This window comes from Camellia sinensis, chromosome 12, assembly GCF_055761805.1.
Source record: "Camellia sinensis isolate YWXY chromosome 12, ASM5576180v1, whole genome shotgun sequence".
Lineage (NCBI taxonomy): Eukaryota > Viridiplantae > Streptophyta > Magnoliopsida > Ericales > Theaceae > Camellia > Camellia sinensis.
Window position 1 is genome coordinate 95342239 of NC_138972.1, and position 72089 is coordinate 95414327.

General features: G+C 40.3%; 2 protein-coding genes across 7 annotated transcripts; both read left to right on the forward strand.

Annotated features, from left to right (window-relative positions):
• The first annotated feature begins 34229 nt into the window (after positions 1–34229).
• On the forward strand, positions 34230–39716 carry LOC114290919 (ubiquitin carboxyl-terminal hydrolase). 2 transcript variants are annotated; one of them, XM_028234926.2, is made up of 4 exons: positions 34230–34482; positions 36256–36528; positions 37895–38142; positions 39185–39716. In XM_028234926.2, the coding sequence occupies exons 2-4, from the start codon at positions 36291–36293 to the stop codon at positions 39527–39529; spliced, it is 831 nt and encodes a 276-aa protein (XP_028090727.2). In that variant the 5' UTR covers positions 34230–34482; positions 36256–36290; the 3' UTR covers positions 39530–39716. The 2 variants fall into 2 exon arrangements, with proteins under 2 accessions (XP_028090727.2, XP_028090728.2); XM_028234927.2 differs by having other exon boundaries at positions 34365–34519.
• Positions 39717–39768: 52 nt separating this feature from the next.
• LOC114290918 (ubiquitin carboxyl-terminal hydrolase 8) lies at positions 39769–58873 on the forward strand. 5 transcript variants are annotated; one of them, XM_028234924.2, is made up of 13 exons: positions 39769–39901; positions 41473–41730; positions 42421–42562; positions 44774–44833; positions 45185–45280; positions 47226–47564; positions 48159–48299; positions 48381–48551; positions 54238–54495; positions 54612–54760; positions 55928–56479; positions 57398–57671; positions 58346–58873. In XM_028234924.2, the coding sequence occupies exons 2-13, from the start codon at positions 41573–41575 to the stop codon at positions 58463–58465; spliced, it is 2460 nt and encodes an 819-aa protein (XP_028090725.2). In that variant the 5' UTR covers positions 39769–39901; positions 41473–41572; the 3' UTR covers positions 58466–58873. The 5 variants fall into 5 exon arrangements, 4 of the variants coding, with proteins under 4 accessions (XP_028090725.2, XP_082755442.1, XP_028090724.2 ...); XM_082899316.1 differs by having other exon boundaries at positions 39772–39901; positions 42319–42562; XM_028234923.2 differs by lacking the exon at positions 39769–39901 and adding an exon at positions 41015–41257.
• Positions 58874–72089: the final 13216 nt, after the last annotated feature.

The following is a 72089-nucleotide window of genomic DNA, read 5'->3' on the forward strand; positions in this document are numbered from 1 at the left end:
ACCATCAGATCGCCATGTACGAACCAGACCAGGAGGTCATGTCCTTTACTACTCCAAGAGGACTGTATTGCTATAAGGTCATGCCCTTTGGCCTAAAGAACGCAGGGGCAACATTCCAGAGAATGGTCACCAAGATGTTTGAGCCGTTGTTAGGCAGAACAATGAAAGCTTACATCGACGATATGGTGGTCAAAAGCAAGGACGAGAATGACCATCTAAGGGACCTAGGTGAGATGTTCCAGATTTTGAAGAGGCACAAATTGCGCCTTAATGCATCTAAGTGCGCGTTCGGTGTAGGATCTGGCAAATTCCTGTGCTTTCTGGTGACCAACCGGGGTATAGAAGTAGACCCCTCCCAAATAAAAGCTATTCAGGATCTGGAGAGGCCTAACTCAGTAAAAGAAGTACAGCATCTCACCGGCATGGCAGCTGCACTCAACCGATTCATTAGCCGGTCGTCAGGCAAACTATGACCGTTTTTTCAAGCATTAAAAGCTAAGTTCGAGTGGGACGAAGAATGCGACCGCGCTCTGGAAAGCTTGAAAGAATACATGTCTTCTCCACCACTACTGGTAACCCCAATACCTGGACAAGAACTCTTCCTGTACCTTGCAGTCTCTCAGCACGCAATTAGCACAGTGTTGGTCCACGCGGAAGGAATCCAACATCTGCCTATCTATTATGTCAGCAAGACATTACTGGGTGCCGAAACAAGGTACTTGCCACTAGAAAAACTGGCATTGGCCTTGATGATGGCCTCTAGAAATTTATCGCACTACTTTCACGCCCACACCATAGTCGTCCTTACAGCTTTCCTATTAAAAGCTTTGTTTGAGAGGGCAAACTTTTCTAGGCGAATCTTGAAGTGGGCAGTAGAGTTGGGACAATTCGACATCAAGTTCCAACCCAGAACCGCGATAAAGGCCCAAGCTTTGGCAGACTTTGTCGCAAAATTCACCCCAGGAAGTCATCATATCTGCCCAGTCGACCTGACTGATACAACCAAACCAGGGAGAGAAGTTGACGCCGGAATAGCGCAACCCCTAGTACAGGATATTCAGTTAGACCCCAAGGCAGACCAGAATAAAGACAACAAGGAAGAAGCGAACCAAGTTACACCGAGCTACTCAGCAACAAATAAAGACTTGGTACAATCAGATAGCGAGGGGCAGACAGCAAGCATGGACCTTGAAGGAAACACCAGCAACATTCTTGACCACACGACATCATCTGACCCCTCCACTTGCTGGAAGTTGTTCATTGGAGAGATGTGGAAGCTCTTTGTGGATGGAGCATCTAACCGGCATTGTGTAGGACTTGGCATAGTCCTCATTTCACCAGACGGCCTGGTTGTGGAGCAAGCAATCAACCTTGGCTTCCCAACATCAAACAACGAAGCGGAGTATGAAGCACTTCTTGCAGGACTCAAATCAGCATTCTACATGAAAGTCACCGAACTAATGGTCTACAGCGACTCACAGCTGGTGGTAAACCAAATTTCTGGCGACTATAAAGCAAAGGATGATAGGATGGCCAAGTACCAAGAATTGGTTAGAACAGAGATCAAGAAATTTGAAGTAGTAAGGATAGAACAGATTGGCAGGGAGGAAAACAGCAGAGCAGACGAACTAGCAGGTTTTGCGTCAATGGTAGATACATCCATCTCTCACCCACTAGTAATTGACTACCTACCAAGACCAAGCATTGAGGACCCCGAAGTAGAAGAGGTATGTTGCACCGAATTAGGCCCCTCATGGATGGATTCCATCATATTGTTTTTAAAAGACGACATCTTACCGGAAGACAAGAAAGAAGCCAACAAAATTAGAGCAAAGTCACAACGATTTTGGCTCTCCTCATCTATGGCATTGTACAAAAAGTCATTCTCAGGACCATATCTAAAGTGTGTCCACCCCAGTAAAGTCGAAGCATTCTTGTTCGAAATACATGAAGGGGTGTGCGGAAGCCACCAAGGAGGAAGATCGTTAGCTTACAGAGCCATTTCGCAAGGATACTGGTGGCCATACATGCAAGCAGACTCAGAGAAGTATGTGAAGAAGTGCGAGAAATGTCAGAAGTTCGCACATCAAATACATCAGCCGGCCAGAGAACTTCTACCATTGACCAGCCCATGGCCCTTTGCAATGTGGGGCATGGACATAGTAGGACCACTTCCAACAGTGCCCGGAAACAGGAAGTTCTTTCTCGCAGCAACAGACTACTTCACAAAGTGGGTGGAAGCAGAAACATTGGCATCAATCAAGGAAAAAGATGTGAAGGAGTTCGTCTGGCAGAATATCATTACTCGGTTCGACATACCTAAAGTCCTAATATCAGACAACGGCACCCTGTTCGATGGCAGAATCTTTAGAGGCTTTTGTGAAGAATACAAAATAGAGTTCTACAATTCTACACCAGCATATCCCCAAGCCAACGGCCAGGCAGAAGCATCAAACAAGGTCATCTTGGATTGACTAAAGAAAAGGCTAGAGAAGGCAAAAGGCAAGTAGGCGGAGGAACTTCCTCATGTTTTATGGGCTTACCGCACCACACCTCGACGATCAACAAGAGAAACACCATTCTGCTTAGCCTACGTTATGGAAGCAGTAATCCCACTAGAAGTTGGCCTTCCCACAATTAGAAACGAAAATTTTAATCCAGACTTGAATGGAGATGCCATAACACTGGAGCTCGACCTCGCCGAAGAGAGAAGAGAAAGAGCACTGGTTCACATTGCTCATACCAACAAGAGTTATCCACGAAATACAACAAAACAGTGCATCCAAGGCAATTCAAGATCGGAGATTGGGTGCTGCGCAAAGTGATGGGAAACACCTTGGTACCAGGAGATGGCAAGTTAGGGCCTAATTGGGAAGGAACTTACAAAGTGGTCGGATTAGCTGGCAAAGGGGCATACCACCTGGAAGATGAGAGCGGCAAAGTCATTCCTAGGCCATGGAATACTGCCAATCTCAAACTATTTTATTTTTAGTTTTTTTTTTTACAAGTATGTGTAATTTTCTTTTTTCTCAATAAAACAAAGTCGATTCTTTTCCGCATAGTTGTTTTTTGTAAGAGATTGTATTAGTAAGTTAGGGACAACAAAAGCAAGGTTGGCTGGAAAAACCAACACCCCTCCTAAGCTCAGGATAAGGATCCAGGCTGCAGGACGTTTAGTCGGAATAACCAAACACTATATTCTAGGTTGGCTGGAAAAAACTAACTTAGAGGTTGGCTGGAAAAACCAATACCCCTCCTAAGCCCAGGATAAGGATCCAGGCTGCAGGACGTTTGGTCGGAATAACCGAACACTATACCCTAGGTTAGCTGGAAAAACCAATCCACAGGTTGGCTGGAAAAACCAACACCCCTCCTAAGCCCAGGATAAGGATCCAGGTGTAGACGTCCCCCGAACGCCCCGGGAGGGTGAGTCTCGTTCTGTTCATTTGGGGTCACTACAGCTCGGACTCTCAAATTGTCACGGTTCTTAATCTGAACTAAAGAGTCCAAATCCGGCAAATCGTTTTGAGAAACAGATTTTTGAAAAGAAGTGCCAAACATGGACTGCTTTGCCAGATACAGAGTCGCCACCTAAATATTTTATTTTGGAGAAATTTAGGAAACCCTGACTCGTTTGCCTAAGGCCACGTGTCCGTCATCACCAAAGTTGCCTCGGCTCGGGAACTTGGGTACGATTGGGGAAGGTCACTTCGTGAGCACCCCCGCTCGCCCGATCAAAGATCGGCCTCTACTAACCATGATATCTATTTTTGAAAACATTATGCGTTCTTATTCCGGTTATTAGCCTAGATTACTACATGATGCGCACAGCATACAAGTATAGACTGGATCGCCTGAATTGGAACAAAACATTTCATGTTTGTTTGTTTGAAAATGGTTTGATGGTGCTATCCGCAAGTAGGCTAAGACGTGGATTTGCCACCCTCGGGTGGGCTTAGAAAACATGATTTTGCCACTATCTAGTGGGCTTAAAACACACATTTGATGAATTGTTCCAATTCAAATAACCCAACCTTCACCCACAAGCATTCAGGCAGTTATATCACATAAGCACATAGCCTCATGGTAAGCATGCTATCATGGCATTCACTCACACGTATGCAAGGATGCTAAAGCGTAAAACTTACCGAGTACTCCAAGCCAAAACAGAAGCTAATTAGAAATCCATGCATGATCCTAAATATGCTGAAATGCCTAATGCAACACATGCAAGAATGCAACTATAGCAGGCTCGGCTATTCTAAGCATGGCATATGAGGTGCAACAGCTAACAAGTATTCAGTCTTGGAATTAAAATACAAATGCAGTTAGTATGATGCGCCGAGCCCGGTGCATGCAAAACAGATGAATGAATGCAAACATACTATCATACTGTATGCTAATTGAAACATGCCCTAATCTAACCATCATAAGCTGGTAAATAAAAGGGAGAAAGACGTGGGGTTGGAAGACATACATCCTACACACGCACACTTATTACAATTATGCCCTCGCACGGAGGGTCCGAAAGAATAATACAGTCCCGAATAAATATTACAGTCCAAATAATTACAAAATCCTAATTAAATTACAAATTTAACTAAGAAAGCTGTAAACTAGCATGCAAGCTAGGGACTGCCTTGACTCTTCTCCAGATGATGAATGATGCATGCTCGGGTCGCCTTTGCACGGAAATCCACTGCGATGCCCCAATTAGCCTCTGTTTTGCAATTATTCTTGAAAAGCGCGCCAAGCCCCAGAAGACTGCTGATTCTTGATTTGCTGCAACAGAGAGCAGGAAAAGGGCATGGCAATGTATTTTCACAAATGTATGCATGCCTCGATCCTCGTGCCACCAATCATGCATCTCGATGCATGATGGCCGAGAAGTCGAATTGTGCAACTCAATATAGAATGAATGCGCATGAAAACACGACAAAACCTAGACTCCATCATGGATAATCCGGAGTGTCGGTGACTGGGAATTGAGACGCGTTCCGTCACTCGGAGTACGAAACGTACCTCGTTTCCCGTGCCTGGGCTAATTCCTATCCCAAGCACAATGCAATATGCATGATATGCATGAAATGCAACTAAGATACAACCTAACATACACAATGCTATGAAATGGCATACACGATGCACGAGATAACATGACATACACAATGCGCTAACATACAACCTAGCATACGCAATGCTATGAAATGAAATGGCATACACAATGCATAATGGACTTACACCAACATGAGTGGACCTCAGCCACACTCACATAAGAGGCCATTAGATGAAAATGAGACGCTCGAAATGCGTGCACACATGTACGCAAACCGAGGACCGAACCTAGGGCACCGAATGCCACTCTAACAAGACATGGCAAGGAATGGAATATGGCATACTAGCATGAAAATTTCAGTAGCAAAACATGATGCAAAAAAGCCCCGAAACATGGCAATATAGCACCTGATGCAAGAAATGGTCCCGAAATGCAAGATTAAGCACATGAAATGACTTGTAGCTACATCAAGCATGAATTATTTGTACATAAAGTATGAAGACAGATTTAAGGAAGCCCAAAAACAAGCATGTTTACAGTTTTAAGCAAGGCCAAACAGCAAACAAAAATAGGGCTAAACCGATACGCAAAAATGGCCCTAAATGTGAGATAAAGAAGCAAGTTACAGCTGCTGGCTCTAAACAGATGAGGGCCCTTCAACAATGTTGAAGAGGAGCTCAAAATATGACCTTTTACAGTTTATGACCGAGCCAAAAACAGTACACAAGCATGCTCAAAATACTATGCAAAACAAGGCCAAAAAGAGGGCTATAACACAAAGTACAAAAAGGATGCCTCAAACAGTAAAAGACCCTTAATGAAACATGAAGAGGGGGTCAAAATAAGGCTGTTTTAAGTTCGTACCAGAGTCCAAAAACAGAAGCACAAGAGGCTAATAAATCATGCAAAAATGGAGCCAAAAAAGGGATATAAAGGAAAGTGGAAGATAGAAGACTCACAAAAGTGATGAGCCCTTCAACAACATTCAATAAGGACTCAAAATAAGCCACTTTCCAGTTTATGACATGCCTCAAAACAATTTATACATAGGCCAAAAATACTATACAAGAAAATGGCATACAAGAGAGGTAATGAAGCAAGTGCAACAAGGAGGCCTCAAACAGTGAGAGGCCCTTAAACAAACATGAAAAATAGCTCAAAATAAGCCTAGTTATAGTTAGGGTCGGAGCCCAAAACAGCAAGCAAGTGTGGCTAATGTATTGAACAAAATAAAGCAATAAAGAGGAAAATAGGGACTCACCCTTGAAGACTAGTCTTTGGCACCCTTTTGGACCAAGATGCAGCACTCCTAGGCTCTGAAGAACAACCTCCAGCTGCTGGAATGGAGGATGGAAGGGTGGGGCTATGGGTTGGTGAAGAAATGAGTGTAGGACTTGAGGGTTTGAAGCTTGGAAATATAGAAAGAGAGAGATTGAATGCAAGAGACTTGGGGGAAATTTTTGTAACCCTAATAACAGAGCTGGAGCTGCTGTTATATAGATAAAAACGGGGGGAAAATGAGGGAAAAATGGAGGGAAAACAATCCAAGTTTCCCCCCAAAATGCAGCCCCCCGGATACAGAATCTGGGGGGGAAAAAGAGGGTGTATCTGCACTGTACTTGATGCAAGGAATCTGGCCGGCCAGTTATTGAAACTGCAGGTGTCCGGCCGGCTTTTCCCATGGCCGGCCGGCCAAGGGTCAAAACAGTCTATGAGAATTAATGGCCGGCCACCACAGAAAGAGGGCCTCCCATGTATACACAACACAACCCTGTGGTAAAAAACTGGAGAAAGTGATCCAGGAGAGAGAACAACCCACTTTTCAAAGGGGTTCAAAAGGTTCAAAAGAAAATACTGGCCGGCCACCAAATATTGGTGGCCTCCCAGATGTGTACATCACAAATATGGGGTTTAGGGTGCAAGAAAATGGCCCAAGGGTGGTCAACATTGGCTTTGAAGTGAGAGAAATCGGGCGACGGAGGGCGATGAAGGGATAAAGTTGGCTGACAGAACAATTACTGGCCTCCCATCCTTCTATGACCTTCCTAGCAATGAAACAGAGGTCCCTGCCAAAAACGAAACAAAACCGATGCAAAAAGAAGGTTCGGGGGCCGAAACACGCAGCCTGAGGCCCCGAAAACTGACTGTTAGGCACCGGAAGTGGTGTTCGACCACGAAGCTGGTCTCTCGAACCACAGTGTCCCTCAAAAGGGAGAAAATAAGATGTATGCCAAAAATCGGGGCAAACAGAGGTGGTTAAGCGGTCCCGAACCGAGGCACACGGCCAACGGCTCCGAAAAATCGGAAACCGGACTCCAAACGGGCAAAATGGCCTACGACCACGAAACGTAGCCTACGGCCACTGAGAGATGATCTATGAGACCTCTCCCTCCCTTCGGGAAGAGAAAACAGAGAAAACGGAGCCTGGTTCGCAAACCGAGGCAAAGCGCAAAAGAGACCAGAAGTCCGGAGGCAAGGCTCGCAGCCGAGACTCTGAAACTTCTGAACGAGCACAATATGCAATATCACCGAGCGCTCAACTGGTGACGTCTGAGTCTCAAGGTCGGTCAAAAATGGGGTGTCTACAGTTGTCCCTCTTTGACAGAACTCGAAAGTCATAAGTGACGGGAGTGAATGTCAAAGCCCAGAGACGACCCATTTTTAACAAGGCCGAAGACTTAGACAAGCAGGCGTGATAAACAGAGATGTGCCCGCAGGCAGGGGCAAAATGCAACCGAAAAATGCAAGAAGCCGAAGGTAACTTAATGATCATGCAAATGCAGCAAGCTGTAATGAAGCACATATTCACAAATAGATGCAACAGTTTTAAGCAAGAATGCAAAGCAACAACTACATTTCATGCAGTTAAGAATGCGGAGAATTATTCAATCCTCTTCACGTCTCACACGGAGAAGTTACGATACCTGCGCGGTTCGTCTGGTCGCACCAGCTTCAAATGAACTGTACATACAATGTCGTGCCTGCAAAATAAAGAAACTCAACAAGCACAACATATCTAACAACATATACCCAATGTGATATCGAGTGCAGACAATCGCGGTGTTGATGGAAAAGTGTATCGCAATGCGGGAAGAAACGCGCGTGACAACGCGGGTTCCAACACGGAGGCTTGGTGATGTCAAAGAGACGTGCATAACAATGCAGGTATGTGCATGAGAACGCAAGTTATATGCATGATAATGCAGAACAAGGGTAAACCAGGATGCATGTTCGTCACAAAATAATGAGCAAGGAAATGCGCATTTCGGCGAGGGCGGTTTGATTGCGACCTCCGTTTCACCTCCCGGAGAGGTTACAACATGTTCAAAAAGGATACATCTCACTTTTGATGAATAATGATGAGACACGCATCGGAAGTTAAAGCTGAGGTCCTGGCGGAGCGATTTTGCGACAGGAAATGCACTTCTCTTGTACTTTTTCAGGTCCCGGGGACTCCAATCCTCCTCAAAATTTGCAGGGACCTTGGGGGGCATGTGGGGAACACCACCGGCCAGTTTTATTGGGAGAGGGAGGCCACCAACCATTTTATGAAAAGTGAATGGCCGGCCTGCCAGAAAAAGTTGCCAGCCGGCCACTTTGCCAAATCCGGGGGCAGTTTTGTCCTTTTAGCCTCTTTTCTTTAAATACACTTATCCAAACACTTTGAGCTCATAAGTGCAGCTTCGAAATCCTCCTCCCTAGCTTCCCAAACCATTTTCTCCCTCAGATCTAGGCTCCATACGCGTTTTCCAACGTCCCACGCAAGTTGTTTTCGCGAAATCTTTCAGTTTCAAGCACTTTGAACCGATTAAATTTTGGTTTCGGGGCTTCTTTTCTCATTTTCGTCACTTGAGGTGAGTTTGTCTCAATATTTGGAAGATTTTCTCGGGGAGTTGACTTTTGTTGACTTTTTCATTTTCCGAGAGTTGACTTTTGTTGACTTTTTCCAATTTTGGCTCATTTTTGCTCATTTTTGCCCCTTTTTGCAGATTTCTCGAAATGACGGGTCAATTTCCCCACGGCAGAGGTTCTCCAGGCGCCGGAGGCGAGCCTGACATCATGTCTCTGCCTCCGAGGGTTCGCCCCTTCATACCCGAGAGGTATGACCCACCAGTACACGTTCTTCCGCGGGCTGTTTTTCATTATTTCACCGAGTTCGACGAGCGAGCACCCGGGGATCTCCTCCTGCGGGAGCCTGAGTATCATCTCTCCCATGAGGCACGAGAGGTATTTACTTCGTTTTTACCTTTTCTGTAACGTATTACGAATTTTTCTTGTATTCTGTTTGCACTCTGAACACACGATTCAATCACTTGAATTTCTGAACTCTCAGCCCATAAATTGATTGTGAACACACAGCACACACCGGTTGAGGGTTGAACACGCAGCTCACACACTGATTTTCTGAACACATAGTCCAATTTGAAGGTGAACATGCAGCACACACTGATTGAGAGTTGAACACGCAGCCCAAACACTGATTTTCTGAACACACAGTCCAAATTGAAGGTGAACACGCAGCCCACACTGATTTTCTAAGCACACAGCCCAAATTGAAGGTGAACACACAGCCCACACTAATTGAGAGTTGAGCACGCAGCCCAAACACTGATTTTCAGAGCACACAGCCCAAATTGAAGGTGAACACGCAGCCCACACTGATTGAGAGTTGAACACGCAGCCCAAACACTGATTTTCTGAACACACAGTCCAAATTGAAGGTGAACACGCAGCCCACACTGATTTTCTGAGCACACAGCCCAAATACTGATTTTCAGAGCACACAGCTCAAATTGAAGGTAAACACGCAGCCCACACTGATTGTGAGTTGAACACGCAGCCCAAACATTGATTTTCAGAGCACACAGCCCAAATTGAAGGTGAACACGCAGCCCACACTGATTGAGAGTTGAGCACGCAGCCCAAACACTGATTTTCAGAGCACACAGCCCAAATTGAAGGTGAACACGCAGCCCACACTGATTGAGAGTTGAGCACGCAGCCCAAACACTAATTTTCAGAGCACACAGCCCAAATTGAAGGTGAACACGCAGCCCACACTGATTGAGAGTTGAACACGCAGCCCAAACACTGATTTTCTGAACACACAGTCCAAATTGAAGGTGAACACGCAGCCCACACTGATTTTCTGAGCACACAACCCAAATTGAAGGTGAACACGCAGCCCACACTGATTGAGAGTTAAGCACGCAGCCCAAACACTGATTTTCAGAGCACACAACCCAAATTGAAGGTGAACACGCAGCCCACACTGATTGAGAGTTGAGTACGCAGCCCAAACACTGATTTTCAGAGCACACAACCCAAATTGAAGGTGAACACGCAGCCCACACTGATTGAGAGTTGAACACGCAGCCTAAACACTGATTTTCTGAACACACAGTCCAAATTGAAGGTAAACACGCAGCCCACACTGATTTTCTGAGCACACAGCCCAAATACTGATTTTTAGAGCACACAGCCCAAATTGAAGGTGAACACGCAGCCCACACTGATTGAGAGTTGAGCACGCAGCCCAAACACTGATTTTCAGAGCACACAGCCCAAATTGAAGGTGAACACGCAGCCCACACTGATTGAGAGTTGAGCACACAGCCCAAACACTGATTTTCAGAGCACATAACCCAAATTGAAGGTGAACACGCAGCCCACACTGATTGAGAGTTGAGCACGCAGCCCAAACATTGATTTTCTGAACACACAGTCCAAATTGAAGGTGAACACGCAGCCCACATTGATTTTTTGAGCACACAGCCCACTTACTTTACTTTGCACGCAGCCTATTCATTTTGTTTGCACGCAGCTTATTCATTTCATTTGCACGCAGCTTATTCATTTTATGCTGAAACACCTATTCATTCTGAATGCATGTGACTTCTCGCAATGTGCGGGGGTATGGCTCTACTGCGGCGAGAGACTGGTATGCCGAGCTCCCAGAGGCTGTCCGGGATTTGGTTGACTTGACGGGTTTCGGGCCCTTCTGTACTGGGCTATCCCGTTGCCCTGCCAGGAGGACGCTGATGGCTGCCTTAGTGGAGAGATAGTGGGACACCACCAACTCCTTCCATTTTTCCGCTACGGGGGACTTGACTATGACCCCCTTTGACTTTGCCGTACTGACTGGCCTGGACATGGGAGGTTGGCCTATCCCTTACGATGAGGACATGGGTCAGTGGGAGGCTGCCTGGATATATTTGCTGGGGGCTCGCCCGCCTGTTGATAGAGCTTCGGGGAGAGTCCGATACACCTGGTTCTCTTCCCATTTCCGGCGGGTGGAGATGGAGCCCGGGACTCCTGATGAGGCGGCACAGTATGCCCGCGGCTTCCTGATGTTCCTCTTCGGGACCACTTTGTTTGCCGACAGGGGGAACACTGTAGGGCTCTATCTGCTGAGTGCTTTGGTGGACCTATCACAGGTCAGACGATACGACTGGGGTGGCGCCGGCTAGGCTACCCTTTATTGCTATATGAGCGCGACCTCCCGCGGACGGGGGGACTTACTCGGCGGCTATTGGAGAGCCTGGGAGGTATTTTCTGCCCTCTTGATTTACATTTCTGCTCCTCATTACTTGCACATTGCACACACGGCGCACTTTATGTTCTGTATCATGCACTTTGCCCTCAGCACTTCGTATCCTGCTTTGTTTTCCACAGTTGTGGGTCTATGTATATTTCCCGACATTGGCCCCAGAGTTGATGGTAGCGGCACCCCTCGTGACCCCATACTCACTGGTATTTGAAGGCCAGCACCGGCCAAGACCTCGGGAGTCTCTCCTTTATCTGCGGCAGTATTTCGACACAGTACGATCGACGGAGGTATTTCAGAACTCTTAGTTCTTTCTGCTTTCATCTTTGATTTGTCCTGTACATTTTTGATTTCTGCTTGATTTATGCGTCTGTTATTCGCAGATTACATGGCAGCCATGGGCGCCTTTAGGTGAGGGTCTCCGATTCCAGTTTGCCGGAGGGTGGGGTGCCTCCCGGTACAGGATTCTGTTCGAAGGGCCAGTTGGCAGGGCCTGATTTTTGGGAGACCGCTTCTTGCGTCAGGTCTGGGGGTACACTTCTCAAGACCCTCCTTCAGCACCCCCAGTTGATATGCGAATTGCTAATATGCTCATTTCCCAGGATATTGTTAATGCTATGTTGGGTACTGATGCCTTGCTACATCTGGAGGAGGGGGATTACGCTACTTACCGCCACATATACCTGATGCCTCCATTGACGGGAGCTCGTACTCCGACGATGAGGCCTGCTGGCATGCCATCTTCGAGCTAGGCCCGGGCTCGGGCTGTAGACGCCCCTTCCACCAGCAGGGCTGGTACATCTAGAGGTGGGGGTGGATTGGTTCCCCCGATTCCTCCAACTTATCCTCATCCTGGATGGCCAGACATGCCGACCGAGTTGACAGGATGGCGGTACGGGACCTCCTACACGATTCCGATAGAGCCCCCCATGCCTGACCATCGATACGTCGTTGGTCCCGACTCACCGTCGGTATGCCCCACTGTTTTTCATCTATCATTCAAACACTTAGACATTCCTTTATTCACTGATGATTATGAGCTCGTATCTGCAGCCACCCAGAGAGTACATGGAGAGGGTGATCGGATTGGTGGCCTCACTTGAGGGCATGGTCTTGCGGAGAAAGGCGCAGCTGTCCGTCATGGGTTTCCAGGTACTCTTTAGTTTTCTGGCATTTTTCATACTTCTGATGATATGCTGATTTCTACTGCATTAATAGGCTACTTGTGTAGAGCACATCTGACACATACCTCATTTATACACTGTGTTTATATGTACCCACTTCATGTAGTTTTCTCGCATCTGCATCTGATGTACATATTTGGACTGATGTATTTGAATTGAACTCTTTATTTTCAGATGCCCCCGGTATATGCAGAGCCGCAGGCCAGGCCACCTGGGCCTTCTCGGGGGGGTGGACCACCCGGGCCTTTTCGAGGAGCTGGGCCATCCAGGCCTTTTCGAGGAGCTGGAGGGGAACCGTCTCGTAGGCACAGGGCACACATTATAGAGGAGGAGCTCGATGAGGATGAGGATGAGGAGGAGGAGGCCGCAGATCGTCAGTCAGAGACATCAGCCGACAGAGAGGACGGCTCCGGTCTCGGTTTCGGGAGTGGAGGCGAGGCTGAGGGGGATCCCGAGGGTGACGACTCTGATTCAGATGATGACGATGGCGATGGTGGCGGAGAGTCTATTCCGCAGAAGAGGACGAGGAGGGCCTCTTATTCCTGCGCTTAAGAGCACAGATGCAGCTGTTTCCTGTTTTATCTATCTTTTTGCTAGTAGTCGTAGCACATTTGTACATTATCGGGCAGTTTTATTTTTGTAAAACTCGTGCCTTAGTCTGTAAAATGTTGTAACAAGCGAGGCATGATGGAATGAAACAGCTTTTGAAAAAAGTGTTGTATTTTAAACTCTTAGCATCATATCGCATCATTTTGCACCAAAATGAGATTGAATGGAAACGTGCATTATGTATTTTGCCCAGTCAGGTAGTGAACCGACGCAACAACTTAACTTTCTAAGATATAACAAAACCTTAGCAAGTTTACAACTCGATAAGCAAAATACAATAGTATCGACGACTCAAGACTCAAACAAAAATTGCTTACACAAAGAGTAACAACTCAAAAACAAGAAACATGACAGCTCGACAAACAACTCGATAAGCAAAACGACAACTTGATAAGCAAAACAACATCTCGATAAACAAAACAACACTCGATAAACAAAATAACAACTCGATAAACAAAACTTGATAAAACAAGGTGTACTCCGGACGATCTGGGCAACGGAACACATCCAAAACAGAGGGAAATGAAGGCCTTCGACACTCCCGTTGCATGGAAATGCTTGTAACTTTCTCTTGGAGGGTAAAACAGGGCTAAAAACACACATTGGAGCATGGCCGGCTACTTTTAGGAGTCAGCCGACCAGATTTATTGCAAAGGGGAGACCACCGGCCAGTTTTTGAAAAATGAAATGGCCGGCCTGCCAGAAAAGGTGGCCGGCCGACCACTTAGTCCAGCAACCGTCAAATTTTTGACACTTGTCCCCCGAATAGTGTCTTTCCCTCTTTAAAAGCCTTAGCTCCGTGGTTCATTCAATTCACCTTAGTTTTGCACCAAAATTGAGGCGTTTCTTGTTGAAAATCTCACAGCTTGGATCGCTTCTCTAGATGGTTCGGAAAAGCTGAACTTCCGGGGTTTCGACTTGAATGCACTATTCACGCTGGGTCGCACTCCGCTGCACCTTCCTTTCCTCCATGCCGCGGCGAGGTTTTGGAACCCGGTGACGCATGTCTTCAGCTTTGGCGGGCAAGAGGTATGTCCGACTTTTGAAGATTTTCAAGTTTTGATGGAATCTGAAAGTCATGAAGAGATTTTGCCCCAGTTTCGTTTTGGCCACGCCCAAGCTTTAGGGCGAATGTGTGGACTCACCGCACACGACGCTCAGTCTCTGATCTATAATGGGGAACTGGATATCCTCGGTCTGATTTATCGCTTTTCTGGCACTGGTGACCGCAGCAACCATTGTTGGCAAGGTCTCTGACAACACGCCCTTTGCTTGTGCCTATTGTCTCACTTTCTGCTTTTCCCGGGCTTAGGCGGATCTAGCATCCGTCTGATTGAAGTTGCTCAAGGTTTGAAAGAAGGGAAGAGTTGCATCGCCATGACCTTGGCCGAGACGCTGATGGGCTTGGACGCTTTCCATCGCCGGGAGACGACTAGATTTGCTGGGAGTTCACTGCTGCTGCAGGTAATGTTTCCCACCCAATCTTACATATGTATTTGCTCACATCACTCGCCCTTCAGGCTCGATTTTTTCTCACAAAACGCTTGTCTTACTTTTCTCTCATTGTACACCTCTCTATTCTTTATTCTCTCATTTTTCATCCCTCCCCAGGTATGGTTGATGGACAAATTGCGGGTTGTGGATCCTTGCCCAGCCTACTCAGCTCGAGGCTATTTCTTTCGACAACGCCTAGTCGATGCCCCTGATGAAGGGTGGTGGTTTGACTGGATGTGCCATTTGTCTGCAGGTCGCATTGCTTGGCGTTGTCCTTGGCTCAATCTCCCAGCAATGAGCTATAGCATGTCCCGGCTGATCGGGATCCTGTTGATTGGTCTGACCCACTGTGTGTTCTACTTTCCGTTCCGGTTCCTGCGCCAGTTCGGTCATGATCAGATTTGCCCGCCAGAGGGGATTGAGTACCCGGCTGCTTTCCCAGTTCGAGGTGCACAGCTTGCCCGATATGCCACAGCATGGAGGACTAGAGAGTTCCTGGCCCCTGCTCTCACTTTCAGTTGCACTTTGGCTGACGAGTGCTTGGATTGACTCAATGAGGAGGCACAGATTGGGCCTACCTTGGCATCAGAGGCTTCGACCAACTCTGGGAGGGGGCGCAGGGATACTTGACTCGACTATGTCTCAGATTTATTGCTTTACTAGTACTTTCAAGTTTTCTTTATGAATGTAATAAAAAGCAACTTCGATTGTATGCAAGAGCAGGAGAACTCTGTTTTGAAATCAATGAAATTGAAGGTTGTGGTACTGAAAATTTTCGCTTTGGTCCAAAAATGGTCTTAGTTGTAAGGAGATTAATTTGAACAAAGTCAACTTTTATTAAAACTTTTCAAAACCATTTTCGATATGGATCAGAACTGGACACGCCTAAGATCTGTCACTGAGATGCACAATCTCGGATCCTAGCAACTGGAAAGTTGCCCCTAGTCTGAATAGTACCGCGACAACGTGTGGCAACGAGAAGTTGCCCCTAGTTTGAATAGTACCGCGACAGCGTGTGGCAACGGGAAGTTGCCCCTAGTCTGAATAGCACTGCACTGGAGATTGCGATAAATGCTGATGGATAAAGATGACTGAGATGGTCAAAATGGACAAAGTTGATCGGGAAAAAGTTTATGGCTGAACTTCAGGGTGAAGCTGCCTACGTATCCCAAAGATGGGAATCAAGCCTTACGTAGTTCAGGCTTAGGTTCACTCGAGTATTTTCACTCTCCTTTTACGCTCTTACTTTTGCCAAGGTCGCCCTTTGCTGGTTTTCAACCTTGTGAGCTCAGTTTTTATATTTTCCAATTTTTTGTGCTCTAACTTTTGCCTAGGTCGCCCTTTCGGGTTTTCGGCCTAGCGAGCCTCTCAAGGGTAATATTTCTTCAACTTGTCCATATTGATCGGTTGTGAGAACTCCAAGCCATCTAGATCCATTAGAACCACAGCTCCACCTGACCAGATAGCTTTGATAATATAAGGACCAGTCCAATTAGGTCTGAACTTGCCCCTTGGGTCATGGATGGGAGCTCGGTTGTCCTTGAGTACTAAATCTCCTTCCTTTAGATTCCTGGACTTAACTTTCTTGTTGAAAGCCTGGGCAATTCTGCGCTGATAACCTTGAACATGGTACAGTGCTTTCAGTCTCCTCTCATCAAAAAGCATGAGTTCCTCAAACCTGCTCTGCTGCCAATCTGCTTCGGCTATTTGACACTCAGCTAATACTCGTAATGACGGAACCTCAATCTCGATAGGTAGAACGGCCTCCATTCCATAAACCAATGAATACGGAGTCGCTCCGGTAGAAGTTCTAATTGAAGTCCTGTAGCCCCACAGAGCAAATGACAACTTATCTGGCCAATCCCGGTAGGTTTCCACCATCTTCTGCAGTATGTGTTTGATATTCTTGTTGGCGGCTTCGACCGCTCCATTGGTTTGCGGCCGGTATGTGGATGACTTATGAAAAGCCACGTTGTATTTCTCCAACAAGTCAATCACTTCCTTCTTGAAGTGGGAACCGTTATCTGAAATGACCTCGTTTGGGACCCCGTAACGACAGATGATGTTATTTCTGATAAACTTTGCAACGTGCAACGCTTTCAACACCGCATATGATTGGGCCTCGACCCACTTTGTGAAGTAATCTATCGCGACCAGGATGAACTCATGCCCATTCGACCCCTTTGGAGTGACAGCCCCGATCACATCAATTCCCCAAAAAAATGGCCATGGCGAAGTCATATTGTACAGTTTCGACGGCGGGATGTTCATGCGATTTGCATGAATTTGACACTTGTGGCATCGCCGGACAAAACCGATACAATCCTCCTCCATGGTGGACCAGTAGTAACCCTGTCTGAGGATCTTCCGTGCTAGCATTACTCCGTTCATATGTGCACCGCACTCTCCTCCATGGATGGCCTCCATCAGGCGCTTTGATTCCTCGGCTTCGACACACAGCTTATGCATTCCTAGATGACCTCTCTTATACAGCTTACCCCTACAGATGATGAACTGAACGGCCATTCTTCTGATTGCCCTTTTATCTTTGGCATTTACCCCTGGTAGGTATGCTTCCTTCTCCAAGAAGTTCCAAATGTCATAATACCAGGGGTTTTCGTCTTGAACCTCATCTATAGCAGCAATCGACTCGTAGGCTGGTGCAAATTTCTGGTCAATGACGACTGGACGCATCCGGATTCCAAACGGGATGTCTATCATGGAAGATAAAGTTGCTAAAGAATCTGCGAACCTGTTGTTCTCTCTTGGAAGATGAGCAAAGTTTAGCTTCTCGAACCTAGGAATTAACAAGTCCAAGGTTTGGTGATACATCATCATCTTTTCTTCTTTGACTTTCCAGTCTCCTTTTGCTTGAGACACAACAAGGTTCGAATCCCCGATGATATCCAACTGTCTTGCCCCTAGTTTCAGGGCTGCCTCTAGACCGGCAATGCATACCTCATATTCTGCTTCGTTGGTCGAGACTCTGAACCGGAGTTTGAAGGCTAGGGGGATACGGGAATTGTCGGGTGCTATCAGCAACACTCCTATCCCATACCCGTATTGATTTGACGCTCCGTCAAAATACATCGTCCAATATTCGTCGTCGGTGTGCAAAATGGCTTCATCTGGGAATAAGTATTCAACTGTTTCACCTCCTTCCACTGGATGGTCGGCTAAGAACTTTGCCACTGCTCTTCCCTTGACTGACTTGTGTGTTACATATTTCAGATCGAATTCGGAGAGCAATAGCAGCCAACGAGCTAGCCTACCCGTAAGTGCCGGTTTCTCAAAAAGGTATTTGATGGGATCCAGTCGTGAAACCAACATTACGGAGTGAGCTAATAGGTAGTGCCGCAGCTTCTTGGTAGCCCATACCAAAGCTAAGCAAGCCTTCTCTAATGGTGTGTAGCGAGTCTCATACTCTAGCATCTTCTTGCTCAGATAGTAGATGGCCCTCTCCACCTTATCCTCTGATTCCTGTGCAAGCATGCAGCCCATTGTGGTCTTAGTCACTGAGAGGTACAATATCAATGGTTTTCCCGGCTCTGGCGGTGACAATACGGGCGGGTTCTGCAAGTATTCTTTGATCTGTTCAAAAGCAGCTTGGCATCGGCCGTCCCATTGGAATTTCTTGCCTTTCTTCAGGAGACCAAAAAGTGGTTCACAAGTCAAGGTTAACTTTGAGATAAACCGCCTTATGAATTGCACTTTACCCAGAAAGTCTCGCACCTCCTTTTCAGTCCTTGGTGGTGGCATTTCTAAGATGGCCTTGATTTTTGAAGGGTCGACCTCGATGCCCCTTTGTGTAATCAGAAATCCCAGTATTTTTCCCGCTGTAACACCGAACGTACACTTCTGAGGATTCAGCCGCAACCGGAATTCCCTGATCCTTCGGAAGAACTTTTGCAAGGCGGTGTAGTGGCCCTTTCTTTCTTTGGACTTGACAATCATGTCATCCACATACACCTCAACCTCTTTGTGGATCATGTCGTGCAATATTATAGTCGCGGCCCGTTGATAAGTAGCTCCGGCATTCTTCAACCCAAACGGCATTACTCTGTAGCAGTAAGTCCCCCACGGGGTGGTGAAAGCAGTCTTTTCTCTGTCTTCAGGTGCCATTACTATCTGATTGTACCCTGAGAAGCCATCCATGAATGAGAGCAAAGCATGCCCTGCTGTGAAATCCACCAACTCATCGATATGCGGTAAGGGAAAATCGTCCTTCGGACTAGCCCTGTTTAAATCCCTGAAATCCACGCACACCCGGATCCTGCCATCCTTCTTCGGTACTGGAACGATGTTGGCCAACCAAGTCGGGTATTCGGAAACCAGTAAGAAGCCTGCATCGATTTGCTTGGTGACCTCTTCTTTAATCTTGAGAGCCTAGTCAGGGCGGATCCTTCTGAGTTTCTGTTTGACAGGTCGGGCCTCGGGGTCAAGGGGAATCCGGTGTTGTACAATCTCAGGATCGATCCCAGGCATGTCTTCGTAGGACCACACGAAAACATCTTTGAAATCTTTTAATAAAGCGACTAGGCACTCGCGTTCCTCCGAAGACAACGTGGACCCGATCTGAACCAGCCGCGGGTCCTCCTCAGTACCAATATTCATGGTAATGATTTCATCAGTTAAGGGTTTGACAAATCTCTCCTACTCCTGCTCAATTAAACGTTGCAAAATCGGAGGAATTTCTTTCCCGTCGTTTTCATCAAAATTTTGAAAGTCTGAATTTATGCAATAAATTAAGGGCACAGAAAAGTACTCGGAAACCACAGTTACTTGATTCTCATTAAGCTCATCCAAATCGTCCAAAATCTCGGTTACAACAGACTCAAATGAGAAAGAAAAAGACGACCTGGACATAACTGTGGCATCCGGGTTATCATCCCCAGGATTACCAGACTCAGACTCAGTCGAGCTGGAACCTGATTCCGACTCACAGGACTCGGTGGAATCAGATTCTGGCTCACTACCTGACCCGATGCTGCTGGACAAGAATCCCTTTTCGTATTGCCAAGTGAGAGAGGGAGCGATAGATGCATCCAAAATAGTTGTTGGTAGGCCCGCAGCCGTTTCATCTCCGATCACGCATACCGAGAAGTTATCCCCCAAGCACTTTTGGTCGATCGAAGGATCTGAAAGCAGACTCGCCAGTGCTACCCCCATTTCAAGTTCGGTGCTTTCGGAATCCACTGCCTTACACTGCCCAATCTCAGCTGATGGGTTCGTCTGCTCTTTGGCAATATCATCCCTAGGTAGTTGCAAGTCGAAGAAGATCTCGAAACCTGGCACGCGCTTCTTCTCCGCATTTAGCCATGGCTCTGGGAAGCCGCAAAACGGAAAGTCCTCCCCCTCCCGGATGAAGCGTCCGTTCAGGGTACCCTAAATGGGCCTATGCATTAATTCGAAAGGCTTTCCAGCCTGCTTTGCTCTGGCTCTTCCGGCCATTTCCTTTCCCTTCCTCACCCAATCCTCTTTGGTGGGCAGATAACCCAAGCCAAAGGTATGAGGGTTATGTGGCACTTCGGCCAATGCTGAGACGCCCTTCCGGCCGCTCCTTCCCAATCCCATCCCGGGGATGTGTTGTAACTTGTTCATGAGGTAGACGGATTGAGCACTGACGTACACCCCCTCATTCACAGCCATAATATTCTGCACCACTCGAGCCTCAGCCAAAGTAAACCCTGATAAGAACACATCTTCAGTGCCGTGCTCGATTTCTAAGACTGGTGTGGACACTTCCGGTGGCGGATGGATTGATGAATTCCCAAAAACAATAGCTACCCCTTTCCCGTGAGGGTACTTCAGCATCTGATGCAAAGTGGAAGAGACTGCCTTGACCTGGTGCAACCACGGTCGCCCCAAAAGTAGGTTAAAGGTTGCGGGAACGTCTAAGACATGGAATTCAATGTTGTGTTGTCCTGGACCAACCTGAGTCTGAATTTTGACAGTCCCCATCACTTCCCTGCTAGTGTTATCATAGGCTCTGATCACCTGAGTAGTCGGCACGAAGTCCGCGGGTTTCAACCCGATTGCATATGCTGTTCTGGCTGGGCAGACATTGATGGCGGACCCGGTATCAACAAGTACCAGCGGTATCCACTTGTCTCTACATTCCACGGAAACGTAGAGGGGTTTGTTGTGATTTGTGCCCTCAGGCGGTAGTTCTTTGTCTGAAAAGGTTAATGCGGGGAACCTCCTCCCGGAAAAACCAGCTCAACCAGCTGTTCTGGTGTAGTATCTATAGAGAGTTTGGACTTGTCCATGGCAGATAAGACAGCCTGTCTGTGCACCCACGACGCCATAAGCAGTCCCCAGATGGAGATGTCTGCTTGTATCTTCTTCAGCTGTTTCAGTACAGCTTCCTCTTCGATCTGCTTCTCTTTCTGTTTCTCAGCTTCTTTATCCTTCCCAGATGTCTCGGGTTGGTCTAGGTGTGGGGGCTTGAAGTACCGCCCACTTCTTGTCATGTGATCAACTTCATCGAGGTACCAGGTGTCATCCGGTTGATTGCTTCCCCAGTCTTCGTCTGTGTGGGCAAGACATAAGTCATCGTCTTCCCACCACATTCCGTTGGCATTCAAAAGGCACCTGTCTGGCTCGGGCATGTTTGTACTCACAGCACTCTCAGCCTGCATGCTCACAACATCCTCCGTTCTTGTGCCCACAGCACTTTCGATCCCCTCATGAATTTTGGCTTTCCCGGTTCTCACAGAACCCTGTTGTTCTACCTGCGTCAGTGCAGTTTGTTGCTCAACTTCCCCCGCATTCACAATGCTTCTGTCCTGAGCGAAATTCTTTGTACCGGCGCTCTCCAGCAATGTAACCTGACTTCCGGCCCTTCCGGCCACAGTTGATACTCTCGCCCCTGCCGAGCCCTGTTCTGGTTGGGATTCTTCCACTACATCTGGCTGATCATCTAGCCATCCAGTGGCCTCTGCCGATTCCTCATAATCAAACCAGTTGACTGCTGCGCCCCCTGATTCTTGGTCATCGAAAAACTGTAGGTTGGCAAAGTCCTCCTCCACGGCCGTCAAATCATTTGCCCCTTGCTCAAATCCGTCCCCCTGGATCACACACAGCTCTTCCTTTTCTGGCAATTCTAAACCCAGCCCAATCCGGCCCGTTGACAAGATGTACTCACTCGGATCATAGACTTCCCCAGCAAAACTCTGTTCAATCCCAGACTCAACAATTCCATCATTTTCTGAAGTCTGCCTTGCCCCATCTTCGATGGTCACCACCGTCGGTTCTGATTGGGTTGTGGAGATGTCCAACATGCACAAAGAGTCAGTGCAGTCGGGAAGGAGCACCTCCGGCTTAGGTAGATGAGTAGGAGTAATATAGATGCTAGGATCGTAAGACACGACCCCAGTCTGGATAAGATTGACTCTTTTGGGAGGTGGAGCTTGGTTGTGTGTAGGGAGTGGATTGGTTGTGACGTTAGGTTTCTCCGGGGGTAGAATCACATTTTTGTCAACGAGGTCTTGAATCTCGTGACGCAGCCTGAAACATTGGTCAGTATCATGGCCGTGCTGCTGGTGATATGCACAGTACTTGGCTGGGTTGTGAGAGGGTGGAAGTGGATTTGGTAATGGCCTCGGCTCTAGGGATTTTAGATGCCCCTTTCTGGTTAAGACCCCCAGAGCCTTGGACAAAGGCATGTACAGTGGGGTGAAGGTTCTTTGGCCTCTGGGCTGGTGTTTAGTGGTTTGGGTATTACTTCTGGATGCACCGGAGAAGGGTGTGGCTGCCATGGGTCTCGGGAGAGGAGGGGGAATAGTGGTGACCATGCTCACCTCTGAAGCTCTTGCAGTTGCAGTGCCACTCGGGCCTACATTGTTGTTACGGTTGAAAGTCCTCCTTGGTTGCTCCCTATCCTGGTCAATCAGACCTTGCTTCATCGCATCCTCGATTTGTACCCCCATCTCGTGTAAATCTGAGAAAGTGGGAAAGGGGAGTACAATCATCTTCTGCATCAATTTCAGTTGGAGATTGCGCACAATCATCCTGATTTGGTCTTTATCAGTGGGCCTCAAAGTCATCATTGAAGCCTTCGCCCTCCATCGAGTTACAAAATCTGAGAAAGTCTCTTTGGGCTCCTGCCTCGTCGTTTCGAGATCACGAGTTGTAATCTCAATCTGAGTGTTGTACGAGTACTGTGCGACAAAGGCCTCAGCCATTTCATCCCAGCTTCTTTTTACCTCATCCTCTAACTTTGCGTACCAGATGGCGGCCACACCCGACAGGGTTTGGCCAAACAACGAAAGCTTTTATGGTCGGGTTAGGCCCATTAGCCGAAGGTGGACCATGGGGTCCCCGGACCCGTCGAAACGGTCAATTTGCGGCATCTTGAACCTATCGGGCAATGTTATGGCCACATCGGTATATCCATCCTCAATATCCGGAATAGCCTTTACTCCTTGTGATTTCTTGAAGAGCTTCTCAAGCTTGCTCAGTTTCAGAGCGGTATGGTCTATTTCGAACTCGAAGGGAGAGTCTGGGTGGTTGGGTGTATGGGTCTTGGACAGTTGAGGCGGAAGCGGGGGCGGAGCTAGCCCCATTGGAAGGTTCGTGTCCTCTTGCATGTTCTGGACATTTGGCACGGTGTTCTGGGTGTTTGGCAGAGCATTCTGGACAGTAGGTGTCTGTTCGGGTAATGGAGCCCCTGGCGGAGGAGGAACTTGATGTGTTGCAGATGCCGTATTCTGCTGTTGCAGTCTAGTGATTAGCTCAGCCTGCTAGGCCATGATCGCGGCCTGCTGTTTGGAGAACTCCGCTTGACGGGCGGCATCCTCCTGCATTTGTCTCATGCTCTCCTATATTTGGTGCATCAGGGCTTCCATCCCTGATGTATTTTGTTGATCCATCCGACTAATTGGTATGTCTATTTCTATAGCAACAATCGAGACCTCAGTCCTATTGCCCTCTGATGGAGTAACCCACTGTTCTGGCAACCTCTGTTCTGACACACTGCGCTTTCTTGGCCTTCTTCTGACAACGGGGGGTAGAGAATGGAACACTGGCTGTCCGTCAATTAGATCCCCAGATCGATTGAGTCGACGACCTCGTGTCCAAAGTGCTTGGGGAATATCTACTGGGTTGGAAGCAATTGTGCTAAAACTGCCCTAGTAAAAAGATAAATAAAGCAATAAGGAAATAAATAAACAGATAAACGGACAGCATAACAGCTTAAAGTAAATGCATGACACACAGCCGGGCATAACAACACACAGTCGGTAAGCTGAATACACACTGTCCTCAATCACTGATTATTATCCCTGAATCACTGCCCCAAAAACTGAATCTCTGATATCCGCAGATAACTGATTTTCAAATACTGACTGATGCCTGCAGGCCTGGTGCCCAAACTCATACACTGATACATGCATTCCCTGTAAAGACGCACTCTAAAGCACATAACAGATAAGTGAGAGCCAAAACACCCCTATGTTGGGGTAAAGTTTTCCCTGTCCTATTTTGTCAGGAGCTAGGGTTTCACTACGCACGCAGCGGTTTCAAACAACCTATAAACGGGTAAGCAACCTGTCCTAGCTTGGAATGGTCACTATGGATTCCGAATATGCACTAGGTCGAATGGTCGAAAAGGGTGCCCCGGTAAAACCGGGGTTTGTGTTCCCATACTGGCAGAGCCCACAACCGGTCAGCCTTATGGTCATGTCTTGACAAGACAAGCCTCCGGCAAACCATTCAGGAATAGCAGATGGCAAACACGTTCTTATTCCGGTTATTAGCCTAGATTACTACGTGATGCGCACAGCATACAAGTATAGACTAGATCGCCTGAATTGGAACAAAACATTTCATGTTTGTTTGTTTGAAAATGGTTTGATGGTGCTACCCGCAAGTAGGCTAAGACGTGGATTTGCCACCCTCGGGTGGGCTTAGAAAACATGATTTTGCCACTATCTAGTGGGCTTAAAACACACATTTGATGAATTGTTCCAATTCAAATAACCTAACCTTCACCCACAAGCATTCAGGCAGTTATATCACATAAGCACATAGCCTCATGGTAAGCATGCTATCATGGCATTCACTCACACGCATGCAAGAATGCTAAAGCGTAAAACTTACCGAGTACTCCAAGCCAAAACAGAAGCTAATTAGAAATCCATGCATGATCCTAAATATGTTGAAATGCCTAATGCAACACATGCAAGAATGCAACTATATCAGGCTCGGCTATTCTAAACATGGCATATGAGGTGCAACAGCTAACAAGTATTTGGAATTAAAATACAAATGCAGTTAGTATAGTGCGCCGAGCCCGGTGCATGCAAAACAGATGAATGAATGCAAACATACTATCATACTGTATGCTAATTGAAACATGCCTTAATCTAACCATCATAAGCTGGTAAATAAAAGGGAGAAAGACGTGGGGTTGGAAGACATACATCCCACACACGCACACTTATTACAATTATGCCCTCGCACGGAGGGTCCGGAAGAATAATACAGTCCCGAATAAATATTACAGTCCAAATAATTACAAAATCCTAATTAAATTACAAATTTAACTAAGAAAGCTGTAAACTAGCATGCAAGCTAGGGATTGCCTTGACTCTTCTCCAGATGATGAATGATGCATGCTCGGGTTGCCTTCGCACGGAAATCCACTACGATGCCCCAATTAGCCTCTGTTTTGCAATTATTCTTGAAAAACGCGCCAAGCCCCAGAAGACTGCTGATTCTTGATTTGCTGCAACAGAGAGCAGAAAAAGGGCATGGCAATGTATTTTCACAAATGTATGCATGCCTGATCCTCGTGCCACCAATCACGCATCTCGATGCATGATGGCCGAGGAGTCGAATTGCGCAACTCAATATAGAATGAATGCGCATGAAAACACGACAAAACCTAGACTCCATCATGGATAATCCGGAGTATCGGTGACTGGGAATTGAGACACGTTCCGTCACTCGGAGTACGAAACGTACCTCGTTTCCCGTGCCTGGGCTGGCATACACGATGTACGAGATAACATGGCATACACAATGCGCTAACATACAACCTAACATACGCAATACTATGAAATGAAATGGCATACACAATCCATAATGGACTTACACCAACATGAGTGGACCTCAGCCACACTCACATAAGAGGCCATTAGATGAAAATGAGACGCTCGAAATGCGTGCACACATGCACGCAAACCGAGGACCGAACCTAGGGCACCGAATGCCACTCTAACAAGACATGGCAAGGCATGGAATATGGCATACTAGCATGCAAATTTCAGTAGCAAAACATGATGCAAAAAAGCCCCGAAACATGGCAATATAGCACCCGATGCAAGAAATGGTCCCGAAATGCAAGATTAAGCACATGAAATGACTTGTAGCTACATCAAGCATGAATTATTTGTACATGAAGTATGAAGACAGATTCAAGGAAGCCCCAAAAAAAGCATGTTTACAGTTTTAAGCAAGGCCAAACAGCAAACAAAAATAGGGCTAAACCGATACGCAAAAATGGCCCTAAATGTGAGATAAAGAAGTAAGTCACAGCTTCTGGCTCTAAACAGATGAGGGCCCTTCAACAATGTTGAATAGGGGCCCAAAATATGACCTTTTTCAGTTTATGACCGAGCCAAAAATAGTACACAAGCATGCTCAAAATACTATGCAAAACAAGGCCAAAAAGAGAGTATAACACAAAGTACAAAAAGGATGCCTCAAACAGTAAAAGACCCTTAATGAAACATGAAGAGGGGCTCAAAATAAGGCTGTTTTAAGTTCGGACCAGAGTCCAAAAACAGAAGCACAAGAGGCTAATAAATCATGCAAAAATGGAGCCAAAAAAGGGATATAAAGGAAAGTGGAAGATAGAAGCCTCAAACAGTGATGAGTCCTTCAACAACATTCAATAAGGGCTAAAAATAAGCCACTTTACAGTTTATGAAATTCCTCAAAACAATTTATACATAGGCCAAAAATACTACACAAGAAAATGGCATACAAGAGAGGTAATGAAGCAAGTGAAACAAGGAGGCCTCAAACAGTGAGAGGCCCTTAAAAAAACATGAAAAATAGCTCAAAATAAGCCTAGTTCCAGTTAGGGTCAGAGCCCAAAACAGCAAGCAAGTGTGGCTAATGTATTGAACAAAATAAAGCACAAAAGAGGAAAATAGGGACTCACCCTTGAAGACTAGTCTTTGGCACCCTTTTGGACCAAGATGCAGCACTCCTAGGCTCTGAAGAACAACCTCCAGCTGCTGGAATGGAGGATGGAAGGGTGGGGCTATGGGTTGGTGAAGAAATGAGTGTAGGACTTGAGGGTTTGGAGCTTGGAAATATAGAGAGAGAGAGATTGAATACAAGAGACTTGGGGGAAATTTTTGTAACCCTAATAACAGAGCTGAAGCTGCTGTTATATAAACAAAAAGGGGGGAAAAGGGGGGGAAAATGGAGGGAAAACAATCCAAGTTTCCCCCCAAAATGCAGCCCCCCGGATACAGAATCTGGGGGGAAAAAGAGGGTGTATCTGCACTGTACTTGATGCAAGGAATCTGGCCGGCTAGTTATTGAAACTGCAGGTGGCCGACCGGCTTTTCCCATGGCCGGCCGGCCAAGGGTCAAAACGGTCAATGAGAATTAATGGCCGGCTACCACAGAAAGAGGGCCTCCCATGTGTGCACAACACAACCCTGTGGTAAAAAACTGGAGAAAGTGATCCAGGAGAGAGAACAACCCACTTTTCAAAGGGGTTCAAAAGGTTCAAAAGCAAATACTGGCCGGCCACCAAATATTGGTGGCCTCCCAGATGTGTACATCACAAATATGGGGTTTAGGGTGCAAGAAAATGGCCCAAGGGTGGTCAACATTGGCTTTGAAGTGGGAGAAATAGGGCGACGGAGGGCGATGAAGGGATAAAGTTGGCTGACAGAACAATTACTGGCCTCCCATCCTTCTATGACCTTCCTAGCAATGAAATAGAGGTCCCTTCCAAAAATGAAACAAAACCGATGCAAAAAGAAGGTTCGGGGGCCGAAACGCCAGCCCGAGGCCCCGGAAACTGACTGTTAGGCACCGGAAGTGGTGTTCGACCACGAAGCTGGTCTCTCGGACCACAGTGTCCCTCAAAAGGGAGCAAATAAGATGTATGCCAAAAACCGGGGCAAACGGAGGTGGTTAAGCGATCCCGAACCGAGGCACACGGCCAACGGCTCCGAAAAATCGGAAACCGAACTCCAAACGGGCAAAATGGCCTACGACCACGAAACGTAGCCTACGGCCACTGAGAGATGATCTACGAGTCCTCTCCCTCCCTTCGGGAAGAGAAAACAGAGAAAACGGAGCCTGGTTCGCAAACCGAGGCAAAGCGCAAAAGAGTCTGGAAGTCCGGAGGCAAGGCTCACAGCCGAGACTCTGAAACTTCTAAACGAGCACAATATGCAATATCACCGAGCGCTCAACTGGTGACGTCTGAGTCTCAAGGTCGGTCAAAAATGGGGTGTCTACACCAGGCTGCAGGACGTTTGGTCGGAATAACCAAACATTTTATTCTAAATTGGCAGGAATAACCAATTTAGAGGTTGGCTGGATTAAACCAACTCTTAGTACTCTTTAGCTGAAGTAAAGACACCGGCTAAAGAGCGGTTGGCTGGATTAAACCAACTCTTAGTACTCTTTAGCCGAAGTAAGGACATCGGCTAAAGAGTGGTTGGCTGGATTAAACCAACTCTTAGTACTCTTTAGCCGAAGTAAGGACATCGGCTAAAGAGTGGTTGGCTGGATTAAACCAACTTTTAGTATTCTTCAGTCGAGGTAGGGATCTCGGCTGAAGAATGATTGGCAGGTATACTTATAGTTGCAATGTTAAAGACCAATATAAAGTATCTCGGCAAGCAATTGCTACACCTCATCCAAGACTTCAATCAGAAAGTAAAATACAAGTATAGAGATCAACCAAGATGAGAGTTAGAACAAAAAGAGCAGGCTTCATTAAAAATTCAAAACAAATACAAAGGAGGGGCCCCAGCCCGGTTACATTTGTCCAACAAAAAGAAGAAAAAACAGAATCAGTTAAACAGATCATCAAGATCAGCATCAATATTAACCCGAAGCCCGGTCTCGGTTGGGAGCTCGGTCTCGGCAGGAAGTACGGTTTCGGTCGGCAGCTCGTTAGTCAGGTCTTCCACCGTTGGCTCCAACCAAGCTGTCTGATCAGCAGGATCATTAACGACCGAGGTATCATTGGGCTTGGTTTCTTCATCATCGTCTGAACCTTGAAGAAACTGTTGCTGAACTGATATAGCGTACTCCGATAGTGAGCTCGGTATGAAGTATTGAGGAGGATTGTAGACTTCGGTCTCAGGCCCACAACCGAGCTGCACCACAGCTGCCTTCCAACCACATTTGAAGAACAAATCTTTGGCTGGCTCACATTGCTGCATATAGAGAGCCTCCACCTCCTTGAAACCTTCAGCATTAGCATCAGCCGCCTTTTTCTTTAGCTCGGCAATCTCTATGTTTTTCTTACCTTCGAGCTTGGCTAATTCACGTAGATATTTGTCTTTCATCACGACTGCAGCTTTTTGTTTTTCGGCTTCAGCCGAGCTAACAAGTCCGGCTAGACAACCGTTCTCGGAATTTAGCTCGGCTATTTGCTTCCTAGCTTCTGCTAGTTCAGCAGTCTTTTCAGTCACCTCGGCCATGGCTTGCCTTGCAGTCTTGCGAAGTTCCAGCACACGCTTATGAGCGATGTGGCTCTTCTGCATAGCCTGCACAAGAAGGAAAGACTTGTAATCAAACCGAGGTAAAAGTTGTGCAAATTAAAAAGATTAATAGAAGATGATACTTACAAGCACCATGGATTTGGTGGCTGAGCGGATGGCCTTTAACTTGGACAAATTTTTGTGATGTTCCATGTCTGCTGGAAGGCAGACACTCTTGGCAAGGTTAAACGCCATTAAATGATCTTTCTCAGTGACCACTGAGTCTGTGTCTTGTATATCTCGGTTTTGAAATGTAAGTTTGGGTGCCCACTTGGAGGAGCTAGCCCGGTCAGAGCCCTCCGGTTGGTTTCGGTTGAGAGGGCTCAGTGGAAGCGTGGTTTCGTCTTCATCGACAAGGCATTGCTCGGTTTGGGTAGTCCGGGCGCGTTTGCTTGGGCATGATGAAGAAGGTTGTTGAGATGGAAGGGCCACCACTGTTTCCTGAGTCTGGTTGGATGGTGGTACTTCGGCTCGGTTGGTTTCGGTTAAGAGGGCCTTCACTCTATTCCGCTTCGCCATCTCTTCTTCTTCGGTAGTGCGAACCAGGTTAATTTGTGGCAAGTTGGGGTCTGGTTTGGGAGAGGCTTCCAGTAAGAAGTCTGTTACTCTGGCTTTATGTCGGCCGCTGTATCTGTATGTCAGCTCAAAATTCAGTAGCTTGGCCCAACTTCTTTCGGAATACTGAAGTGCGGCGCGAAGTGTGTTTAGGTTGGGGTAACTGTACAGTGATTTGAGGTGGCCTAAATCTGCATAAAGAAGACAACTGTCAGTTCGGTTAAGGAATAAGAATACCAAAACAAAACAGAAGCATGCAAAGAAACTGATGTAATTATATCTGGGGTCCCTTTATTCCAGTTTATTCGGTCACCAGGAATCTGGGCTTCTTGGTCTTCGAAGTTCCCAGAAACCCAGAAGAAATCATCGTCGTTCAAGTCTTTATCCGGTGTGTCCGTTATTATTTTCTCTCGACGACGGCATATTCTTAGATAATAGACCCATCCATCTTCTTTTGAACCTATTGAATATTGATGGAAGAGTTCGGCTAAGCCGAGGTTAATGCCAGCTCGGCGGTTTAGCTCGGCTATACCGTTTATTATGCGGTATGAGTTTGTGGAAAGCTGAGTTGGGCATATCCTAGTTTGCTTAAGGAATTCGCAAAGTAAGGGCTGAACAGGAAATCTTAGGCCGGTTTCTACAATGGATAGGAGGGTGAAGGGAACAAAACCAGGGTTTCCCCAAGGTATGACATCTTGTTCGGCCAAAGTTAGGTGAACATTATCAGGGATATTATAATCCTTTCGGAATTCAGCTAAACCCCCAGGTGTGTCTACTAAGAACCTATATTTACCCATTCTCTTTTAAATTACGAATAAGTTAAGCTTGTGTTAGCTCGGTCGGAGAAGGGTGCTGAGTAGTTCGGTTGAGCGCTTAAAGGAGTGCCTGGGCAACCTAAAGTCTGCAAAGTGAAAACAGAAGGGTCAAGCACAGCTCGTGGGACCGTGCTAAAAGAACAAAAAGGGGCAAGATAAGCAAATCCTAGCTCGGTTTGAGGAAAGAATTTGATATATTGGTTTGTGCAAAGGGTTTTGTTATTTCGTTTTGTGCAGAAGTTAGTGTTCGCTCGGTTGAACCTTCAGAGGCAAAGCTCTTACTTCGGATTAAACTACAAAGGTTGGGTTAGCCCCAAGTTATAGCTCGGCCGAGGTTGAGGCTAACAGACGCACTATTACGTAAACTTAGTGCGGATTGCTAGCTCGGCTGAGTAAAGAACAAAAGGTTTGACTTGTTGAGACTATTGTTATTACGTGAAGTGTTAGTTCGGTTGAATAGCCTGGCAAGAGTAACAACAGCTACAAAACTATTTTTTAGTTCGGTTATATTGTGATTTTGGATCAAAACTAGTGTTTTTCAAGTTATTTCTTAAATCAGAAGGGTTCTATTATTAAGTTTTCGCAGAAGATGCAAGACAAGGCAAAAAATGGGAGTATAAAATGTTTTGCAAAAACACACAAAATAAGAGCTACGTAACAGGATCAAATTAACAGAAAGGAAGCATCAAGTCACTTACCAGAGTAAAGGAAGGAAACTAAAGATGGGAGCAATGGTAGCAAAACCACGAAGCTTCCTTAGTTGCAGGACAATGGAGGCTCGAAGAGAGAGAAGGAGATGAATAGTTGCTGTGAGTGATTCAAAAAGAGAAACAAAAAGAGTTTGTTTTGATGAGAGGCCCAAAATTTGGGCGGGACTGTTCAAAAAACACGAGGTACGATGACAGCGTGACAGCTACCTTCAGCCAATGAGAGTATGCCACGTGTCCTTGGGATAAGAAGCGATTTAGTTGCTGTGATTGAAGAGACGTTTGGACCGGACAGGTACAGCCCGGTGTGAGCCTAGCTCGGCTGGAAAGGCTAAAAGAGTTTTTAGTTCGGCTGGAAAAGCTTAAAGGCTTAGCTCGGTAGTAAGATTAAAATTTTTTAGCTCAGCTAGAAGATAAGGTAATCCCATCATGCTGCGCAGATGGAATTAAGGGGCAATTGAGATGGTAATTTATATGAATAAATTGGGCCGAGATTGGGTAATGGGCCGCTTTGGGCCGAAGTAAGAAATGCGGAGTAAAATGGCTTTTTTCATTAGCTCGGTCCAAGAAGGCCTTGTTGTTATCTCGGTCGCCACGGTCAAATTGGTTGGCCCGGTCGTAATCTTTAGCCGAGATATACGGAGCCTTCTTCGGGACTTTTGTTCTTGGTTAGCTCGGTCCAACTCTTCTACGAATAGCTCGGTCTTGGCATGCAAAGTCGAGGTAAAAGTGAGGAAGTAAAGAGCCGATCTGACAGTTATCTCGGTCGTATGGTCATCTTGCCGAGGTAAAACCGTCTCACTTGGTTTAAGCAGTGAGGGGGGTGTTGAAGGATAAGCATTATCTTTCAGGAGTGTGAATCCTAGGAGGACTCTACATGGAGGAGTAAGAGTCCTACTTGGATTGTGCCACATGGAACCTATAAAAGCTCACAACATCACCTATGGAGAGGTAACGCAACTTTGATTCTTGAATACACAGAGTTTTTTGTCTACCTGTCTATTTTACTGACTTAGGCATCGGAGGGGTTTCCGGCACACACCCGCCGGCTAGCTCACGTTTGTGTTTTCAGAGAGTAAAGCGACGACGTTTGGAAGAACGCGGACTTGATCAATAGGATTATACGAGAAGGTTTATTTCTTTCCCGTACAACTAAATTTTTAATTTTTCACGTTACAAAATTAACCTATCCCGTTCCCCCTTCTCTATTACCATACAGGACATAGGTGGGACTACAAACCTTCTCAAAACCCGTCATGTGACCATTTTGTTAATATTACCTTGTTTGTTCTAATTTTTAAACTCAAATTTTTTTTTAATTGAGTTTTTTTATTTATTTTTTTGTAACTTTTTTGCTTTTTAGTGATTTTTAAAAATATTTTAAGTAGATTTTTTATTTTTTAGATACACCTAACCTAAATGTACGTAAATAATAAAATATTTATAAAAAATTTAAAAAATCAATAAATACACAATAATATGAAAATATATCAATTTTTATATTTTTAATATTTAGTAAATTTAAAAAAAAATCACATATGCTGTACTTTTTAAGTATATTTATACTAGTTGACCCGGGGTAGACAATCAAAGCTTGGGTGCATCTAAAACTATTTTTTAAAAAACATTAAAAAAATTCAATAAAAACAAAAAAATTCTTCAAAAAAGAGATTCAGACCAGGTGATTAAGGTAGTGTTTGGTAAAATTTTAAAATTATGATTTGAGAATAGGATTATATTTTGAGTTTATGAGTTTTGGAATTATGATTTGAAAAGAGAAATTTATTTGATTATAAGTTTTGAATTTTTGATATGACATATGAAAAAAGAAAATTTGTTTGGTTATGAATTTTAAAAAGAGCTTTTAATACGTAGCCTTCGTTTGGCATTGACTTTTTTAGTTGACTTTTTGATTTTTTTGATTTTTTTTGTCTGAGACTTTTTTGTTCGTTTGGTGTTCTTGATTGGCTTTTTTAGTTTTTTAGCTTTGGAGTAGTGGATTTTTTTTGTTCTTTTGTGATTTTTTGACTTTTTTTTGTCATTTTGTGATTATTTAGCCTAAAATGAAAACCAAATAATCCCTTAATTGAAAAACATATAACTCATAACTAAACACACAATTCAAAACTCTATTGAAAACTCTATTTAAAACTCATAACCAAACTATTTTTAAAATTCAATTAAAAATAATAATTTGTCATTTTCGTCTCTATATTTAAAAAATATCAAAAATAAATATAATTTTTGCCCTAAATAACAGGTGGCGATTGTCAATTGCAAAAAAAAAATAAAAATGAAAATTATTGTTTTAGTCAACCGACCAAATATCGGGATGTCTAGGTGAACAACTGGGTAGACCAAAAATTCAACTTTACTAAACATGTATGAAAGAAAGGATATGCATGAAAAGGTGAGAGTTTTGTTTGGAAGGAGCTCTATCAATGTGAAAAAGAAGTGTATTTTAAAATGTGTGATAAAATTAATTTTTAAACACTCCATCAAACTTAGAGATTTCAAGTGGAAGGGTAGAATTATAATTAGAATGCTGCACAGTCTAATTTTTTCCTACCCAAAAATTGGATATCATAGACACGGGTAATTGGATAGTCCGAATCGGGTTTAAATAGACCCGTTCAAGGACTTGTATAGTGTCGACGAGCCAAACCGAACGCAGACCCAACCCTCGCCACACCAGAAAAGGAAAATATCCTCGGGGTTCGCCGACCTCATCTTCCCCATCTCTCAAAACTCATTACAGCAATTCGAAGGTACAAAAAAGCACTTTTTGTATCTTATCTATCAATTGTACGTAATTTAAACAAATTATTCATTCATTTGTTCTTTGTTCCACCAATTTTACCTGTTTATTATCGGGTAAACTTGCCTTCGTCGTATATTGTAGTTCTCTAGTGTCTGAATTTGGAGTATTTTGTGTATTAGGTAAACTTGCTTTTCATCCTAGGTTTTTTATTTTATTTTATTTGTGTGAATTGGGTTGTTGTTGTGTTATTCTGATGAGTGATTTAATTGATATATTTCGATTATATATGTATGTATTCTAAATTTGCTGTTCAATCATGGGTACTCGGTTCAAAATTGTGGTGCATAAGCTCTCAAGAATTTAGGCATTGGGGGAACAAATATTTTGGATGGAGCAATTTTATTAATGGGATCTGTTAGTGTTGTGAAATTGTTGAAATTTGGATGTTATCTTGAAACTTCGAAAAATTAGATGTGTAATTAAGTTTGACAAGAAAAAAAGGTCTCTTTAAATCTCAAAGCATTTATCTTTTCTGAGAGAAAAAGTTTTTCTTTCAACATCCTCAGGTAAATAATGACAGTATGTCGGTATCCATTATGAAACGAATGTTTTATATTTGGAATGCTTAACCTTGGTGTTTTTTTTACGTGTCTTATGGTATGTTACATGGACTTGGGTATGCGTAGATATCTAGAGGCTATGAAGCATGGGTACTTCGAAAAATATACCGTACCCGTACCGAGTACTTACCGGCGTACCATATCTCGTATGGTACTTTTGCATACGTACCAGGTACACGAAACACGTACCCAAGTTTTTTTTTCTTAATTTTTGACGTACCCAGACGTACCTAGGATATATCCAAGCCGTACTGTATCGTACCGTACCTCAGTTGAAACAATATTTTCCTTATATTACAGAGATAAAACTCATTTCACTAGATTTCTTTTTTAGTTTTTGTTTTATGCTTAGCATGATTTTAAAATTAAACTATGGTTTGTAAGTTATTTAATATATTGATATTTAATTTTAATTTATACTTTTCCTTTTGGCATTAAATGTTAATTATAGGTTGGACCTTAACAAACTAAACCATTTAATTAATTTTTGTATTACTCTAAATTAAAAATAAATATTTTTTTACAAGCGTACCAAGTCGTACCTGTACCCTATTTTTTTTGAATTTACCGTATCGTACCAGTACCAGTACTCGTACCCGTACCTGTGCTTCATAGTCTAGAGGTTTGACCCGTTAAACCTCAAATTTAACGGCATGTGGATTTGGCAAAATATGGTCATACTTTTAATCCATTACGTGAGATGAAATAGTATTATATGTAGAATACAGTGTTAAAAAGATATTTGACTCATTTTATAGCAATTATATGACTTTATATACATATAATGATAGTGTGAAATACAAATATATAAGGAGTGTCTGTGGTAAAGCATCAGACACATTCCACACCATTGTCTCAATGTTCGGGTGTCTGACATGGGTATTTAATTTATTTTGAAAAGCCCACGTGACATAGGTCTTAATTCGTACTTATGAATTGTTTTGTGAAGGTTATCCTTGTATGGAATCTCATTCGTTACAAATTTTGTGATATGCGTACTTCTTAGGCTATTACACTCAGATTATTATTTCAATCATAGTTTCATTATTTTTCTTCTTTTATATATAATATTGTTATGTTATTATGGCATGGGTTTGCTCACTTTCTTTCATGTTATTATGGAATCATATTTTCATTAGAGTTCTGTTATGTTTTTTCAGGTCTGGTGTTCAAGCTGTTTAGTTAGGTTGTAGAGATGAGACGGCCGGGGCACTATGGTGATTCAGGTGGCAATGCATATGTCACTGCTCAGATGCAGCACATGTCTGGTCAGAGGATGGAACAAAAATCTGGTCATTACCAAGGACGGTCAGAGCCATTGACCTCTGATAAGGAGCATCCATATGGAGCTTCAAAAGCAGATGGACAATGGAGATGGGAAAGGGATGGATCCAAAGTACCAAACTCGATGTCACCCCAAATGTTCAATGAAGGCAAGTAATGCTATTTCATATGACCCTCCTTTGACACTCCTTCGACACGTGTTGTGGCCCTCCCCTTGTGAAAATAGAACCCTATTTAACCAGCATTTGAGCTAGTCTAAAGGCCTTGCAAAAAACTGAAGTTGAAAATGTGCGTCCTTACTCTAAACATTTAGAATTATGGGTGCATCATATGTCCATTAGTACTTATCCTATCCTCCCTTTTTGGTCATCATTGGGCATTAGATACTGTTAATTTTACTAGTATGTCAAGCTTTGTATTTTTGGTATACCTGTTATGAAGCTAAAGCTCTGTGTAATTTTCTCACCATCATACTAGCTATTAGATAAGAAGATGTTTTCAGTCACGTGTTCAAAGTAAATAGTATTTTTCCTCTGTCAAAATATTAGAGAAAAACTGGTTATTTGTTGAAGTAGAGTAAGGTGTATTCTTAAGCTAGTTCCATATAGCTGTCAATTATAAAATTCATATATGGATGCAAGATTTTATAGTCAAGCCTTGGATGACCAATGCAAACCAGCAGCAGTAGGTTCCTCTCTGGCTGATTGGAAGTAGGTTATTTTAGCCTATTTTACATGGACTCAAGTACGGGTGTGAGGTGTCAGGTTATGCATCTATGTGTCTGATTCATTTATGTACTCAATTAAGGCAATTGATTCGGAAAATGCTTTTTGGCATGCTAATTTAAAGTCTCATGGTTGTGGATTTACATGACAGTGTTTATTTAGTCTATGAAGCATGGGTATTTCAAAAAACATGCCATATCCGTACCGGGTACTTACCGGCACATGGTACCTCGTATGGTACTTCTGCATACATACCGGGTACACGAAACATGTACCCAAACTTTTTCTTTTTAATTTTTGACATACCCAGACGTACCTAGTATACACCAAGCGGTACCGTATCTCAGTTGAAACAATATTTTTTTCTATTATAGAGACAAAACTCTTTTCACTAGATTTCTTTTTTATTTTTAGTTTTATACTTAGCATGATTTTAAAATTAAACTATGGGTTGTAAGTTATTTAATATATTGACATTTAATTTTGATTTATACCTTTACTTTTGACATTAAATGTTAATTATAGGTTGGATCTTAATAAATTAAATCATTTAATTAATTTTTGCATTACTCTAAATTAAAAATAAATATTTTTTTACAAGCGTATCAAGTCGTACCTGTACCTTATTTTTTTTAAATTTTACCGTATCGACATACCCATATCGTACCAGTACCCGTGCTTCACAGTATTTAATGAGTAAATTATGTTGAATTACTAAAACTGGTTTAATTCAATTTGTCAAGATTCTGATTGTGGACTTCATGTGCTGGATATTGTTCTTGTGTTACAGGTCAAGGGGGTGATACATCTAGATCCTATTTCCAAGGCCAGAGGCAAGATTCCAAAATGGCTTTAGAGAGACAAGGGAACAATGATCCTAGATCGCAGCCTCGTGAAGAGGATATGGACATTGGATATGAAGATAATCCCTCGTCACGGACTTTTGAAGGTCTCGAGCAGAGATTCCTTGATGACATCATGAAATTATCAAAGGAACAAACTGATGCAGAGGATGCAGAAAATGCAAGGCATAGGGAGGTTAGATTATAAGCTAAAAAGCTTACTCTTTTTTTTCATGTAGTTTTTTCCTTTACTTTCTGCATACTTTATGCTTTATTTATGAATAATTGAACTCAGATATTTCGAAAAATCTTCTTCTTTTTTTTTTTTTCTTTTATAGAACAATCTATATCAGGCTCTTGCACAATAAAAAAAACTTGTGTGATTCCCATTTCTCTATTTTGTATAATAATTTATTTTCTAAAAGAATGTTCAAAGGCAACAATTTGGCCATAGCATAATAGTTTTTTGGCCTGTTGGGTGGGGGCAACCGGAGGAAGACAACACGGGGCAAAGCAAAGGGCAGAGTTTCGAGTGACTTGTTTGGGTTGTTGCTGTCTATCTTGGATCTTGGATTTGTAATGCCAAAGTGATTCTTGCTCAATAGAAAATCTTCGTTACCACTCATCAAGAAGAGCAACATTCCTTGCTACAATATTTTCTACGGCCACCCACTCCCCCACTCCCCCCCTCCCCCCTTATTTCTTGGGAGAGATGGTGTGCAATATCCCAATATATCATTTTTCAAGATTCAGGTAGGGGTTGCAAACAAAATTGAAAACATGATTAGGGGCTTTTTGTGGAAGGTTTAGGTGAAGGGAAAAGGATTCATTTGGTTTACTGGGAGACAGTCTCTCTACCACGAACTAAGGGGGGGTGGCTCCTACATTCTAGCAATGACCATTGTTGCTCTTCTTGGTGAGTGGTTCTAGAGATTTTCTGTTGAGCGAGAGTGACTTTGGCGTTCCACTATTGAGGGCAAACATGGGGTTCAAGCTAACGGCTGGGAATCTCTTGTGGCCCTTTTAATGATATTTTTCCTTTTGTCGTTGCCTATAAAAAAAAGAGAGATTGTTTTCATATTGGTTTTTGATTAATCATGATTTTAATGGGTATCTTTTGCATTATTTTGTCTTGTCATGCTGTTTAAACTGACGTCATCCATGTTTCTTGGTAATTCAAACCGTTCTTCAAAATTTATTGTCCTCTATCTTATATATAACATTTGTATGTGTTTCAGAGAATAAACACAATCAATGCTCAATATCAAGAACAACTAGCTGCGCTTCGAGCTCGGCACTCCGGTCGTCGAGATGAGTTCCTTCGGAGGGAATCCCATGCACGACAACAGCAGTACCAGCAGGCTACGATGGATCACTACCCCAATAGTGGCATGGGTCCTAGTGATCCTCATGGGTATGGTGGAGCTGCAGGTAGCGAATCACACCGAACATATAATGTTGATCAATATGATTCCTACAGAGAACGGGCTCGATTTCTTGGGAGTACACGAGATCATGGCTTTGAGTCCAGAGGTCCATATCCTGGGGGCCGTGTTTATGATACTGGCTCTCGCTATTATTGATATAATTGATTAGGGTAGGTTATTAACTTTTCCTTGCATTTCCCATTATTATTATGTTTGTTTTTCATCTTACCTGGTTCTATGTTGGTTGTTTTTCTGTCTGTAATGTTCCTTGTGCAAGGGAAAAACAAGGTCTGTAAGTTTTTTTATTACGAGGTCTAATTATTAGAAGCATTTGCTTTGGAAATTTGTTGGAAATCTTATGGAGATTCTGCATCTTGATTTCCTTTTGTTCTGCATAGGCATTGTTTCATGGTTTGGTTCTATGAGATTGTAGCCAGAGGAGGAGGACGCGAACTTTTGACCGTTCTAGCTACGGTTCTAGTGAGGTGAAGGAGTTCTAGCCTACTGAGCTAACTTTAGTTGGTTAAGGTAACTTATGACGCAATAAGGCTCGTAAATATTAGAAGAATCTTATAACACTATATACCAAATTAATTGAGATGCCATATTGATGATGGTGATCTGAGATTTGAATTCTCTCCCTTCTAAGAATGGAGATATCTATTTCATTTTAAGAATCATTTGATAGTTGGAAATTGATAAATTTCACAGTTTGAGTTTTGAGCTTGCGAAATATCTCTATTTCAGTTTTTACATAATTGCATATTTCACGGCTTTGAGGAATTTTTCAGTTTTGAAATTGAGAAATTTTACAATTTAAGAAATGTCTCGATTTCGAGTCATTGTGACCATTTTAGGGTTTTAAAAAAATCAGAAATTGATTAGTTTTAGTTTTAAAAAAAAGGAAAAAAAGTTATGACCTGAAATTGAATTTTTTTATATTTTTGAAAATTGTGAGGAATTTATATTTTTAAAAATGGTCTCGTTTCAAGCCATTGTCACAGTATTTTGACGTCTTAAAATTAAAAATTTAGTAGTTTAGTTTTTGAAAAATCTTAAAAATTAAAAATAGTTTTGTAAAAATAAATATTTAAAATATATATTTTTAAAATTTTAAAAATAATTTGTTCACCAAACAAAAAGAGCAAAAAAAATTGATGAATGTTTTTTATTTTTATTTCTGAATATTAAAAAAAAAATTCTCAAAACGAAATCAAATATTGTAATTAATTTTTGGGGTCATTTCTTTCTTTTATTGATATTTAAAATCTCATACGGGCATGCTTGACTCTATTCACTCTGTTTGGTTTTCATTTTCAGAATTTATTTTTCAGAAAATTTTATTTTTTTATTTTCACTTAATTATTTAAAATTTTTTTTAGACACATTTAATATAAATACATTTAAAAAGTATAATATTTATGATTTTTTTTTAAACTTAATTTTTATAAAATTAAATTCAAAAAATTGAAATCAAATACATTAATTAATTTATGAAGGAATAATCAACTTTCGCCAGAACATCGTATCACTGTTTGATACATCCCACAGCTGTTCATCTCTCATCAAATAGCCAACAATGCATTGTCAATAGCAAAACCCAAAAATAAAAAAAATTATTTTATTTTTATTTTCCCTCCTTGAATCCTCTTCACAGAAAAGCTCGATTTATTTCTCTGCAAATCTCTCTCTCTCTCTCTCTCTCTCTCTCTCTCTACTGAAAAATGATGTGCATTGTACTAGCAAATCTGTTCCGCCAATTTTGAATCTATACAAGCTCCGTCTTTCTCTCATGGAAGATCTCCCCGAAGATTCTTCTCACACTTGTCAACAATCCTCCCTTTCAAATCACGACGGCCTACGATTCTACTTCGTCCCCTATCGGTACATAAAACCCTTTCTCACTCACTCTCTCCCACTTCTCTCTCCTCAATCCGCATTTCCAAATCCACAACTCAAACTTCAAATCTAAATTCGAATCAACACTTCATTTTCTTTGATTTTGATTTTGATTTGGGCGATTGGGTCTGCATTGGAATGAAATGATCAAAAATTAAGGTGATTATTGGCTTGGTTTGGTTTTGATATGTGTTTTTTAGGTGGTGGAAAGAGGCACAAGACTCTTCTTCGTGGCTTGATTCGGATGGGAAGAGAGGGATTTTGTACACGGCGTCGTCGGCGTCATTGTTTGCCGGCCCGATGAAGATAATCAGCAACATATTTAACTCAGATCTTGTGTTGAATTTGAGGAGGGAGGATGATTCTGTGCATAATAAAGAGAATGGTGGTGAAGTTGGGATCTCGGGTCGGGACTATGCTTTGGTTACTGGGGAAATGTGGTTGCAAGCACTTAAATGGTGAGTTTTTTTTAGCAATTTGTGTGATAAGGGTTGTTTCAAGTTATTGAATAGCCAATGGCTTGGCTTTATTGTGTTTGTGCAATTGAATTGGGTTTTCGATTCGAATGAGCGTGAAAATCGGTCTTTCTTTGATGACATATGTGCTTTAGATACCTTAATTTTCATTATTTGAACAACTGGTTTAATTGCCCGCCTCCGATAACTTATTTATGATATGATAGAGTTTGTAGAATCCTTATAAGTTCTGTAAACTGTCTTATCCTTGTTTGTTGGAGTACTATTATTAGTTTCTTTTTCCACGTACCAACTGAATTAACTGTGAACTCAACAATAAGTTATAACATAACATGTTGCTCCAATTTTTTTTTGAATATTTCATAGAATTTGTAAATGAATACAGTTTCTTTATATGTTGGTTCCTTTCTCATCTTTCAAATACCCTCTTGAAGTTGATTCTATCATTTTTAAAATTTAATTTTATTGCTTCTACAAATTGTTAAATAATTTTTTTGTGTCAGAGTTGCGTGGTAAATCGATATATTGGCGAGGCTATATTTTATATTGATGGTTTTATCTATATTACAGACAGCGTATGCCTTTGGATACAAGTGATTATCTAATAATAGTTTGTCCCAATAAAGATCTTTGATCTCTCTACAACTGGTACTGTTCTCCTGCTCCACTTAGGCACATTGATTCCAAAATTGCAATGAAGAATGGTAGAAGCTTTTCAGCCGCAGAAGATGATATGGCTGATGTCTATCCTTTACAACTTAGGCGCTTCGTTTTGAGAGAAACTAACTCGGTGGGAGTAAAAATAAGCAAAAAGGTGATTTTTCCCCCCTAGTTAATCTCCTTTTTTGTTTATCTTTTTTTTGGAGACATGGAACATCACAATGGCTATGAATTTATCTGGTACTATCATGGAATGCATATTATGGGTCCCTATTTGGGTTGTTGATCTTTCTTTTCATTCCTTCACTAATATTCATTTCTTGATTGGTCATTTTAGATTTTCCACCTTTGCCCTCTTCTGGAAATTTATGAATTTGAAATGCATTCTTTGACATTATCAGACAAAAAACATCTAGCCCTTACATGATGCACTGCTAATACAAACTGCAAAGTGCCATAGTTACATGTGAATGTAATATTAGTTTTAATAGCTAACCTTGAGGGGTTGGCCTAGTGGGCACAACTTGGGGTCTAGCGGTGTGCTTCCTTCAGGTCACAGGTTCAATATGCACTAGCTCCAATAAGCACCTTGGGGCTAGTCCATATAGGGAGTGGTGGGATTGGTCTTCCGAGATTAGTCGAGGTGCGAGTAAACTGACCCAGACACCCGGTTATTACAAAAAATAAGCAACTGGATGGTGTTCGTAATTCATGGAATATATTAAATTTGTGTAGAAGTATTTTTACATAATCTTATAATTATCACGTGTCTTGTTTGAAAGATCACGACAAATGGATTCAAAAAATGTAAATTATATAAAAATGAACCTATAGAACAAAAGTTATTTCATTTTAAAATTTGAAATAAATTAAAATATGGAAAGTTGTTTGAACCTAAGAAAATGGATAAAATGGTTATCGAGGTAACATTTATTGTTCAATGTTTACTGTGCAAGGGTAAATACATTTTAAAAAACTAAGGCTATGTTTGGAGAAGCTTTTGAAATATGATTTTACCCCTTCCCCTGAACCCTCTGTTTGGATAGTGTTCAAAAATTAATTCCACACCACTTTTGAAAACTCGTTTCAGGCGGGATTTGAATTTTGAAATTTTGCCCACTCGGTTATCCTCCCGGACGTCCGGCCGGTTGATCAGAACAATGCGGATTATTTTTTATTTTTATTTTTTTTGGCAATTGACACCTGTAATTTTTTATATATTAAATAAAAAATATTTTCCGAATTAATTTTTTTTTTTATGAGCTCTGAATAGAATTTTGGATTGTGTGTTTGATTATGAGTTATAAGTTTTTGAATCAAATATCATATGTTACATCAATTATTCTAACTCAATTCAAAACTCATAACCAAACAAATTTTTCACATTCAAATCATAATTTCAAAACTCACATACTCAAAATAAAACTCTATTATCAAATCATAATTCTAAAACTCTACCAAACGCAACCTAATTCTCGTTTGAAATGTGGACTAAACGTCCCACTGTAAAAAAAGAAAAATGCTTGGGAGCTCTAATTGAGCACCCCTAATCCACTTCTAATGATGTGGAATGGTTCATACTCCTCACTTCTCATCCTTCCTCTCTCTATTCTCTCTCTTTGCCACCTCATTAGAGGTCAAATTAGGGGTGATATATTAGGGGTATATAGTACCACTCATAAAAAAATTTGAGGGACTTTTATGGTCAACAAAAAAGCAATTGGACTAAATGTTCCATTTTAATTATGTTAAGAACTAATCCCTAAAATTTATTTAAAAGGGCTGCTACGTGCATAGATCCATAGATGGAACAAAATGCGATATATTCATTTAGCCCTCAAAATTCTCTATTAATTTTAAAAAAATCCTCATTCATTGGGTGTTTTGTATTCCTTGCATCATCTCGATGCTTTCTTAATAAAGTTTATTTATCAAAAAAAAAAAAAAAAAAAAGGGACAAAAACATAAAAACTAACCCCTAAAATTTGTTTAAAAGGGATGCTACCGGCATAGATCCACAAATATACCTAGATGAAACAAAATGCTATATATTCATTTAGCCCTCGAAATTCTCTATTAATTTAAAAAGTCCTCATTCATTGGGTTTAATACTTGGGAGATCCACCCATATGAGAGTCAAAAAACAAGATTTCATGACATGGAATTCTAATGTTTGGGATATTTAGACGACTGTTATTGAATTGTCAGGCTAAATCAAAATTTCCTTTTAATAGCTAAAATGGGGATTGTGTATTATAACTGATATCTGGTTTCTTGTTGTATGTATCATTAGGCTATCTTGTTTGCCTATTGATTCATTTCTTTTCCATATGTTGAAGTGCATTTTTTTGTATTTCCTTTTCAGGACAATGCAGCCGAACACTTCAGAAGAGCCTGCAAGATTTTCAGTGCTGAGACTGAGCTAGTAAGCATTCAATTTTTTTGTGTTTCCCAAAGGAGCAATATAATTTCAAGTGGAATTGGATGGTTTGAACTATGATTATTAATTTACCTTTTTGTTTTCGCTTATTTGCAACTTACTTAGCTTAAAATTTGAAAACACATGCTTTAGCAATTCTATTTAAAAAAAGTTAGGGTGTTTGGTTACAATTATTTGGTTTTCAACTTGTTTTTTTAGCTCAAAAAGTTTAAAATAAACTGAAAAAGCTAAATATGTTTATTTATTAAATGGAAACAAAAGGGTCTCTCTGTTTATTTAAGCAATAGGATAATTTCCCATGGAAGTGGATGCCTTCTAACTCCTGCTGTTATGCAGTTGCGCATATGGGATTTTTCTGGGCAGACAACCCTATTTTTCTCAAGCGAAAAAAATATGTTTGTAAAAGAGACTCAGCAGCAGTCAGAGCAGGAGGTAGGTGGTAGATATGTGTGATAAGATTTCTACTTTTCACTTTGTTGTCACTTGAGAGGAATTCAGAACTGAGAAACTGTATGCCATGCCAATTATAAATTACTATATACTAAAATTGTCTTATGGATCAAGTTATTCTATCCAATCATTACATGTGGTTTATTTAGTTCTAGATTATTCAATTCACCATAATTCTTAGTTAGTTTTAAGTCATAATCCTAGTAGAACTAGAAGTATAGTAGCTTATATATCTATGTACTTCTTCTAATTAGTGGAGTTCAATTTTGAAATTTTATGTGAAGCTTTTGAGCTTTGTGTGATGTTTTATGCAACTTTACCTTGGGGGTAATTTATTTTATTTTATTTGAAAGTGAGATTTTTAGATTCTTCTTCTTCCTTTCTCTTCCACAATATATTTGTTCTTGAGTTACGGTTCACAGCCTCAAAACAGTCCTGATTTCTGCCACAAAACTCTACTTGATCGAGCATTAGTTTCACACCTAGAACCCTTAAAACCTTCTGTTCACAAACTTCTAGCACACTGTATCTAAAAAATCCTGCAACCTATCTTTCAGGAAATCAAGACAATTCTCCCATCTATTTGTCTCTAAACCCTAGAACTTTTTTCTACATTTAATTCCCCAGCAGTGGAAGCTTTTCATAAATCAGAATCAAACTTATCACCAACTCTAATGTAGGAATTGGGAAGCGTCATTCCATTAAAGTTTCCTTGTGTTCCACATCACTGGCTCACCTTTCTAACAACAAAAGTGATTTTAGTTGTGTCATAGTCAAATTTATCAGCCTTTGAACTTCAACTGTTTTACCCTCGCCTCTACAAAGCTTGATGTTCAGGTCCATGGGGTTTTTATAGGTTTGGCATCTAACATATTGTTCTTAGAAAAAAAAGACGAGTTTCATATTTCCTTTATCTAGGTACATAGAAAATATCTCCACTTGCCTTCAAGGGCCTAATTTCATGACATCATTCTCAGTAACTACAATATCCTTCACATGAGTTCCAGAAGTATAATCTTGCTTAAAGTATGAACAGTGAGCGATTTGGTATCACTCTTCGATCCCTGTGCTGTTTGTTTCAAACTGAATTAAAAAAACCGTGTCCTTGGAGATAGTTTGTGCCATAAAATGCATTGCTTAGCTTAGTTTGTAGTCATGCTAGGCTAAGTAGCATAGACACACGACACTGACTTGCCGCCACGTCAATTTTCAAAAAATGCAGGACACGATAAACTTGGGACACGTTAAAAATTTATTATATATTGAATATATGAATAGTTTATTCAATGGTAATGAAAAAAATAAGAGAGTAATATAACATTAATTAAATTAAAAAGGCTTATATTCCATAATTTAAACATTAAGATAACATTCACATAAAACAATTGCAATTTAAAGAATGCAAAACAATTGTAGCAGTAGAACACTAAAGTACACCTGATAAATTCATCTAAGATTCTAGGCAACCAATTTTTGTAAATTGCTTAAGCTGTTAGGGCATGGGTCAAAAAAACATAAGTCAAGCTCTTGCAGTCTTATTTGAAAATCTGTTTTGCACAAAGGGAGATAGGCACAAATTTGTACTTTTATTTTTTTAAATTTTAAAATTAAAAAAAAAAAAACAAAAAATGGTGCAGTAACATACAAACATAATAGAGAGTACATGGGAAAACATGATTGGGGAATAAATACATGCGAAGAGACCTCCTGGAGTCAAGGTGGGTCATACCATGTTTGCTATTCAAGAAGAGAGAGCTTAAAATAGTCATAAGCAGGCTACTCTACTTCTGTCATTGTTAAAAATTTGAGTGCAAAATACTATTTGACTATCTTAATAACTTGATTACTAACTACTTAATTGTCATCATTATATTCGACTGTCATATTGATGCACGGGCATTTATGTTTCTTGTTTGTCTGTATACAGATTCTCCTTGAGTTGCAAGTTTACGGGTTGTCAGATTTCATTAGAAGCAGAGATGTGAAAAAAGGTGATGCGGCAGGGATTCATCTTAATGGCACTTCATTTATGATGAATGGTGGTGCTACCAATGTGAACTCTAGTTTTGTTCGGGGCAATTCACCTGCCTTTTGTGGCTGCTTTGGTGAAGTAGGTTCTTTGGGCTTGACAGGATTACAAAACCTTGGGAATACTTGTTTCATGAACAGTGCTCTTCAGTGTTTGGCACACACACCAAAGCTTGTGGACTACTTCATTGGAGATTACAATAGAGAAATAAATCATGACAATCCGTTAGGCATGGATGTATGTTATCATTTGTTTGTTCTTGATGTAGACTCTTCTAAATTTGTGAAGGACCTGTGTAGGACACTTGACATTTGGGTTAGGGTATGGGACATGTGTTCGACAAGTCTAGTTGGACATACACCAATAAATATGTTTTAGTAGTTAACTATGAAATTATGCACAAGACTTCAATTCTATGCATAAAAGCTCTATATTATTTTGTAAACACCATTTTATCTTAAATAAAGTATTTTAAGAAATATGAAGTTTAGCGATGTCTTGGTGTCCTTGGTCATGAGAATTAGATGAATTTGACACATAGACACATACCTGACATTTGACACTCCACACCTGTACATGAGTTCATGTTAAATAGTCTTGTATAACAATGCCATGCTCCTGTATGGATTTTGCTCTTTCAATCTCTCTCTCTCTCTGACTTTTTTTGGGTGTTATTTTGTTTCTGTTTTCTAAGTTCTATTTTGTTACAACAATAGTAGTTTGGTAATTTCAGTGTGCTTGTTTCCTGGAGATGGTCCATGCAAATTCAATCTCTTGTAATGCCTGCCCCTTTTTGAGTTTATTATTGCTTAGTCTCCATTTATTGTTCAGGGTGAGATTGCTTTAGCATTTGGAGATTTGTTGCGGAAGTTATGGGCTCCTGGAACAACTCCGGTAGCACCAAGAATGTTTAAGTCAAAACTTGGTTGTTTTGCTCCTCAGTTCAGTGGTTTTAATCAACATGATTCCCAAGTTAGTGCTTCTCTCGATTTGAAATTTAGAATTCTATCTTCCGTTTCTAGTCAAGGAACTAATGATTGTTTTTTACGGTAGGAGCTTCTTGCTTTTTTATTGGATGGGCTTCATGAAGATTTGAATCGTGTTAAATGCAAACCTTATGTAGAAGTCAAGGACGGGGATGGCCGGCCTGATGAAGAACTAGCTGATGAATATTGGCAGAACCATCTGGCTCGCAATGACTCTATTATTGTTGACGTTTGCCAAGTGAGTATCGTTTCTTAGGTTTCTTCTGCATTTTTTTTTCTAAAGGAAATCAGAGTTTAGAATTTTGGAATCCTTGTATAAATATGACATATGCTCTAATTTTTTTTTAATTTTTTTTCCCTTTTCCAAGGAAGAACAAAATTAATTATCTGGTTTCATAAAGTTATATTAACATGCCACTTAGTATTTGAGGTTAGATTTTTGCACAAAGGTCAGGAGTGCCATCTAATATAGGTATTGTAAACTTTCATGTTGAATATAGAAATTAAAATATTATGTTTGAATATGGAAATTAGAATATGAATTATTTTGATTATAGGAATCTTACCTTGTGTATATTGTTTCCTAAATTGTATCATGGATATATTGTATATACATGGCCTCCACCTTATTGATTGGTAAGTCAAATAATTCTTTTCATTCTTTTTGATATCAGAGCCTCCCTAGCCATCTCTCTCTCAATCACTCATCACCACTGATTGCCTTTTTTTTCTTCTCTCTAGCCTCCGACAGCCTTTTCCAACTCTTTTTCTCCCTTTGACAGCCTCAGCCCAGCCTTCGTAGCCCCTCTTCTTCCTTGTCTTCACCTTGGTAGGCCTTCTTTATCCTTGCCAAGGCTTTGGTTACTGCTGACCAGATTTGGCTACCTCTTTAGGTGGTCCGTGGCTTCTTTTTTTTTTCCCTTTCTTGGGGTGATTGAACTGATGTATTAAGCCCTTTTGTTTGTCTTTTTATTCTTTTAGACTACCGGGCTTATTCGGTAGCATCTATTTAGATAAGCCGTTGAGTTTTTTCCGACTTCTTATTTTTTCTTGGATTTTGTTGTTATCTTTGTGTGTTTTTCAGCCCATCTTATTCCACCATGACTCATCCATCCTTTGCTGATATACCCACCAAGCCTGTTCGAATTAGTTCTGATTTTTCTCTTTCTCATCACACTCTTGTTCATCGTATTACGAGTGTAGTGTTGAATGGGAAAATTTTTGCCACTTGGAGCTGCTCCCTTAAACTCTATTTAGGGGACAGGGAAAAGCTCATTAGCTTTTATCTTCCACTACCCAGCCTACTGCAACAGATCTTACCTGTGCACAGTGGGATATTGATAACTGTACTATTTTGGGATGGATGTTCAACTACTTGGAAGATGGTATTTATCACATGTTTCTCTGTTGCGACACAGTTCCCGGTCTATGGCATGCCTTGTCACAGATGTATGCTTATGATCATAACGATGCTCGCATCTTTGAGCTCTATCAGGATATTACTCGTGCTTCCCAATCCGTCTTGGGTCTTTCTGTGGCAGAATTCTTTGGACACCTTTAGGCCCGTTGGGAAGAATTAGCTCAATATGAGCCCTTGACTGAGTTACCAGTAGATGCTGCCTCTCTTGTGTCCAAACGCCTTGCTCGCCAGCATACTTACCAATTTCTGATGGGTTTGAACTCTGAGTTTGAATCCCTTCGAACTTAGATTTTGAACACATCACCTGTGCCTTCTCTCTATGAGGCCTTTGCCACCATTGATAATGATGAGCGTCATAGGCATCTGGTTCAGTCGAATCCTTCTCCTCTGTCTCCTGTTTCATCTAACTAGATGGCTTTTGTTGTAAAGTCTGGTTCTCGGGGTTCTACTGGTCCAGTTACTTGTCATCATTGTGGCGTTTCTGGTCATGTTAAGGCTCGTTATTTCAAATTTCATCCTGAGTTGAGGCAATGTTCCTCTCGCCCTCATGGTGCTACCACCTCTTGCACTGCGGCTCTAGTGGATTCTGCTACTCCTGTTCCTAGGTCTCCTTATCTCCCTAATTTACAGGAGTTACAGACTCAGATTGGTCAGCTTCAGACTCAGCTTGGATCTCTTACTGCCAGTTCTCTTGGCCCATCATCTACCACTGTTGCCACCCTTTGAACAGGTACTTCTACTGCTTTCCATGTTCGGTTTGCTAGTCTCTCATGGGTTCTGGATTCTGGGGCTAATGATCATATGACGAGTGAGTTTTCCTTTCTTTCTTTGCCAGCCTCTACTACTATTGCCCAATTTGTATGTCTTGCTAATGGTTCGTTATCCTCTGTTCGTCATAAGGGTGTAGTGTCTTTAACTCCTACCATTACTTTATCATCTGTTTTACATGTTCCAAATTTTGCGTATAATCTCTTATCTGTTAGTTGTTTTGCCAAACAATTTAATTGAGCTATCATCTTCTTACCCTCCTCTTGCCTTTTACAGGACCTGAGTTTGAAGAAGATTTTTGACAAGGGCTATGAGCGTGATGGGCTGTACTATTTTGGAGATCCACCGGACGAGCCTTCCTCTTCTTCCTTAGCTAGTTTTCAAGCCTTTGTTTTGCCTGCTTCTGTGTCTTGTGTTTTTAATATTCATACTTTAGAATTATGGCATACTCGTATGGGTCATGTTAAGTTTCAGTATTTATGTCAACTTTTTCCTTCATTTAATAAAGTTTGCAAAGATTCTAAGTTTCATTGTGTGGTTTGTGAGTTGTCTAAGCATACCTGTACTAGCTATATCTCTTATATGACTCGTACTCCTAGTGCTTTTGATCTTATACATTCTAATGTCGGGGCCGTTCTCCTGTTACTGCTTTTTTTGATCATAGATATTACGTGATTTTTATTGATGATCACACTAGGTGCACTTGGGTTTATTTAATTTGTCGTAAGTCTGACACGTCTTTCCCATTTTTGTCTAATTTTTACAGATAGTTAAAACTCAGTTTCATGCAGTTGTTAGGACTATCCGTTCTGATAATGGTGGGAAATATATTTCTAATACATTTTGTTCCCATCTTAATTAAACCGGTATTCTTTAGCAACTTAATTGTCCTCAGACCCCTGAACAAAATGGTGTTGTTGAACACAAAAATCGTCATATTGTTCGATGTCTTCTTCGAGATATGGGTGTTCCCAAGTCTTATTGGCATATGACTATCCTTACTGCTGCTTATCTCATTAATATTGCATGGACTCACTCCGTTCCATACCCTTATGCCCACCACCACTCTATTTCCACTCTCACCTCGTGCCTTTGGATGTACTTGTTTTGTTCAAAATCGGAGTCCTACTCGCACAAAGTTAGATGACAAATCTATTTGTTGTATCTTCTTAGGTACTTTTCTATGTCCAAAGGGTATAGGTGTTATGACCCTGTATATCGTCACTTTCACCACACTTTGGATGTTAGGTTTTGTGAGGATCTTCCTTCCTTTGGTACTAACCCTTCTTTGTAGGCTTTTCCTCCTATTATTTCCACTGTTCGCCCGGTGACCATTTTAGACGAGGTTGAGAATGAGGCTGTCCTCCTTCCTACTTCTCAACCTTCGCCTCCTCCTCCATTACAAGTATACTCCCGTCACCCAGCCCCCTTGTTGCCTCTCCAATCTCTGGGTCAGGTAACTCTTCTCCTTTAACTTCTCCTCCACCTCCTCCTCGTAATCCACATCGGGATCGACATTCTCCAAATTGTTTGAGTTATTTTAGTACTTATCATCCTATTTCCTAGTATCTTTCCTATGACAGGGCTTTCCGTTCTTACCGTTCTTTTCTTGGCAAGCTTGAGTCGGAGTCCATTCCTCGTTCTGTATCTGAGGCTTTTTAGAATCTCAAATGGGTAGCAGCTATGCAGACTCAGATGGCGATCTTAGAATAGAATCACATTTGAGATCTTGTACCTTTACCTCTTGGGGAAAGAACAGTTGGTTCAAATGGGTGTTCACTATAAAGTACCTCGTTGATGGCTTAGTTGATCATTACAAAGCCCGCTTGGTGGCCAAAGGTTTCACACAGATTCCTTGCAAGAATTTTGGTGCCACTTTAGCCCCTATCACCAAGCTTACTTCTGTACGTCTTCTTATCTCCCCTGCAGCATCTCATTCTTGGCCTCTTTATCAGCTTGATGTCAAGAATGCATTTCTCCATGGAAATCTTCTTGAGACGATTTATATGGCTCTTCCACCCTGTTTTCGGGCTGAGGGGGAGTATTTGGAGAAAGTGTGCCGGTTACGTAAATCCTTGTATGGTTTGAAATAGTAACCACGAGCATGGTTTGGTCGCTTTAGTTCTGTTATTATATCTATGGGCTTTGTTCAGTGCCACTCCGATCACACTTGTTTCATTTATCGAAATTTTGCAGGTCAGTGTATAGTCTTGTTAGTTTATGTGGACGATATTATTCTTACAGGTGATGACTTTGTCAGCATTGGTCAAGTAAAGGACTTTGGCCAAACTTATAATATTAAGGATCTGGGATGTCTCAAATATTTTTTGGGAATTGAGGTGGCTCGCTGAAGGGAGGGGATCTCCTTATCTCAAAGTACACCCTTGACTTGCTTCAAGATACTGGTATGTTAGAGTGTAAACCTCTTTCTACTCCTATGGATCCTAATGTCAAACTCACATCAGAGTCTGGTGAGTTACTGGATGACCCAGGCATATATCAGCGTCTTGTTGGACGCCTCATTTATTTGACCAACACTAGATCTGATTTGACATTTACAGTTAGTGTTGTGAGTCAGTTCATGCATGCACCTCATAAAGAGTACCTTGACACGGTTCATCATATTTTGAGGTATTTAAAAACTTCTCCTAACTTGGGATTGTTCTTTATCGCTGGTCACCAATCTGGGCTCTCTTGTTTTACTGATGCAGACTATGTAGGATCTAGGATTGATTGGCTTCCATTTGTGGCTTCTGTGCTTTCTATGGTGATCATCTTATCTCATGGAAAAGTAAGAAGTAAGTGGTGGTTTCTAAGTCTTCTGTAGAGGTTGAGTATCGGGCACATGGTACATGTGAGATTCTTTGGATTCACTCTATTTTGGTAGAGTTAGGTTTTGAGGAGATTGTTCATTTCTCTTTATTTTGTGGTAACAAATCTGTCATTATTTTATCCTCTGATTCTGTACTTCATGAGCGTACCAAGCATATCGAGGTTGACATACATTTCATTCGAGCAAAGGTTCAGACTGGCATTGTGCGTCCATCCTTTGTCTCTTCTTCTCAGCAGTTGGCAGATATGTTCACAAAATTTGTGAGACCAACTTTGCTCCAGTCTTGCATTGACAAGCTGTGTTTGTTGAATATCTTCACATTAGCTTGAGGGGGGAGTGTTGAATATAAAAATCAAAATATTACGTTTGAATATGGAAATTAGAATAGGAATTATTTTGATTATAGAAATCTTACCCTGTGTATATTATTTCTTAAATTGTATCATGGATATATTATATATACATTGCCTCTATCTCATTGATTGGTAAGCCAAATAATTCTTTTCATTCTTTTGGTTTCTCCTAGATAACTTGGATTTCTCAAATAATTTAATTGAAGAAGGTATATACATGTATATCTCTATAATGATTTGACCTGATTGCATGCAATCATGCAAATAGTGGTATTTAGTTGTTAATTATTATAATTGGAATCCAACGGGAATGCTGGATTACATTTAACTTGATTTTTCCTTTTTCAACAGTACAAAAGAACTTATGGATGTATTATAATTGGAAGATGTTTAAATATGCCTAAAATAGATTAGATTTTATTTTGTTTATAGCTTATATGGCTGCATTATATCACCTTTATAGAGTGTCAAGAATAGGTGGTTCTTACATACTTCTGATGATAACTTTTTCACCCTTATTGAAACAGCTCATGATTAATTGCCATTGCAGGGTCAGTATAGGTCAACACTAGTGTGTCCTGTTTGCAGAAAGGTCTCCACTATGTTTGATCCGTTTATGTATCTGTCACTACCTTTACCATCAACAACGATGCGGACAATGACTTTGACAGTCATGGGTACTGATGGAAGTAGTCCCCCATCTCCATTTACTGTTACAGTGTCCAAGCATGGAAAGTTTGAAGATCTTATTCAGGCTTTAAGCACTGCTTGTTCTTTAGGGGTTGATGAGACCCTTTTGGTGGCCGAGGTATATTTTGGTAACTGTAACTCTTCTAAGACTAAATACATGGTAGATTGGTGCAGTTATATTTACTGATCAACATTAGATTTTGTTTTGAGCTCTAACCATATAGTTCCTCACAGATATACAACAATCGCATCATACGCTATCTAGGGGAGTCAGGTGATTCATTATCCTTAATTAGAGATGATGACCGACTGGTTGCATATCGGTTGCCAAAGGATGCTGAGAATGGCCCAACAGTTGTATTTATGCATCAGCACGCGGAAGAGTAAGTTAAATTTGCTTTTCAGTTTGATCATCTTTTCTTTCCAATTTTATTGAAATTTGCATACTATTATTATTTTTTCTTGTATTGTGAGTATTACATAATGAATTCAGGTATGGGAAAATTAATATACTAGGAATGGTTGTATATGGTGCAATAGCTTCAGAAAATCTTGTAGAAAAGTACAAGTTAACCGAAATGTTTGGGACCAGGATATAGCAACACACTGTATGCACCTAGCAAATGATTAGAGTTGCTCATTGATGATTATATTGTTATTGACGTGTTTCAAATGATCTTAAGCTGGTTACCCTTGATTGACATCTTTGAGCTTTTCAAAATAACTTTGATCTTTTCCAATGTTTTGCACTGAATTAGCTTTCTGTTTTTACGTCTCTTTATAGTTGTTCTTCTGGCTTGTCTTCCAACAGCACCTTTCTTCTTTTGTCTCAAGTTGTTATGGCCTATAGTTGATAAATGGCAGGTAGTGCCAATGCTTTTATCTCATGATGGTCAGGGGAGGCTGGGGCAGCCGTGGCCGGGGTGGGGGGCATAATTTTATACAACATCTCTCTCTCTCTCTCTCTATATATATATATATATAAAGAATAGTGTTGGAATCTTCTTAAAGAGTGAATTGTAGAACCTATTGATGATGCTATGTGCTCAACTTTTATCCAATCTCATAGCTTTGTGGAATTGCTGTCCTTTTATTATATGAATTTTCTTTTGGCTTTATGAACAACTAAACCTAATGTTCATGAATTCAAGTTAGAAATGTGCTTGTATTTGTATCTTAGATTTCATGTCAGAGTCATGGGGACTGGTAATGTGGACAATTTTTATTTTTTTGGACCTTTGATTTTATGATTACTAAATTTGATTTCATATACTGGTAGATGCCATGCCGTTGTCAATGTCAAGATATGAGTTATTTTAGTTCTGTTGCTATCTCTGCCTTAGTAGAATGTGTTACGTCATACATGCTTTTTGCCTTGTTAATGTCAAGATATGAGTTATTTTAGTTCTGTTGCTATCTCTGCCTTAGTAGAACGTGTTACGTCATACATGCTTTTTGCCTTGTTAATTTGCTTCAACGCTTTATCTTAGTTCCTTAAACATCTTTAATGAGAAGGTGTTTGGGGTTGCTAATAAAATTTACGTTGTCAGGTCTTACGTCTGTGGGAAGCTGACATCAAGCTGGAAGGCGTTTGGGATTCCTCTTGTAGCAAGTTCTAAATTTGTTAGTGGATCTGATATCCATAATCTGTATCTAAAATTGCTTGGAGCATTCCTAATACCCAGTGAAGATTCCACAAATGATGACAATAACATTGAGAGAACTGCAACTGCAGGACTAACAGATATGGAGGATGCCACAACTCCTGGTTTTCAAGGTGCAGACTCCGCTAATGGGAATGAGTTCGACACACATTCTGATGGTGCTTTGGAGTTATATTTAACAGACGAGAAGGGAACAATCAGGGACTCTAGGATTGCAATGAATGAGCCAGTGGCATCCCCAGTTTTGCATGGGAAGTTGAGTGTACTTGTTTGTTGGCCAGATAAGATGGTTAAGCGGTACAAGACACACCTCCTCAGCTCATTACCCCAAGTCTTCAAGTCTGAATTCTTTACAAAAAGACCTCAAGAGTCTGTTTCTCTATATAAATGCCTCGAAGCGTTCTTGAAGGAGGAGCCTCTTGGACTAGAGGACATGTGGTCAGTGTGTACATCATTAGCTTTTAAGTTTTGATCTGAGAATATTCTTGCACTGTACGCAGCTAGCATTATCTGACCCATTTACTAGAGGCAAGATAATTTTTTTAAGGGTTTCAGTTTTTGTTTCTTGGTTTATACTTCCTCTGGCACTGCGTGGGACCTGATTTTCAATGCCACCCCCTTTCTTTTGACCGAATCAATGCATTTATACCTTACGTACCCATTAAGTGATTTCATGGACGGGTATGGACAAAAGATTTTAGGAAACTCAGGAAGGAAAAGATTCCAGTTTTTTTGGGGTAAGGGATTAGGGTTCTTTTAGTGGTCGGGGTTTTTATCTTCTTATTTTCTTTAGAATCAAGGGTATTTTATCACGTCTTTTGTAATGTTTCATCATATTGTTAGTCTATTGAAACACTCAATTGTCCTTCTGTAGGCAGTTCACATGTGATTTCATCATTGATCAACTTTCTCTGTTAAAGACTGGCTTTTGTTTTTTCTGTTTCTTCTTCTTCTTCTATCAATGCTTTGCTTTAGAATTTTTATCTCTTATAAATCAATTTGTACTCATAACTTCTTGTGCTATTGATTCAGAAGGGTTCAAGGTTAATGTTCTTTCAAAACCCCAAAATTTTGATTTAGCAAGCATAACGAACCCTATTTTTGGTTATAGTTTTTCATACAAAAACAGCACACAGTGAGAAGAATTCTTCTGTTCTGTAATGTTAAAATTTTCTTTTGGAAGTTTTTTGTCTTTCTTTGTTTTCCAATTTTCCCGTCTTGCTTTCTTTGTTTCTTCGTCTTTTTCTCTGATATGGTCTTCTTTTTCTCTGATATGGTTTTTGCTTCTTATGCAACATTTTCTTCATCATCAAGTTTTTCCAACCTAGTGACCTTTACAGTAATCTGTAATCTCAGGTACTGTCCTGGCTGCAAGAAACATCGACAAGCAAGCAAAAAGTTGGATCTTTGGAGACTACCGGAGATTCTAGTTATTCATTTAAAGAGGTTCTCATATAGCCGGTTTTCAAAGAACAAGCTGGAGGCATATGTTGACTTTCCTGTCCATGATCTTGATTTGTCAACATATATTGCTTATGGGAATGGTCAATCTTGTAACCGTTATATGCTTTATGCAATTAGTAATCACTATGGAAGCATGGGAGGTGGCCATTACACTGCATTTGTCCATGTAAGTGGTGCTTCTTCTTGCTTAATAGAGTTTTGTTCCCCATTTGTTTGATCTCTATCCTTTTCATTTGAGTGCTTGATTATGTAGATCTCTATTGCAATTTAAGCAACATCTAAAGTAAATAAACATCAAAACATGGATCTGCTCTGAAATAATCAACGTCAAAACATTGATTATGTAGATATGAGTTATTTTAGTTCGGCTTTGTAGATCATGGCTAATTGTTTGTGCACCTCATTCAGAAATATTTTAAAGAATGACTACGTACATTGTACTGACATTGAAATTTTCAAAAATCAAACTCTTTTTTCTCTTTTCCTGCTATATTTAAAAACTCTTTCCGATAGCGTTATTGAGTGGTAAGGATAATGACATAGGAATTGTTTCTGATGGTGTTAGTCCTCGTTGCCTGAACTTGTGATTTAATTTGATTGCTTTTAATTATGGCAAATTGTTGTGACTTGTAATTGTAGGCCTTGTGGCCGTATTCCCAAAAAACTTAATTATCAATATAAAATATGGAGAATCCACAAGTCCTTGATACTTGATCATGTTAAGGTGTACCGTGTATTAGATTGAATGATTGTTTTTCATTATTAATGATTGCATTTTATAGATTGACAAGCTTACGTATGTTGAATTTGATTTTTCTAATTCTCTTTGTTCGGATGTAGCATGGGGGTACTAATCAGTGGTATGACTTCGATGACGGCCATGTTTCTCCCATTAGTGAAGACAGGATAAAAACTTCAGCTGCTTATGTTTTGTTCTATAGAAGGGTTGCAGATAGCTAACATCAGATTAGGGTTTATCAATTGTCGAGACTAGATCCTCCTTTTTTCATCGGCTTAGTCTTACGGGTATTATTCTAAAATTAGAGCATTCTTTTGTATGTGTGATTTTTTAGTTTCAATTGATTAGTTTCCAACAAAGAAAGGAAGATTTTTGAGCACTAAATTGGTGCCATGGACACTGTAACATAGTCACAACGGAAGAGGGAGTTTGATACCAAAGAGCATCTGCTAGCATCTATTAACCCTTGGTAAAATGATATTTTCGTAAAACTTTCCATTTTTGTAGAAATCCGATGGGGTTTGTTTCCTGCTCCCATGGAAGTGTATTTCTTGATTTACTCTAGTGTATTTGATTAATTATGTTCTTGAAGCTAATTTCGAAGGAAATTTCATTAATTCCATTGTTCATCATAGATTCCAATGCTGCATAAACTATTGCTCTTTCTTCTTTCAATTTCATTTATTTTGCCGTTATAGTTTTAAAATCATGTTTCCTAATTTTTTATAGAGAAGGGTATGTTAGTATGAATTTTTATTTTTAATATATAATTTTTTTAACTGTGTTTGTCCTCCCCGACAGTGAAATTTCACTATCGTAGGTATATGATTGTTCCTTAAACTTTTGAAATATGTAATGTGTGTGTGTGTGTGTGTGTGTGTGTGAATAAGAAGCAGCAATCTGATTTTTATGCAAACTACCTGATATATATTTTTATGCAAAGTGCTTGCTGCATTTTTTGATTTTATTTTTTATACTGGTTAATAAACTCAATTTAAACACACCTATTTAATTTTCAATTTATCACTTTGAACTTACAGAGATAGATTTAACTGAGTTTTTAATTGATCTTGTTAGTTTTTAACATCCCACTTTGATGTTGAAACTGTACAATTAAATTTAACTGTGTTTAACCTCATTGCATTTTTTGCAATGAGGTATGCAGTGTGAAGGCGGCTTGGCCTTTTCTTTTTTTCTTTGTTTTGGTGTGGCTATTTAAGTTTTTTAAAAAGGTGGTTGGTTTCGACTGATTTTGTTGATTAAAGGGGGGAAGGTTGTATTTTGACAGAACCCTAGACAAGTGCTTAAAAATCATATCTTGCCAAACCAACCCTTATTGTTTTGGTTAAAAGCGAACCCACCCGTAGAATGCATAGAATTTGCATACAAGTGCTTAAAAATCATTTGTTGTTTAGGGTAAAAAAAAAAAAAAAAAACCAAAATAGTTGTGTTCTCAAATCATGATTCTGCACCTTGATTCAAGTATGATGTTTGGTAGGAGTTTTGGAATCACGTTTTCAAAACTCTGGAGAGAGCTCTGTCTCAGTCGCGTTGTTCAAAAAAAATTTTTTTGAAAATTTTGCCTAACTGGCCGGTTGACCGGAATAGTGATTTATTTTTTTTTTTTTTTTTTGCAATTGATATGTTAATTTTTATATAATCGAAAAAAATATTTTTTGAAATTTTTAAATTTTTTTATGTGTTTTAAAATAATTTTGAGTTGTATGTTTAGTTATAAGTTGTAAATTTTTGTATTAAATATCAAATGTCACATCAACAATACCCCACTCTTTTCAAAACTCTTTTCAAAACTCTTTACTAAACAAATTTTTTACACTCAAATTATAATTTTAAACTTTACAAACTCAAAATATAACTCATATTCTTAAATCATAATTATAAAATTCTATCAAACGCAACGTATATGTTTTTAATATATTTTATACATTTCAATACATTTTTATATATTCATGTCATGACTAATGACCCTTTAATTAGTAGTAAAGTAATTTTTTTTTCAAAGAAAAATTTAGGGAACACAAACTTCGATTATAAAATTAGTCGCAAGGCCCAATAAATATGTGGGTTGTCTAACTTTATGTGAAAAAAAACTTTATGTGAAAGAATTGTGACTTGTTATTGAATTTAGTACAGTAGAATTGTTTTCCAAAATTGAAAATCTGACAGGGATCTTCCAGCGTTGATGGTGGGGATGAAAAAGAAAAAGAACAGGTTGGGTCTCAGTGGACCCTAATTTCCTTTGTGTTTTTTTCGGTCTTTCTGTGTCTGCCTTTCTACAAAGGCTGTTGTCGTAGCTGGCCCTTCTGGCCCTCTCTCTGTTGATGTTGTGACATGACATGGGATACATATCACCTTCATATAACATACATATATATATATATATATATATATTAGCGGTTGTCATACGTAATGCGTGTACAATTTAAATAAATATAAATAAAATAAAATATTTATGCTAGTTAAGTGGTAAAAATCTTATTTATTTGACATATAAGTCTAAGGTTCAAATCCTCTCATCTATCTAATTTTTTTTTTCTTTCAAATAAAAAAGTACACACGTGGCAGTATAAGAAACAAAGGTTTCAAGACACCATAAGAGGTGTTCACTTTATAATAGTATTAGTGGGTGGCACACGCAATGCGTGTGCTATTCAAATAAATAAAAATAAAATAAAAAATTTGTTACATATTGTGTGTTAGTCAAGTGGTAAGAGTCTTATTCATTTGATATAAGTCTAAAGTTCAAGTTCCCTCCACTTATTTATTTAATTTTTTTTTAATTTTAAATAAAAAAATTGGACACGTGACAACAAAGTTTCAGGATACCATAAGAGGTGTTCACTTTATAATAGTATGGATAGATAGATATAGATATATATATATATATATATATATAATATCAAAAATCTTGGCGCATAACATATTAAATTTTTTAGCATAGGCTTATATGCATAGTTAAAATCTATGTTGGGATCGTAATACACCATTACGTTCTTCAACAGATGTTTTTGCGATGGCCCGCTCTATGATAATGATCCGGTGGTAGTCTTTTTTTCTTTTAGCAGCTTCACTTATTTGACATTATTTTAGGTTTTTTAATCCAACTTATAGGTTGCCCCTCTGCGGTTCAAATTGCAAAGCCGTACCCATACGAGCCCATACTTGCATAGGTGCGTTTGGCCCCATACTCAACGTGGTGACTAGTTCTTATACCAAATGATACGAACCCTGCAGGACTCATCCTTGAAAACCGGTTTGCAAGGGAAGGGTACCCAAGTGACTCATATGCATGTTGGGGATCTAACTTGAGAGAGTATTTGGGATTAGTAAGCCTATTGTGAGCCAAATTTAAGTGATCCGAGCCGTTCACTTTTTAAGAACTTGTTGAAAATAATATTTGTGTAAAAAATTAAGATAGTTGGATTACGATAATTATATATTTGAGTCATGTTTGTTTTTAAAAAAAGACGATTTTTAAAAAAGTTATATTTGCCTTCTATTTTTTTAAGCCAAATGTGATTTAAATATATAACTATCAAAATCTAATCATTTTGATTTTTTATATGAATATTCTTCGCAATAAATTTTAAAAAGTGAACGGTTTGAATGACCAAGATTTGGCTCATTATAGGTTTACTAAGCCCAAATGCTCTTCCAAGTTAGATCCCTAACATGAGAGAAGCTAAACCCTTCTGGGAATCAGTTAGATTTGATAATTACTAATTAAAATAGTTAGATAAAGTTGGTAATTGCTCCATACGAGTTAGATTTGAAAAGAGTGGTGCTAGTAACACCTCATCTATTATTTTGGATCCTCTATTTTTTTGGACCCCTATTTATAAATTTTGAAACCCTTAAAATTTATTTTCTCACCCCAAATAATATCAAAATTATCTTTGTGAAAACATTTCACCTATTCAATTGAATGCACACCCCCCACACCCAAAAAAAATCTTTCTTTCAAAAATCCTAACAAAACCCATGAAGAAAAAGAAGAGCCAAGTGTGATTACTGCCTTTGCACTCTCTCTCTCTCTCTCTACCGCCTCATCTTTTTTTTCAATGATCAATGTTCGGTTACTGGTTTCTGAACAAATAATAAATGTTTGGTTACCGATTTCTAAATAAATAAACAATGTTCGAGCTCATGTTTTCGAATCTTAGTCATATATTTGGGAGTTCAGTCCCGAAAAAATGACGAATAAATTTTATTATTTTTTCTATTTTTTTTAAGAAACTTACCCTTACATGGTCAATTTTCTCTGAGTTAAGAATACTATTAAAGCTATGAATTTTCTTTGAATTTTTATTGTTGTACTTTTCTCGTCTCATGAGATTGTGATTGTCGAAAAAACTTTTATTCATTATCATTGCTAGAGAAGTGTAGATAATCAAATGGTTGCTATTGTTATCGCTGGAAAATTGCCACGAAAGGGTTTTCAAGGTTTTGAGAGTGGATAAGTTTTGAAGATGAGATTTGGGAAAAGATGGATGTGTGGTGATGAAGATGAGTGCTCTCATAAATCCTACTTTATGATGTAGTGGTGTGTGAGTTTAATTGTGAGATGGGGTGTCTCAAAATTAATGATACCTTTTTTAATAATTTTATTTGAGGTTATTATTGTAATAAAAAAAACTAAAAACAAAGGGTCCAAAATAATTTATGAAATATTTATAGCAATACTCTTTTGACAATAATTGCTCCGTACGATTCTCAGCGTGATTCGACTTCAATATACACCAATTTAAGAATGAATAATGCTTGGGACCCCCTTTTGAGGGTCACCCCCTCACCCCCCTTGCCACGTGGCGGGTGGTGATTGGAGGAGAAGGGAAAAAAAGAAAAAGAAAAAGAAAATGTAACCAATGAGAGAGAGAGGGGGTCAAAGGGGTGGGAGGAAAAGGGGGGGATGAATCATTGTTGTTTAAGAATTGACTCTACATAATAAAATTGGTTAATAATTATGTGTTACGAAATTTACAACGAAAATAATTAAGAGATCTTGTTTTTTTATTTAAAAAAAAATAAAAATTGAAGCAATTTGTTTGACATAAGTTATTATGTAATTGCTTTTGTATGAATATTCCTTCTTTGCGATGTTAACTTTTTAAGTAAAAAAGTCAAAAGTGTTCATCATGCATCAAAAAAAAATTAGAGATTTTTTGTACTAATTTAAGAAAATTAAACAACTCTCATCTCATGAATGCAAAACACTTAAAACAAAAAAATTTAAATAGGATATCAGTCATCTACGTTTTCTCATAAAACTTAAAAGAGTCATTTCCAATAACATCAAATTTTTTTTTATCTCCTAATAAAATTTAAAAAGCCAAAAAAATATTTTAAAATTAATAATCCGAAACACTCATACTATATATATATCTTGGGACACTTACTAGTAAGTTTTATACATAATGTTTAAAACCCATTCTATCTCGTCCCAAAACAAAACACTTGCATTAATTAGTTTTACATATTTTTAATTATTACTTGTGTGAGCTGAGTAATTATTTTGAGCAAACGACAAAGAAGATGCTTAGGCCTATATATCATAAAGCCCAAACTTGATTAGGACCACTGGGTTTGCCGAGAACTCAACACTGAACAGTACATTTGTTGACCAATAGGCATACTGACTAAGAGACGCCGATAGAAACGGCCGACACCTATGCCGAGGACTGAAGTGGGCCCAGGATGTCCCTTTCTAAAGGTGTAGTAGGAAATTGAGTCTTGACATTCAGGTGATGATGACAAACAGAAATTATGTAAGAAATATCTACACCAAATGACTATAGTAGGAAGAGGAAATGAAGAAAAAATGTATACACTAGGGGTGGTCGCGATTTGGTTTTGGACGGTTTGTGGATCGGTTTGGATCCGCCCACATGCATGCGGTTTGAGAAAAATTCAATTCGCAACAACCTATAGTGCGGATTGCGGTTTGTGCGGATAGGGTATACGAATGTGCGGGAGATTTGCGGATTGGATTTTTTTTTTTTTAAAAAAATTATTTTGGAGCCCTTTTTTTCCCATTATGTAATTATTTTTTTTGGACCATTTTCTCTCATTTTCTAAAATGCTCAAACATTAATAATTAATGAATTAAAACTTATAAAATAAAAAACACAACAAAATCAATTTCTAACACAAACAAATAATTCAAGATCCTAAACTTTTAAATCAAATTATAAATTAACACAAGCGCATCTTTCAAAATCCTAAACTAGATCATTAATCTCATTCACTATATCTACTACCCAATAATACAATTAAAGTAAAATCATTCAAAATCCTAAACTTACCTAAAAGTAATTCTTCATTAATTTTTACATTCATCCAAAATGCAATAATAAAATAACAACAATCCAGGTTTTTTTTTTAAAAAAATGTCTAAATGCAGGTGAGTTGTGAATGCGAGTTAAACTTGCAACCCGCAATCATGCCATATTTCAAACAGTATCTGCCCACATTGTGTCTGCAAAATTGCCCATTTGTATGTGGATCAATTCGGATTGGGCAGGTTGTGCGGTTCGGATAATCCTATACCCAGCCCTAGTATGCACCATCAACCCACTAAACTCACTCACTCACCCACTCTTTCTCTCTCTCTCTCAAAAGTATACTCATTCCTCTTCATCTAACTTTTCCGTTGAAGTGTTAATTCTGGTACTCCCAATCAGAGTGTTTCCTGTTTCAGGCACTAGAGCGAAGATCAAGTGAAAGACTGTAACGCCCCAAAATATATTCTCAATTTCAATTATTATAATAAAAATCAAATCTGACTTTAAATTAAGATAAATCATTAAATAGTACAGTTTATGTTTAAAAAATAACCTCTTTCCCATTGAAATATTCAAGTGATTACATCATTATTCAGTTACATTCATAAATGTCTTATATTGTGTTTGGTTGGGGGATTTAGGGAGGGATTTGGAAAGGAAAAAGGAAAAGGTGTGTGAAATTAGGTGAAATGTATGTATATTTTATTCACATTTTACCTAACTTTTTTCTTTCCCTTTCCAAATCCCTCCTCAAATCCTCCAACCAAACACAGCGTTAATAGTTCAAGCAGTTAGAGATTTTAAAACGAAATGCCTTAATAGCGAACACTTTTACAAGGATTTTCCTTGGTTACACAAAAATTGGATTTCTGTCCCAAATACAAAAATAGCTTGGAGTTTCAACATAAAATATTCATAGAGCCTTCGTGCTCCATTTCAAAAAAAAAAACATCTAATGCCAATTTACTTTGGCGACATCACAGCATCATTTCTTTAAATGTTATTAGTTTGGGGTGAGCTATTTCCCAGTAGGAAATACAATTAATAAGATATATAATTAATTGATATACATATGTTCATGCATGGAAAGGATGAGAAAAATCCAAGTATTTTCCTTTTCAAACCATGATGCCTAAATGCATGATGACATCACATGTTTTAACCAAACCATGGGGTGAAAGTAAACTTTGGTGTCACAAGCAAGAGCCACAAATCACAAATATAAATATTTTATACTGAAAATAATCTCACATTCGCTAACTCTAACAATGGTGGGGTGTTGGGCACCAAAAACCTTTCCCTTTCACATTTGCCGACTCTTGAAATGGCGAATTCGTGAACATCCAAAATCATATTTTTTCACATGTACCGACTCTAAAAACGGCGGGCTTGTGGACACTCTAAAACCTTTTCCCACATTTGTTCGGCAATATGCTTAAGACAAGGCAATTGGGCACATTGACCCTCTGCGCGGGTACCAATATATTACATATAACTCACTTCTAAAACCCGACTCACTACCCGGACTCATACGCTATTTACCCTCTCCAACACTTTCCAACATCCACAATTTAAATCATAAAAGAAAGATGTGATGCACATGATGCATGAATTTTCAAATCCCAATTTCCTATGATTTGTCCAATTTACAACAATACATAATATAAATAACAATATTCTTTAACTCCCTAATATCACATTTATTAATTAACATATACATATCTCTAGGATAGTTCTAAAATGGGATATCCAATACCATTGTTAAGGGTATTCATCCAATTTCATGGTTCAAGAGTCAATTTGGTCAAACCCTTCATTAAATCAATTTTGAAAACTAGGGTTTTGGAAAAATTGGAGCTTTTCCTCCTTTGCACATAAAGAGTCAATATTCATCACTAACAACAATAATCAACAAGGATATACATATTTTTTTCCAAAACATGGAGTATAACAGCTTTTTATTCCTCAAATCCACTTATATAACAAAAATTCTCTCATATATCTATATAATTAAGAAAATACCACATATGTGTCCCAAATCAAAAACATATCAAGTTAAGAGTGCTCTACCCCAAGAGTAAAAACAAAATATGAAAACTCGATTCCAAAGCTTGAAGAAAACAAAAAATAATTGGTAGAACCTTCGAACTAAGCATGCTTTTCAATCTCCGTGGAAGATCTAGGGTAGATTTTGGGTAAAATCAAGAGAAATCAAGTGTTTTAGGGTTAGGATTTTCAGAAATAGGTTAGAGAGAGAAATGGTGTGAAAAAGTAAGAGGAAAATGAGTTTAGATCGACTTTTAATTCTGTTATCCCGAGCAGATTGCTTGAGCGAATTTTTCATCATTCGAGCGATGAACACAATTTTGAACAGACCGCTTAAGCGAACCTTCAACCGCTCGAGCGGTAAATGCAAGGTCTTAGAAGTTTTGTCAGTTTACAGTGAAAATACTAGGAACCTCACATTTTCGCTTGAGCGACCACTTGACTGCTCAAGCAGTCTTGCCTTATATCTAGTTGCAGGCGAGATACTAGGAGCCCTAAATCTTCGCTCGAGCGACCACTTGACCACTTGAGTGGCCTCCTAGAATAGAATCTTACAAAGACTGTTTGGATTAAAGAAATATTGTAGAACCTATAGCGATTCCGGTTTTGACCCGCTGTCTATTGTATTTCGGACTCGGGTTGGTATGGTTTAGAGTGGTTATCTATATCTCATTTCACTTGTCTTCCTTCTATTTTGGTTATCGGGGTGTGATTGTGCGTTTAAAACAGGTTGGTTGCTTGTTTTTCCAAACCTGTGATGCCTAGATTTTAGCTTTTGCGCTTGAGCGGGCATTCTTGCGCTCAAGCGGGCTTCACAAATTTTGCTCCTTCGCTCGAGCGGGATTTGTCAAGTCTCAGTATTTCTTTTTGTAGGTCTGCAAATATTGGGAGAGTGCATCAGACGCTTGAGCGTCCAGTCCCACGCTCGAGTGAGGTCCCTCGTCTACAAAACTTTTGAAAGTGTATATTTTACGCTCTAGTGTCGCTTTTCACGCTCGAGCAGACTGCGTGTATAACAGTCTGTGAATATGATGTTTTGAATCACTTTTTCACTTCTCTCTCTCTAAAACTTTCCAAAAACCAAGTTCTTGGGTTTCTCTCTCTAAAATTCACATTCTCTCTTAGATTTCATATAGATCCATTGATCTTTTCACCCTAGTACTTTTGAGAAAAAGGTAGAGCATCTCAAGATTTATATTTTGATCAGAATAGAAGTGGGTTTTGGCGTTCTTTGAGTTTCTCTCTTGTTTGGCTCATCTTCTTTCTTTGAGGTAGAGATCTTTTCTACACCTCTATATGATATTTAGTTTAGTTATTTGTATCTTGTGTAATAATGATGTGATTTGAGGGTGTTGTAAGCAAACCTAGGGTTTGGGTATAATATGAAAAGAGAGATTGTTGTTGAACATGAGATAAATAAATGTGAGTTGTGAAAATGAGATTATGGTGGGTTGAAATGGTTGAGAATGATATTTGGGTTGATATTTGGAGCAAGGGGAAACTTTTTTCCTAAAATGACTATCATAATTATTATATATAAATAATTAAAATTGACATTGAAAATGTGAAATTGAGAGGGTATTGATATGAATGATGGGATTGGCTATGTATTAACTCATTCTTTGGAAATTTGAATAAATTATCTGTCATGAGATTGAATATATGTTTAGAAATAACTGTATTGGGTTATCGGTGAAGGATAGTTATGATTGTTGTAGAAATTGCATGAGGATTAAATAGATTGAAACTAATCTCTTGTTGTTTGTCATTGAATATGACTATGTTTATATACATTGTACATGTATAACTATGTGGGAGTGGAAAGTGGATGTGCTCCATTGATTGATTTTATGTTAAATACATTGCATATGTATGAATGATTGTTTGGGAGAAGAAAGGGGATGAACTCCATTACAATTAAGTTGGTCGGAGTGTCCTGAGGTGAAAGTCCCGAAATATATGAGTGTCTAGCCCGTAGACGAAATATCTGTAAAATGACAATTGTAGTGCTTGTATAGCCTATGTTTATATGGGTCCCATTTGACGGCTGCCCACGGACGAAATATCCGTGAAAAAAAGTTTGAAGTGTTTATATGTTGATAATGTGATTATCGAACTAATGAGTTGTAGTCTCATTTGGGATGTTAAGAAACGATGAAATTGGCTCATGTAATGAATTGAATTGAAGGGAAATGGCTTAAGAATTGAGTTTAGTATTTTATGACTATATAAAAATATGGATGTCTTTATCACTGACGTTGTGTATGCATAGTGTACCTATATCTTTGCTAAGTCTTATATACCGTGTTAGATTATTCCTACTAGGTTGTGACTTACGCTATTTGAGGAACACCATTTTCAGGTATTGAGGGATTGTCTTCGCTGAGACAATAGTTGGGAGGGACTTTTGGAAGCATAAGCTTCTTATTTTGATTATGTATTCTTTTTTGTATAGCTAAGGGCTTATTTGTAAGAGATAGTCTCTCTTTTGTTGTAACGAAGCCGAGACTTGGAAAGGTGTAAACCCGAAGGGCATTTATTTATGTTGAACTCTTGTATTATGAACTTCTTGTAATGAAAAGACTTTTTACTCTGATTTGTATTGTCATTTATGTATGTCCTTCGGTTATATTTATTGTGTACTTTTGGGGGCGTGACAACTTGGTATCAGAGCGTACTAGGTTTGAATACTTTGGGTACGTGAGAAGTGGTTAGTACCACAACGGGTTTGTCTCGCTTGCTAGAGACTTAAGTGTGAACGATATGTGCTTATATGACAACATGCTTATGTGATTATTTGGGTATGGGATTGAATTTCTTGGATGTTGATTGGGTTTACGGGTTTCTAGGGGTCCTGTTCGAAAGGCACTTGATCATTGTTATTTCTAATTGGAACTCTAGCAACGCTGCGGGACAGTCATTATCTGGAGATAAAATTCGTATGTGTTTACGTGATTATGTGCTTATGTGGAGTGAATTACTGTTGTCTAATGTATTAGGACGCGAGTGATTTAGTTTTGATACATTTGTGAATGTGCTAATCTCTTTGTTATCTTTATTAGGATGTTAGGACGTGGTTGTGGAGGTAGGTGTGGTAGGCCTAGAAGGCACGAGATGCTTATACCGGATGAAATTCTGGCACAGGAGGAAGGGATTGGTCTGACCAACGTGGCTGAGCCAGTAGGTCAGCTGGCCATGGGCGCCTTAGCCCATGAAATGGTCGGAGCATTGAGGGAATCGATGGACATTCTCAGAGTTGAGAATCAAGTCCAGGCACAAGTAGCTGAGGCAGGGCCTTCTTTTCTGAAGAGGGAGTTTTTCCGATCGAATCCGGATGAGTTTTTGGGTGACCTAAAGGAGCCACTGAAGGCAGATGAATGACTTGAATAGATAGTAAAGACGTTTGAGATGCTTGGCGTCGAGGACGACTAGTTGAAGGTGACCTTGGCATCTTTCCAACTGAAGGAGGATGTGGATTAGTGGTGGAAGTATGCGCGGGGACGCATTAGAGGGACTTGGGAGGCTTTTGTCAACGCCTTTCAAGACAAGTTTTTGCCTCCCACTGTTAGGGAGAAGTTAAGAGATCAGTTTTCTCGCCTCAAGCAGTTGAACACACCTGTGGCCGAGATTGAGGCCACCTTCACTAGTCTCTCTAGGTTTGCACCTGAGTTGATGACGACTGAGGAGCGCCGTTGTTTGGAGTTTGAGAAGGGGTTGAGGACCGGACTCATGTTTCAAGTGGCTGGGTCCATGATTAGAGATTATGGGCGCCTTGTGGAGGTAGCGGCCCATCTTAAGACCATCATGCAAGCAGAGGAAGAGAGGATGAGGGGCTCAAGAAGGAATCAGGATAGTTAAGGGGACGATAAGAGGTAGAGGGGTTCTAACTCTCAACAGTCCCAGGGAGTTCAGTCAAGGTCTACCTTTCCAGTGCCTAGCTCGGGTTCTAGGAGAAATGGTCAGGGAGACGTGACTTGTTTCAAATGTGGCCAGTTGGGTCACTGTAGACGTCCCTGAACGCCCCGGGAGGGATGAGTCCCGTTCTGTTCATTTGGGGTTCACTACAATTCGGACTCTCAAATTGTCATGGTTCTAAATCTGAACCAAAGAGTCCAAATCCGTCAAATCGTTTTGAGAAAACAGATTTTGAAAGAAGTGCCAAACATGGACTGCTTTGCCAGATACAGAGTTGCCACCTAAATGTTTTATTTTGGGGAAATTTAGGAAACCCTGACTCGTTTGCCTAAGGCCACGTGTCCGTCATCACCAAAGTTGCCTCGGCTCGGGAACTTGGGTACGATTGGGGAAGGTCACTTCGTGAGCACTCCCGCTCGCCCGATCAAAGATCGGCCTCTACTAACCATGATATCTATTTTTGAAAACATTATGCGTTCTTATTCCGGTTATTAGCCTAGATTTACTATGTGATGCGCACAGCATACAAGTATAGACTGGATCGCCTGAATTGGAACAAAACATTTCATGTTTGTTTGTTTGAAAATGGTTTGATGGTGCTACCCGCAAGTAGGCTAAGACGTGGATTTGCCACCCTCAGGTCGGCTTAGAAAACATGATTTTGCCACTATCTAGTGGGCTTAAAACACACATTTGATGAATTGTTCCAATCCAAATAATCCGACCTTCACCCACAGGTATTTAGGCAGTTATATCACATAAGCAATTAGCCTCATGGCAAGCATGCTATCATGGCAGTCACTCACACGCATGCAAGGATGCTAAAGCATAAAACTTACCGAGTACTCCAAGCCAAAACAGAAGCTAATTAGAAATCCATGCATGATCCTAATTATACAGAAATGCCTAATGCAACACATGCAAAAATGCAACACATGCAAAAATGCAACTATAACAAGCTCGGCTATTCTAGACATGGCATATGAAATGCTACAGCTAATATGTATTCAACTTGGAATGGAAAATACAATACAGTTAGTATGATGCGCCGAGCCCGGTGCATGCAAAACAGATGAATGAATGCAAACATGCTATCATACTGTATGCTAATTGAAACATGTCCTAATCTAACCATCATAAGCGGGTAAATAAAAGGGAGAAAGACGTGGGGTTGGAAGGCATACATCACACACACGCACACTTATTACAGTTATGCCATCGCGCAGAGGGTCCGAATAAATAATATACAGTCTCAAATGAATAATTACAGTCCAAATATGTACAAAATCCTAATTAATTAACAAATTAAACTAGGAAGCAATAAATTGGCATGCAAGCCAGGGACTGCCTCAAATTTGCTCCGGATGATGAATGATGCATGCTCGGGTTGCCTTGTGCAGAGAATCCCTCGCGATGCCCCGGTTTGCCTCTGTTTGCAATTGTTCTTGGAATGCGTGCCAGGCTCCGAAAGGTTGCTGATTTCTGATTTGTTGCAACAGAGAGCAACAAAGGGGCATGGCAAAGTATTTTCACATATGTATGCATGACTACTCTTCAGGGAGTGTAGTCCTCGATTCTCGTA

Bases quoted from the DNA above. Each gene is read 5' to 3' on its own strand.
- LOC114290918 (XM_028234923.2), top strand. From the start codon at position 41,166: ATGGAAGATCTCCCCGAAGATTCTTCTCACACTTGTCAACAATCCTCC. The intron at 45,281-47,225 runs GTAGGTGGTAGA...GTCTGTATACAG, and splicing joins AGCAGCAGTCAGAGCAGGAG to ATTCTCCTTGAGTTGCAAGT. The intron at 56,480-57,397 runs GTCAGTGTGTAC...CTGTAATCTCAG, and splicing joins CTTGGACTAGAGGACATGTG to GTACTGTCCTGGCTGCAAGA.
- LOC114290919 (XM_028234926.2), top strand. From the start codon at position 36,291: ATGAGACGGCCGGGGCACTATGGTGATTCAGGTGGCAATGCATATGTC. The intron at 36,529-37,894 runs GCAAGTAATGCT...CTTGTGTTACAG, and splicing joins ACCCCAAATGTTCAATGAAG to GTCAAGGGGGTGATACATCT. The intron at 38,143-39,184 runs GTTAGATTATAA...TATGTGTTTCAG, and splicing joins AAAATGCAAGGCATAGGGAG to AGAATAAACACAATCAATGC.